General features: G+C 43.4%; 2 protein-coding genes across 2 annotated transcripts; one reads left to right on the forward strand and one right to left on the reverse strand.

Annotated features, from left to right (window-relative positions):
• The first annotated feature begins 32,321 nt into the window (after positions 1-32,321).
• Positions 32,322-35,207, forward strand: LOC110530110 (prostaglandin E2 receptor EP4 subtype-like). Its single transcript, XM_021612926.3, has 2 exons — positions 32,322-33,392; positions 33,560-35,207. Exons 1-2 carry the CDS (start codon positions 32,445-32,447, stop codon positions 34,181-34,183), a joined length of 1,572 nt encoding a protein of 523 aa, XP_021468601.3. The 5' UTR covers positions 32,322-32,444; the 3' UTR covers positions 34,184-35,207.
• A 7,014-nt stretch (positions 35,208-42,221) lies between these two features.
• Positions 42,222-57,874, reverse strand: LOC110529122 (uncharacterized). The gene is made up of 4 exons (XM_036985658.2): positions 57,678-57,874; positions 44,274-44,365; positions 43,860-44,058; positions 42,222-43,680 (listed from the first exon to the last, which is right to left on the reverse strand). The coding sequence occupies exons 1-4, from the start codon at positions 57,766-57,768 to the stop codon at positions 43,196-43,198; spliced, it is 867 nt and encodes a 288-aa protein (XP_036841553.1). The 5' UTR covers positions 57,769-57,874; the 3' UTR covers positions 42,222-43,195.
• Positions 57,875-72,089: the final 14,215 nt, after the last annotated feature.

Here is a 72,089-nt window from a genome sequence, read left to right on the forward strand (position 1 = left end):
TAATCACATGCAAATCGTATTTCCATCCAAAATAATGAGATTATCTGTCTAGTTTCAAAGTTTATTGGCCATGTGTACGAGATACACCAGGTGTAAAACAGTACAATGATATTCGCACCTCGAGATCTCTTTCCCAACAATGCAGTATTAACAATATAAATATAGATATCAACAGAACATTTTATAAACAAATAAATAATAATGCATGCCGATGCCATATTCAATGTGCAGGAGTACTGGAGTGGTTTGGGTAGGTTTAAACATATAAAGGGACTGGTAGTAGGAATCTATAAATACTTATGGTATTCTACTCACGGTAATACAGTGCATTCGGAAAGTTTTGAGACCCTTTGACTTTTCCACATTTTGTTACGTTACAGCCTTATTCTAAAATTGATTAAACATATATGTTTTTCTAATCAATCTACGCACAATACACCATAATGACAAGGCAAAAACAGGTTTAAAAAAAATCTTAAATATCACATTTACATTAGTATTCAGACCCTTTACTCAGTACATTGTTGAAGCACCATTGGCAGCGGTTACCGTCTTGAGTCTTCTTGGGTATTACGATACAATTTTGGGGAGGCAGGTAGCCTAGGTGGTTAGAGTGTTGGGCCTGTAACCGAAAGGTTACTGGATCGAATCCCCTTAGCTGACAAGGTAAAAATCTGTCGTCCTCCTCCTGAACAAGGCAGTTAACCCACTGTTCCCTGGTAGACCGTAACTGTAAATAAGAATTATTATTTAACTAGGCAAGTCAGTTAAGTTTAAAAAAAAAATATAATAAGAAATGCAAGTCTGGCACACCTGTATTTGGGGACTTTTTCCCATTCTCCTCTGCAGATCCTCTCAAGCTCTGTCAGATTGGATGGGAGCGTCACTGCACAGATATTTTCAGGTCTCCCCAGAGATTTTTGATTGGGTTCAAGTCCGGATTCTGGCTGGGCCACTCCTGCGTTGTCTTGGCTGTGTGCTTAGGGTCATTGTCCTGTTGGAAGGTGAAAAACCAAAACCTGCAGAAGAAACACAGCGGAACCTGGAAATACCATCCGCAACAACACTGAGTGAGTAAAGTTCAGTCTGAACCTACTTCTGAAGGCTAAAAGTAAAATACAATAATTTTGTTACATAAAGCTTAAAACCTCTTTGGGATAGGGGGCAGCATTTTCACTTTTGGATAAATAGCGTGCCCAATTTCAACTTCCTGCTACTCATGCCTAGAATAGAAGATATGCATATTATTAGTAGATTTGGATAGAAAACACTGGAGCGGGACTCTAACCCGGAAGATTATAAGAAATCCAGCTATGCCCTCCGACCATCAAACAGGCAAAGCATAAATACAGGACTAAGATCGTATGTGTTAGGGCTTGCAAACTATTACAGACTACAAAAGGAAGCACAGACTAGAGCTGCCCAGTGACACGAGCCTACCAGACGAGCTAAATAACTTCGATGCTCCCTTCAAGGCAAGTAACACTGAAACATGCATGAGAGCATCAGCTGTTCCGGGCGACTGTGTGATCCCACTCTCCGCAGTCAATGTGATAAGACCTTTAAACAGGTCAATATTCATAAGGCTGCAGGGCCAGACGGATTACCAGGATGTGTACTTCGAGCATGCGCTGACCAACTGGCATGTGTCTTCACTGACATTTTCAACCTCTCCCTGTCTGAGTCTGTAATACCAACATGTTTCAAGCAGACCATCATAGTCCCTGTGCCCAAGAACAGTAAGGTAACCTGCCTAAATGACTACCGACCCATAGCACTCACGTCTGTAGCCATGAAGTGCTTTGAAAGGCTGGTAATGGCTCACATCAACACATCCCAGAAACCCTAGACCCACTCTAATTTGTATACTGCCCCAACAGATCCACAGATGATGCAGTCTCTACTGCACTCCACACTGCCCTTTCCCACCAGGACAAAAGGAACACCTATATGAGTGCCTCAAAACTCAGCACTAAGCTAAGGACCCTGTGCCTAAACAATTCCCTCTGCAACTGGATCCTGGACTTCCTGATGGGCTGCCCCGCCAAGCTGATCTTCAACACGGGGGCTCCTCAGGGGTTCATGTTCAGTCCCCTCCTGTACTCCCTGTTCATTCATGACTGCACAGCCAGGCACGACTCCAACACCATTAAGTTTGCTGATGAAACAACAGTGGTAGTCCTGATCACAGACAGTGATGAGACAGCCTATAGGGAGGAGGTCCGAGACCTGACAATGTGGTGCAAGGACAACAACCTCTCCCCCAACGTGATCAAGACAAAGGAGATGATTGTGGACTACTGGAAAAGGAGGACAGAGCATGCCCCCATTCTCACCGACTGGGCTGTAATGGAGCAGGTTTAGAGCTTCAAGTTCCTTGGCGTCCACATCACCAACAAACTAACATGGCCCAAACATACCAAGACAGTGGTGAAAAGGGCACGACGAAACCTATTCCCCCTCAGGAGACTGAAAAGATTTGGCATGGGTCCTCAAAAGGGTTTACAGCTGCACCATCAAGAGCCTCCTGACAGGTTGCATCAGTGCCTGGTATGGCAACTGCTTGGCATCCGACCGCAAGGCACTACAGAGGGTTGTGCGTATGGCCCAGTCCATCACCGGGGCCAAGCTTCCTGCCATTCAGGACCTCTATAACAGGTGATGTCAGAGGAAGGCCCTAAAAATGGTAAAAGACTCCTGCCACCCTAGTCATAGACTGTTCTCTCTGCTACTGCACAGCAAGCGGTACTTGAGCTCCAAGTCCAAGAGGCTTCTAAACAGCTTCTACCCCCAAGCCATAAGACTTCTGAACAGCTAATCAAATGGCTACTTGCATTGCCCCCCCCCCCCCCCCCTACGCTGCTGCTACTCTCTGTTATTATCTATGTATAGTCACTTTAATAACTCTACAAACATGTACATATTACCTCGACACCGTTGCCCCCGCACATTGACTCTGTACCCGTATCCCCTGTATATAGCCCTGCTATTGTTATTTACTGCTGCTCTTTAATGATTTGTTATCTCTTACTTTTTCTTAGGTATTTTCTTAAACGTGCGATGTTGGTTAAGAACTTGTAAGTAAGCATTTCACTGTTGTATTCGGCACATATGACAAATAAAATTGACTAAGTCTGAATTTGTCCTGCCCATGTGACCTAAACTGGGATATGCTTAAACCACCTGACAAAGTCCTAAAGCAATGGGACTCTCTAAATCTTTCTCAGAGTATTACCAATCCCACAACGTATGACTCCAAATACAAAGAAAAGGCTACTCTCCTCAATGTTATCCTCACAAATAATCCTGATAGGTATCAGTCTGGTGTTTTCTGTAATGACCTTTACAGCCTGTGTTCGTAATGGCTGTTCAGTAAAACAACCTCTCCTGATTTGTCATGGACATCTGTTAAATTGTTTTAATTAGCAAGCCTTCTTTCATGACCTGGCCTCTGTAAATTGGTAAATAATCAGCGTGACCCCATCAAAGACGCTTGGACCTTCTTTTTTTGATATTTTCAGTTTTATTGTTAACAAACAAGCCTCCATAAAGACAATTAGAATGACTCCAACCTAAGTGTATGTAAACTTCCAACTTCAACTGTACATGTAGTCTCACCTGACTGGTACGTGGGGTCCCCACATTCTGGGGACCCCAGAATGCATTTTTGTCATTGGAATGTGACACATGACAGGGCTGCGGTGTGCTTTAGGACCATGCGGACGACTCCGAGCGTTCGGGTAGGCTGTAGTGTTTATCTGACTGGATTGTATTTTAAAAATTATTACAAATAAAGTTGTCCTCCCACTTCTAGAACCTGGCTTAGCAGGTAGAGTAGGGAATGGTGGCACATTCAGGGAGGGGTATGAGGTCAATTCTTGTAGAAAGCAAACTATTATGAAAACAGTTTTATGTGAAACCACACTTTCTGCACTGTTGTTCAAATAATTTTTTTATTTTAAGTTTCTGTCTTAAGCGTCCTAAATAATGACATAGATTCAGTAAAAAAATAGTAAACTTGAAGGCAAAAAAGGTCAAATAATGTGAGATGCGAACCAGATATTCAAACTGATTAGATGCTACTGAAGCCAACGACTTCCCACTGCGCCACAGAATTTTTATGAAAACATTTGAGAAAAATAAACATCTATCTGATAATCACAGGCTGCTATTTATTGCTTATCGGCAGATGTCACTAATGTCTATTGTGTACCAATAATGAAGCTCAGAGTAATGAACAAGTTTGTTGACACAATTTGCCTTCAGAAAGCCTCGGTTTCCCAGCACTACATCACTGGCCATAGTCATATACTGTATAAGGTGAAAAGTCACAACACAACACATTAGATAAACCGGATTGGTACTCTCAGGGTAGTGGGGGTAGTGTTAATGTTACCTCGTCAGCATAGCAGGGATTTATAGGGCAGTGTCTAATGTTACCTCATGGGCTCACTTGTCTCCTTTACTATTAGCAAGAGTGCAGAATGTCATTCAGCTATTAACTTCAGTCTGAGCATGGCACACGAAAGCAATTTCACCACATTTGCTGATTAACCTATGGGCTCACTCGTGCAATAATCACTTTCCTTTCTTTCAACCAATGGGCATGAATCTAGTGGAGTATTTACGCCAGTCAACTCAAACCTTCCGTCACCGACCAGGTTTGTCTTTCATCCTCCGCTCCCTGAAATCCAATTTATGCATGATCCAAAAATGCAGTAGGAGGCTTCGTATGGAGGGTGTGACGCAATTGTAGAGCCCTAGGAGGCTTGCAGAGGCCGTAAGCGCAAGAAGTATTAAAGCCCTGACATCTGCGGAGGTTGCATTGTAGTAAATGCTGACCGGCTAATTCAGATGTTGGATTGACCATGCAGAGCCTTTTAGAGGTGTGGCCTCCTGAACCCGAACCACTAGACCAAGGAACCGGCGTCGGTGGCTATCCAGGCGACTGTAATACCTCTGATCCCAGACTAAAGCGAATCCTTTTCATTCCAAAAAAGGTGTAAGTGTACTCCTTGAACCACAACGCAATTTGGAGCATATCCTACCCGGTTTTAAGTCAATTATCTCATTCTTCATGTGGCTGAAGTGGCAATGTTAACCTTTAGATCCCAGAGCGGCTGTCAATGGCATTTCTTTAAATTACTATAGGGGCTGCTTATGGCCTTGTCTTTCTAACAATAATATCTGTGTCAATATCGCAACATTTACTTGCTAACAACCTGTTGTCGCATTCACATGGCTTTTGTCATCAACCCCCGGAAACAGGGTATGCTGTCATTTGACTCTCAAAGAAAAATCTCTTAATTACTTATTAAAATGATGGCGATGGCCATGACTTTTCACTGTGGAAGAGGGTCTATGTTGGTTGGTGATACGGATTCGGACACGTCCTTGCACTTTGAAAGTGATGATGTCTAAGTGAGTGAAATAACTAAAAAAAAGTAGATATATGTTTGGTGTTGTTGATGTTTGATTCTGTGAAATTTGGGGAATAGCTTTCAGATGAGCAGATCCTGTCATGATCACTTGGTTGGTAAAGGCGAGCACATCAGTGGTGGAGCAGGACCTTGAATGATTGCTCTCTGTCTCATGGAAATAGTTGCAGTGTTTAGCTGTATACAGTCAGCTAACTAGTTGGTTGTTTTGTCTTGTTTCTACTGATGTAATTCATGTGGAAACTGCCCAAGCTGCTTGCTATAGCTAGTTAGGTAGCTAGTTAGTCTGTCAGGACCAACAAGTTGTGTGTGTGTGACGGTAAACTTGGGCTGCACAGCTGTCACTTTCACTAGCTAGCCATACAGACAACCAGCTAACTAGCCAGCAAAAAGGGGATTAGAGTAATTTGTGTGTATCGGTTTGTCATGTTTGCTAGGTACAAATATTTATTGGCTATACAGTGCATTCGGAAAGTATTCACTTTTCCACATTTGTTACGCTTAAATGATTACTTTAATCTACACACGGATAGCCTAGAGGTAAGAGCATTGGACTAGTAACCGGAAGGTTGCAAGATCGACTCCCTGACCCGACAAGGTCAAAATCTGTTGTTCTGCTCCTGAACAAGCACTGTTCCCAGGCTGTCATTGAAAATAAGAATGTGTTCTTAAATGACTTGCCTAGTTAAATAAAGGTACAAAATAAAAACACACAATACCCCATAATGACAAAGTGAAAGCAAGTTTTTAGAAATGTTGGCACATTTATTAAAAAATAAAACACAGACATACCTTATTTACTTAAGTATTCAGACCGTTTGCTTGGAGACTTGAAATTGAGCTCAGGTGCATCCTATTTTCATTGATCATCCTTGAGATTCTTCTACAACTTGGAGTCCACCTGTAGTAAATTCAAATGATTGGACATGATTTGGAAAGGCACACAACTGTCTATATAAGGTCCCATAGTTGACAGTGCATGTCAGAGCAAAAACCAGGAATTGTCCATAGAGCTCCGAGACAGGATTGTGTTGAGGCACAGATCTGGGAATGGGTAGCAAAAAAATGTCTGCAGCATTGAAGGTCCCCAAGAACACAGTAGCCTTCATTCTTAAATGGAAGAAGTTTGGAACCCCCAGACTCTTCCTAGAGCTGGCTGCCCGTTCAAACTGAGAAATCGGGAGAGAAGGGCCTTGGTCAGGGAGGTGACCAAGAACCTGATGGTCAATCTGACAGAGCTCCAGAGTTCCTCTGTGGATATGAGAAAACTTTCCAGAAGGACATCCATCTCAATCAGGCCTTTATGGAAGAGTGGCCAGATGGAAAGCATTCCTCTGTAAAAGGCACATGACAGCCCACTTGGAGTTTGCCAAAAGGCACCGAAAGGACTCTCAGACCACGAGAAACAAGATTATCTGGTCTGATGAAACCAAGATTGAACACTTTGGCCTGAATTCCAAGCGTCACATCTGGAGGAAACCTGGTACCATCTCTACGGTGAAGCATGGTGGTGGCAGCATCATGCTGTGGGGATGTTGTTCAGCGGCAGGGACTGGGAGACTAGTCAGATTCAAGGGAAAGATTAACAAAGTACAGAGAGATCCTTGATGAAAACCTGCTCCAGAACTCTCATGACCTCAGACTGGGGTCAAGGTTCACCTTCCAACAGGACAACAATCCTAAGCACACAGCCAAGACAATGCAGGAGTGGCTTCAGAACAAGTCTCTGAATGGCCTTGAGTGGCCCAGACTTTAACATCTCTGGAGAGACCTTACTATAGCTGTGCAGCGACGCTCCCCATCCAACCTGATCTGCAGAGAAGAATTGGAAAAATTCCCCAAATACAGGTGTGCCAAGCTTGTAGAAGACTCATACCCAAGAAGACTCGATGCTGTAATCGCTGCCAAAGGTGATTCAACAAATTACTGAGTAAAGGGTCTGAATACTTATGTAATATTTGTGTTTTATAAATGAGCAAACATTTCTAAAAACCTATTTTTGCGTCGTCATTATGGGGTATTGTGTGTAGATTGAGGGGGGGAAACTATTTAATCAATTCATGTCCCTTTTATAAAAAATGTTAATGGAAAATAACGTTTTCTTTATTTTATCTTTAACAGTTGAACCGGTGTTAGGCAGTCAGAGGAGTTATCAGATGTACTGAGGTGCAGGTCAGATGAGGAGGTAAGCATGCAGAGAGATGGTGAAGTGTGTGGGATGACCAACCATCCTAAAAACACAGTTGCTAGATTATAAGGGCATACACAATACAGTACAGATTCAGCCTGTGAGATCCACATGGTAGCCAGGCAACACATATAATTAGAGTCATATCTATCTGACCTGCCATCAATCACATTATACATGTATCACCAAGCATGCAGTGGTCCATCACACGCTCCCCACACTATGTATGTTAGGGCGGCAGGTAGCCTAGTGGTTAGAGTGTTTGGCCAATAATTGAACGGTTCCTAGATCGAATCCTCTAGCTGACAAGGTAAAAATCTGTCATTCTGAATAAGACAGTTAACCCACTGTTCCTTGGCTGTCATTGTAAAGAAGAACTTGTTTTAAACTGACTTGCCTAGTTAAATAAAGGTAAAATAAAATGTTCGGCCTCATCTCCATCCATCCACACATCTAGCGGACCTTATTACAGTAAACATGCATATTCTTCCTATAAAGTATACTCGAAAGAGCATATTGTGCTATAGCCATGAACGTATTGCAGTAAGGGCTTTCCCTCACCAACCACCTGAAGAGAAAGAGAGAGAGATATGAAGGTGAAAGGGAGAGACAGAGAGAGAGAGAGAAAATCTGAAGGTAAGAGACACAGAGAGAGAGAAATCTGAAGGTGAAAGAGAGAGAAATCTGAAGGTGAAAGAGAGAGAAAATCTGAAGGTAAGAGGCACAGAGAGAGAGAAATCTGAAGGTGAAAGGGAGAGACACACAGAGAGAGAAAATCTGAAGGTAAGAGACACAGAGAGAGAAAATCTGAAGGTGAAAGAGAGAGAAATCTGAAGGTGAAAGAGAGAGAAAATCTGAAGGTAAGAGACACAGAGAGAGAGAAATCTGAAGGTGAAAGGGAGAGACACACAGAGAGAGAAAATCTGAAGGTGAAAGGGAGAGACACACAGAGAGAGAGAAAATCTGAAGGTGAAAGAGAGAGAGCAATGTGAAAGAGAGAGAGAAATATGAAGGTAAGAGAGAGAAGTCTGAATGTGAAAGAGAGAGAGACTGAGAGAAAGGGTTAGAGAGGGAGAGTTATGAGACATAGCCATCTATTTAATCAGCTTTGCAGCGGAGACAGCCTGTGGGCTCCTTGGGAGGGAGCCAGTGATTTCCCCTGCAGGAAGAATTTGAGCAGTGTGACGGAGTGGAGTATCACAGTGCGGTAACACTATCAACATCATAGCGGTGCTGACGTCATCTACATCCGTAGACGAGCCAACACCGCTAACTCTTCTCTCACTCCAGGCATGCTGGGACGGAGGGAGGGAGAGAGAGAGAGAGAGACCTCATTTAATCGAGTTTGCTGAATTCCCTCTCTTTGCCAAGGGCAGAAATGTCTCAATCCAAACAATCTCTATTTTCTGTATCAATAAGGAAGATGGAGTAAAAACACAACGTGCACTCATCTCTCATAACGTGCACTCATCTCTCATAACGTGCACTCATCTCTCATAACGTGCACTCATCTCTCATAACGTGCACTCATCTCTCATAAAGTGCACTCATCTCTCATAACGTGCACTCATCTCTCTCCAATACAGACACAATGGACATGCAGGTGCCGTGTTTCAATTCAAATCATCTGTGTTTCCTTTATTAAAAACAATGTTTTCTGAACATCATCCAGTTTGCTGGGTGAAAAACCTGCAAAACAAAAGAATGAATGGTTTGGACAACTCTTCAAAACTTCTCGTCTAGAGATTTGGGACATGGAGTTGTGGCTCTGCTGCCACTGGTTCAAATCCCACCGGAGCAATTCAACTACTTAAGCAGTGAAACTTGCTGAAGTTATTGCTGTAATAAATAACAAGCCATGACTACTGTAGCTGTAGGTACATGCTGTATTTACCAGGCAGCACTGATCTCCACCTTCTGTTGTGAAAAAAATGCACAGCTAATGATTGTAATGCTAATGGTATGAATTGATAGGACAAATGTTGGTGTGGATACAAATCCCATTCAAGTCATGGGACCGATATCAGCATTTTTCGTGCATCATGTCCAAATGATAATGTTGGTCCCATGACTTTAATGGGGTTTGTGCAACAAATGCTAAAACGTTAGCATTTGGAAACAATGCCAGGGAAACTTAACCAAATCATGGTTTGCTGTCATACCGTACCTTGTAGAAAAACTGCTTACAGGGTAATGAAACCAATGTGTAATTTGGGTGAACTATCCAATTAAGTTTTCAGTATTTGTCTGGCAACCCCACTGAGTGGGGTGCAGGAGAGGTGGTAATTAAAGCGAACAGAACGTTTGAGAGGTGGGTCCCTAATTAGGAAAAGTGGAACACTATCTCTCCTGGGAATGATGTTATATCTTAGTGGTGAGGCAGCCCTGCTTTTTCCTTGTCCTTTGTGACCTAACTAGCATCTTTTGACACCTGAGTAGAACAAGTGTCTGTCAATTTTGACTTGTCCAATAATTGACGACAGTCGAGAACAGTGTCATCAAAAATATAATTGTTTTGCCATTGCCAAAATGGCAAGGTGTATAATGCATAAAATCTATAATTGAAGGTATGACATTTGAAGGAATTATGTGGGGATGAATGTGTGACACCAGCCAAGCAGGCAGCCAGCTGACGAGAAGTCGTACTCGTGGAAAATACATTAATTTGAGGAGGGCATCTTCATTTGCATTTATTTGCAGCTTTTGAATGCACTGTAAAAAATATAAAAATTGTTCATTCAGTGTACCATTGTAAGGCCTGCTCAACCTGCTCAACATTTTGGCATCTAGCAAAACCAAAATACATTCTCAAGTTGAATTGTATGCTCAATAAATGTAGAATTTTAGGTTGAGTGAACGTGCAAGTCAACTTAAACATTTATTCTACCTTATTTACATATTTTTTTGTTAGCATCTACTTTATGCATGCCAGTCATTTTTCCAACAATTGTTAACAGACAGATTATTTCACATATAATTCACTGTATCACAGTTCCAGTGGGTCAGAAGTTTACATACACCAGAAAATGATTTCATGGCTTTATAAGCTTCTGATGGACTAATTGACATCATTTGAGTCAATTGGAGGTGTACCTGTGTATGTATCTCAAGGCCTACCTTCAAATTCAGTGCCTCTTTGCTTGACATCATGGGAAAATCAAAAGAAATCAGCTAATACCTCAGAAGAATTTGTAGACCTCTACAAGTCCGGTTCATCCTTGGGAGCAATTTCCAAAAGCCTGAAGGTACCACATTCATCTGTACAAACAATAGTACGCAAGTATAAACACCATGGGACCACGCAGCCATCATTACACTCAGGAAGGAGACGCGTTCTGTCTCTTAGAGATCAACGTACTTTGGTGCGAAAAGTGCAAATCAATCCCAGAACAACACCAAAGGTCCTTGTTAAGATTCTGGAGGAAACCGGTACAAAAGTATCTATTTCCACAGTGAAACGAGTCCTATATCAACATGACCTGAAAGGCTGCTCAGCAAGGTAGAAGCCACTGCTCCAAAAACGCCATAAAAAAGCCAGAATACGGTTTGCAACTGCACATGGCGACAAAGATCGTACTTTTTGGAGAAATGTCCTCTGGTCTGATGAAACAAAAATAGAACTGTTTGGCCATAATGACCATCGTTACGTTTGGAGGAAAAAGGGGGAGGCTTGCAAGCTGAAGAACACCATCCCAACCGTGAAACACGGGGGTGGCAACATCGTGTTGTGGGGGTGCTTTGCTGCAGGAGGGACTGGTGAACTTCACAAAATAGATGGCATCATGAGAATGGAAAATTATGTGGATATATCTCTAGACATTAGTCAGAAAGATAAAGCTTGGTCGCAAATGGGTCTTCCAAATGGACAATGATCCCAAGCATACTTTCAAAGTTGTGGCAAAATGGCTTAAGGACAACAAAGTCAAGGTATTGGAGTGGTCATCACAAAGCCCTGACCTCAATCCCATATAAAATTTGTAGGCAGAACTGAAAAAGCGACTGACTCAGTTACACCAGCTCTGTCAGGAGGAATGGGCCAAAATTCACCCAACTTATTGTGGGAAGCTTGTGGAAGGCTACCTGAAACGTTTGACCCAAGTTAAACATTTTAAAGGCAATGCTACCAAATACTAATTGAGTGTATGTAAACGTCTGACCCACTGGGAATGTGATGAAAGATTTCTTTCATCAAAGCTGCAATAAATCATTCTCTCTACTATTATTCTGACATTTCACATTCTTAAAATAAAGTGGTGATCCTAACTGATGTAAAACAGGGCATTTTTACTAGGATTAAATGTCAGGAATTGTGAAAAACTGAGATTAAATGTATTTGGCTAAGGTGTATGTAAACTTCTGACTTCAACTGTACACACACACACACACACACACACACACACACACACAATGCATTTGGAAAGTTTTCAGACCCTTTCACTTTTTCCACACTTTAAAATGTTTTGTTTTTGTTTTAGGGTGGATCAGCTTAATATTGCGGAAAGAATGTTGCTTCCAATGTAATTGTCTGCATCATTTCCAATCCCCCATATTTTTTTGGTAAATATATATATATCCATACACGCATGCATATATATACACATATATACATACACATACCTATATAGACATACATACTTTTTAAAGAATATACCTTTATTATTATTCCCTTCCGCCGATCCCCCAATTGGAGTAAACTAATAAACACTTCTGCTTCTACCTTCAATCCTTACATCTTATACATACTCTACAGACACAGTCTACTTTACAACAGTTCTCTATTGTTTGTTCTTAGTCCTTCCTCTATTTCTGATGTCCATCCAGTTTGATGATTTCTATTTGTAACTATGATGTAACTTTGTAACTTTGTGATGCTTCACAAAATAATTGAAAAAATAATTTTCCACACTTTGTTACATTACAGTCTTATTCTAAAATGTATTAAATTGTTTTTTTTCCCCCACGTCAATATACACACACAATACCCCATAATGACAAAGCTAAAACAGGTTTTTAGAAATGTTTGTATAAAGAAAAAACTGATATCACATTTACATAAGTATTCAGACCCTTTACTCAATACATTGTTGAATCACCTATGGCAGCGATTACAGGCTCAAGTCTTTTGGGGTGTGACGCTACAAGCTTGGCAAACCTGTATTTGGGGAGTTTCTCCCATTCTTCTCTGCAGATCCTCTCAAGCACTGTCAGGTTGGAAAGGGAGCGTTGCCGCATAGCTATTTTCAGGTCTCTCCAGAGATGTTTGATCGGGTTCAAGTCTGGGCTCTGGTTGACCACTCAAGGACATTCAGAGACTTGTCCCGAAGCCACTCCTGCGTTGTCTTGGCTGTGTGCTTAGGGTCGTTGTCCTGTTGGAAGGTGAACCTTCGCCCTAGTCTGAGGTTCTAAGCGCTCTGGAGCAGGTTTTTAATCAAAGATCTCTCTGTACATTCATCTTTCCCTCGATCCAGTCCCTGCCACTGAAAAATATCCCCACAGCATAATGCAGCATCCACCACCATGGTGCCAGATTTCTTCCAGACATGACGCTTGGCATTCAGGCCTAAGAGTTCAATCTTGGTTTCAACTCAAAGCGGGCTGTCATGTGCCTTTTACTGAGGAGTTGCTTCCGTCTGGCCACTCTACCATAAAGGCCTGATTGGTGGGGTGCTGCAGAGATGGTTGTCCTTCTGGAAAGTTCTCCCATCTCCACAGAGGAACTCTGGAGCTCTGTCAGAGTGACCATCAGGTTCTTGGTCACCTCCCTGACCAAGGCCCTTCTTGCCCGATTGCTGTTTGGCCAAGCGGCCAGCTCTAGGAAGAGTCTTGGTGGTTCCAAACTTCTTCCATTTAAGAATAATGGAGGCCACTGTGTTTTTATGGACCTTCAATACTGCAGAAATGTTTTGGTACCCTTCCCCAGATCTGTGCCTCGACACAATCCTGTCTCTGAGCTCTATGGACAATTCCTTCCACCTCATGACTTGGTTTTTGCTCTGACATGCACTGTCAACTGTGGGCCTTTTCCAATCAATTTAATTTGCCCCAGAGGACTCCAACTGAGTTGTAGAAAGGATAATCAATGGAAACCAGATGCAACTGAGCTCAATTTGAGTCTCATACTTATTAAATAAGGTTTTTCAGTTTTTTAGTTTGTAATACATTTGCAAACAATTCAAAATAACTGTGTTCACTTTGTCATTATGGGGTATTGTTTGTAGATTGATGAGGAAAATGTTACATTTACTGTAATGTAACAAAATGTGGAATAAGTCAAGGGATCTGAATACTTTCCGAATGCATTGTATATATACCCTAAACAGAAATAAAAACGCAACATGTAAAGTGTTGGTCCTATGTATCATGAGCTGACATAAAAGATCCCAGAAATGTTCCATACGCACAAAAAGCTTATTTCTCTTGTTTACATCCCAATTTGTAAGCATTTCTCCTTTGCCAAGATAATCCATCCACCTGACAGGTGTGGTGTATCAAGAAGCTGATTAAACAGCATGATCCTTACACAGGTGCACCTTGTGCTGGGGACAATACATTCTACATGGTAGAATAACACATGGAATTATGTAGAAACCAAAAAAGTGTTAAATCAAAATATATTTAATATTTGAGTTTCTTCAAAGTAGCCACCCTTTGCCTTGAGGACAGCTTTGCAACCTTTTGGCATTCTCTCAACCAGCTTCATGAGGTAGTCACCTGGGAGTGCTCACGGAGGATGAATAATAACCATTTCTGTACTGTGGTGGGGCAGGACACTTTATCTGCTACCTGCCCTATTAGAAAACCCTTGTCTCTAGTGGGTACCAGTACTATGGTGAGTCAGACTGGGAGTGCCCTAATTCCCATCACCCACACACCCCTTTTTGCTCTAGTGCTGTGGGGAGACCAATCTAAGTCTCTCCTAGTGCTCATTGACTCTGGGGCTGATAAAAATCTTATGGATGCCACGATAGCTATGGAGCTTGGTATTCCCACTCGGCCTCTCTCTGTGCCCTTGGATACTAGGGCACTGGACGGCCGCTCTATAGTGGAAGTCACCCATAGTACTGTGCCCGTTCAATTACGGGTTTTTGGTAACCACAGTGAGACAATACAGTTCCTCCTCATTACCTTTCCCCATGTTCCGGTGGTTTTGGGATTTTCCTGGCTTCAAAAGCACAATCCGATGACTGATTGGACCACAAGCTCCATCCTGGGTTGGAGCCCATTTTGCCATTCCCACTGCCTTCAAGCAGCACAGCCTTCCTCAGGTCATATTCCTCAGGATGTTAGCAAGAATGTGGATGTCTCTGCTATCCCCACAGAATATCATGGCCTCCTAGAAGTGTTCAGTAAGGCACACGCTACTTCCCTTCCCCCGCACCGTCCTTATGATTGTGCCATTGATCTTCTCCCAGGCACTACACCACCTCGGGTCGATTTTATTCTCTGTCTGGACCAGAGACCAAAGCTATGGAGTACGTAGAGGAGTCTCTGGCCACTGGGGCATTCCGTCCGTCTGCATCTTCTGCCAGCGCAGGGTTTTTCTTTGTGGAGAAGGACAAGACCCTGCATCCGTGCATTGACTACCTGGGACTTAATTACATTACTGTCAAGAATCGTTACTCCCTACCGCTCCTCGGCATTTGAACGTCTCCAGGGGGTCACCATATTTTCCAAGTTGGACCTTCGAAATGCCTACCACCTGATTCAGATACATGAGTGGGATGAGTGGAAGACAGCCTTCAACACAGCCAGTGGACATTATGAGTACCAGGTCATGCCATTTGGACTCACCAACTCTTTTCCAGGCTTTGGTCAATTATGTGCATCGGGACATGCTAAACCGATTTGTGTTTGTGTACCTTGACGACATCCTGTTTTTTTCCCAATCTGCACAAGAACATGTTCTTCATGTCAGACAGGTCCTTCAGCGCCTCCTGGAGAACCAACTGTTCATGAAAGCCGAAATGTGTGAGTTCCACCGCTCTACTATCACCTTTCTGGGATATGTCATTGCTGAGGGCAATGTTCAGATGGATCCTGGAAAGGTGAAAGCAGTGGTGGATTTGGCCTCAACCAACGTCCAGGGAGCGGTTGTAATGGTTTCTTGGTTTTGCAAACATCTACCACCATTTAATTCGGGACTACAGCACCCTGGCGGCACCCTCGGCCCTCATCTCCCAAGGTACCGTTCAAATGGTCTCCAGCTGTCGACAAAGCCTTTGTGACCCTGAAGCATCGGTTCACAGCACCACCCATCCTCATCCATCTGGACCCCTCGCGTCAATTTGTGGTGGAAGGGGATGCTTCGGATGTTGGAGCATCCTGTTCCAGCGATCTGCCCAGGACCATAAGCTTCATCCCTGTGCCTTCCTGTCCCATCGTCTCAATCCTGCTGAAAGGAACTATGATGTTGGCAACTGAGAACTCCTGGCGGTGAAGATGGAGTTGGAAGAGTGGAGACACTGTCTGGAAGGAGCAGAACAGCCATTCCTGGTCTGAACTGACCATAAAAACCTGGAATATCTCTGTACAGCCAAGCACCTCAACTCCAGGAAGGCCTGGTGGGCCCTCCGTTTCACCAGATTTAACTTCACTATCTCCTACTGACCAGGGTCAAAGAATGTGAAGCCCTCCCACCTATACAGTTCCTTTGCCACACCCTCAACCTCTGAAACCATTCTCCCTACCTCATGCCTTGCTGCCACTGTGGATTGGATCGAGGCGCAACGCTCCAAGCCTGGACCTGAAGGGGGCTCGGCTAACCGGCTGTTTGTCCCTAATCCAGTCCGGTCCCAGATCCTGGAATGGGCTCATTCCTACAGGCTGACCTGTCATCCAGGGTCCTGTCGTACACTAGCCTTCCTTCAACAATGATTCTGGTGGCCCACAATGGTCCCTGACGTCTCTGCCTTTGTCACCACATGCACTGTGTGTGCTCAAAACAAGACTCCACGGCAAGCTCCTTCTGGACTCCTGCAGCCACTACCGGTTCCTCATCAACCCTGGTCTCATATATCTCTTGACTTTGTCACTGGGCTCCCTCCGTCTGATGGCAACACTGTCATTCTGACGATAGTTGACCGGTTCTCCAAGGCCACCCATTTCATCCCTCTACCCAAACTACCTTCTGCCAAGGAGACGGCCCAGCTTATGGTGCAGCATGTCTTCCAGTAGACATGGTCTCCGATCAGGGTCCCCAGTTCTTGTCTCAGTTCTGGAAGGCATTCTGCACCCATTTGGGTCGTCGGCCAGCCTGTCATCCGGATTCTATCCCCAAACTAATAGTCAGTCGGAACGAGCCAACCAAGACCTGGAGTCAACCTTAAGGTGCATGGTCTCTACCTGGAGCCGTCAACTGGTCTGGGTGGAGTATGCCCGGAACACTCTTCCCAGTTCTGCCACGGGACTCACCCCATGGAGCACTCGAAAGGGGAATCCACCTCCAATCTTCCTTGAATAAGAGCAGGAGGACAGCGTACCCTCGGCCCAGATGTTTGTCCGCCGCTGTCAACATACCTGGAGAAGAGCCAGGGCGGCTATTCTCAAGACCAACTCCAGGTATCATAAACAAGCGGACCGTCGCCGGATCCCAGCTTCCCGCCACTGCATTGGGCAGAGGGTATGGCTGTCCACACGGGACCTGCCCCTTCAGGTATAGTCCCACAAACTGTCCTCTCATTTCATTGGTCCTTTTCCCATCTCCAGAGTCCTGAATTCCACTACTGTCTGTCTTGTGTTACCCCGTACCCTCCGTATTTACCCTGCCTTCCATGTGTCTAAGATTAAGCCCGTGTCTCACTGTTCTTTGTCTTCTGTACCTAGGCCCACGCCCCAACCACCCTGTGTCATTGATGACTATCCGGCCTACATGGTAAAACAGGGGTTTCCAGTACCTGGTTGACTGGGAGGGTTGCGGCCCGGAGGAGAGGTGCTGGGTTCCCGCTGGAGACATTCTGGATCCAGTCCTCATCACTGCCGACACCCCGGTCAACTAGGTATGCGCCCAGGTAGGTATGCGCCCAGGGTTTTCCCGTTCTCCTGCTTTTTGCATTCTCCTTTTTCTAGTCCTGCCCTTTTGACCCTTGCCTGTTTCTGGACTTTGTACTCACCTGCCTGACCATTCTGCCTGCCTTGACCACAAGCCTTTCTGCCACTCTGTACCTCCTGGACCCTGATCTGGTTTTGACCTTTTTGCCTGTCCATGACAACTCTTGCCTACCCCTTTGGATTAATAAACATTGTAAGACTCCAACCGTCTGCATTTGGGTCTCGCCTTGTGCTTTGATACAATCAGCCAATCTCAACCCAATTTAGATGGTTTGTGATGAATTGGACTGCAGAGTGAAGGAAAAGCAGCCAACAAGTGCTCAGCATATGTGGGAAAAGCGTTCCAGGTGAAGCTGGTTGAGAGAATGCCAAGAGTGTGCAAAGCTGTCATCAAGGCACAGGGGGGCTACTTTGAAGGATCTGAAATATAAAATATATTTTGATTTGTTTAACACTGATTTTGGTTACTATATGTGTTATTTCATGGTTTTGATGTCTTCACTATTATTCTACAATGTAGAAAATAGTAAACAAAGAAAAACCCTTGAATGAGTAGATGTCCACACTTTTAACTGGTACTGTATGCAAATACACACACACAGATGGCCAAGCCCTCATTAAACCCATACTGTCGGACGCAGGGGAGCGTGGGGGTGGAGATCTGTCCCTCAGGTAGTGTGTGCATTCAAGTGTGTGTGACTGTGCATGCGCGTGTGTGTAGAGGACTGGCCAAGTGTTGATGTGTGTACGTGTGTGTGGGCAGCTGTGATCTGACGTCCAAGGAACGGCTCACAAAGAGGAGTACAAACAGTCTGCGTAAAACCACACACCCAGCGGGGATCTGTCCAATAGCTTGCAACACTAGGAAAAGAGGAATCTACTTACAGAGACAGAGAGCCACAGCCATATTGTAGGCTACCATTAGAGCCTCTACCATTGGATATGACAAATGATTGCATTATTCCAGATCAGATTACCCAGCCCTAGGTTGGGGGGCTCATATTGTCTGTGGTATACCTGGCTGTGTGAAATCAGTCATTGTGAGCCTCCCCTGCAGCGTGAAACTCACATGGAAGGCCATTCAGTCGCTATCTCACCAATGCCTATTTTTTTGGAAAAAAAAGACACATATTGGGAGGGATCTTAATCATTGCTCCAGACAAAATCTTTAGAGATTCTTGATATCCTTTGTCTGCGCGTATGAACTGCCGTTTTCAATTCAAACCACAGGTTATCAATGAGGTTCAAGTCCGGAGACTGAGATGGCCTGTTGCAAATTGTTGATTTTGTGGTTGACAAATACTAAGGGGCTGATCCGGGAGGACCATGTAGAACGGGCACTAAAACCCCAATGACATGTCGGACAGTACTTACAATTTGATGCACACACTAAAACACAGGTCAAATACAATAAACATGAGTAATAAGTCCAGCGATTGGCTGAATATCCGGGGCGCGAGATGGTTGGAGTTGTTAACAAAGCAGCATGACAGATATATGATGCCAATTTTTAGAACTACCGGTAGTTTCTTTGAGAAGATACATAAAGCAATCTGTGCATTTGAACAACAGCATAAATACACCTATTTCACTTCTCTATGTCAAAAACTGAATGACCACTGGTGCACATGTTGCTACTGTTTTGAACAGATTAGATTATACTATTTAGAACGAGCAGACAGCTCCCGAACGAGTGCACCAGGGAGAACGCAACAAGCATACAGATGCAATAAGTGAAAACACATTATCTAACTGGGGATAGCTAACTAACATAATGTCACAAAGCATGATGCGCTAGACAGTTAATGTTCATTCTGAAATAACTTTATATTTCCGAGTTAGTCAGATATGAGTTTAGAAGTTGGCATGGGAACTAACTAGCTAGCAAGCTACCAGCCAGCTATAGCTAGCTAGCTGCCTATAGATAACTGGTTAATTTGACCAAAAATCTACCAAATTATTTCTCAATATTGCAGTAGCTGGCTAATCCATTTGATCATTTTGGCTTTGTTAAACAGGGGGACACAAAATTAGCCATGCTTTTTTAGTGTCCTTCGACTGTTGTTGGATGTAGTTGTCCAGTTTATCAGGTCCAAGGCTCCTATTTTTTTAACCTTTATTTAACTAGGCAAGTCAGTTAAGAACAAATTCTTATTTTCAATGACGGCCTAGGAACAGTGGGTTAACTGCCTGTTCGGGATCAGAACGACAGATTTGTACCTTGTCAGCTCGGGGTTTTGAACTTGCAACCTTCCGGTTACTAGTCCAACACTCTAACCACTAGGCTACCCTGCCACCCTATGGTATAATTATTTATTTACAAGTTAATTACAAGTTAATTACAATTAGCTTTTTGCTTTAGCCGTCTGTGCTTGATAGATACTGTAGTCTCGTTTTTGTGTTTTTTTTTACCAATCACAAGTGGGGCGCTGCCCCTTACACCCTAATGGACGAGCCACCTGTGTTCTGAATGGAGTTGTTGTTGTTTGTTACTGTGTAGGATGATAAAGTGCATGCAGCCTCAAAAAGCCTAGCTAGCTAGCTTAACTAGCTTCTCCCGGTTTGATGCAGTCAAGACAGGTACTGTGGTAGCTCCTCCATCCCTGGAAGGGCTGTAGAACCACTGTGATGGACTCCACAGCGGGTGTCAGTTGGAGAACAGTGGTAAGGTGCTCCCCCGGTGTGAGCTCTGGTAGCTCCTCTGGCCCTGGCAAAGGCTGAGGCTCCATGGCAGGAGCGGGTGTGGTAGGCCCCACTACTAACTTGAGCTCCATGGCCGGAGCAGGCTGGATCTGCATGGCTGCTGTTGGCTGGAGCACAGTCGTGGGTGAGCTCTGGAGGCTCCTATGGCCCTGGAGAAGGCTCTAGCAACACTGTGAGGGACTCCACAGCAGAGGTTGGATCCGAGACTGGGGTTGATGGCGACTGATGCTGAAGGTGAGGGAGTCACCGAGGGCTTATGCTTATGAAAGCGCTGATGAGCAACTTTAGGCTGACGAGAGTGGTGTGGAGCTGCAGGCCGGTATATCTGCAGCAACCCCTTGAAGATGAGCCATAGCAACTGGCAGTGATCGAGAAGGTGCTTGAGAAAGGTGACATGAGGACTGGTCAGCCTCCACTTGGTCAGGATGGACATCCCTTTTGGTGACCAATGGTGGTGATCTTCTCCTCGTCGTAGATACAGCCGTCCCTTCCCTGCATCTTCTCACTGACCCTCCGTGGTGTGCTGGTACGAGCCTGTGGCACTGGAGATTCAGTTGGTTGTGGGCGTGGTTTGGCTAGTGTTGTCTTGAGCTGCTCTATCCTATGCACCATCTGTTTGAGCTCCTTCTTGGCCTCAAGTAGCATCAGATCAGAGAAGAGAGCTGTGCTGCGACGGAGGATCTAGAACCTCTCCCTGATAGCATTCCACCGATCGTCCCAACGGTCACTGCGTCTAGTGCAGTGGGAGTGGCATGCTGTGTCATCAGGCTTGTTTGCTCGTCTTCGCTCAGGGAGAGGTGCCCGGGATGAGGTGGATGGTGACCAATGCCTTGACTTTGCGTAACTCTGAGACATCTTGGGCTGTGGTAGCTTATAATATCCGGCGAACGTGACAAATACTAAAGGGGCTGTTCTGGGAGGACCACGTAGAATGGGCACTAGTAGAGAGCTATTAGGTGTCAATGGATAATGTTCAGCCACAAAAGGTCTGTTTGGCAACAACAAGTCAGATGTCTTCAGAACAGGCTTCTTGCAGATATTGGGCTCAACACACCACACTCTTCTATAATGATAGCTCACATACAAAGTGAGAGTGTATAAAAGTGGTTCTATGGAAAGATAATAAAATAATACCCGTAAGTACAGGCTTAGAGACAAATACACAGATAGTAGAATTCAAAGGCCCAATTACTGGTAGGCATATAACAACTGAAACATGACTGCAATGTAACTAAGGTCTGCACAGGCTAAATTAGGTTACATGCATACATCATAAGGCGGTAGCATGAAGCTTCATAAAGACTCTAAATGTCCATAAACACGGCTATTAACTTAACCAGAAAGTATGAGCATAATTTATATGATAGGCTATCCTAAACGAAGCATGGGGTACACAGCATAACGAGCTAGCATGACTGGCTAGCACCTAGGCTAGCTGGTTAGAAATAACATGAAGCACATGGAAGGAAAATACCTTATAAACATGGTAAATACTCTTCTGCCTTAGCAACACCAAACTAAAACCCCAATGACATGTCGGACAGTACTCAAAATAAGATGCACACACTAAATCACAGGTCAAACACAATTAACATAAGGAAAAGTCCAGCAAGTCCTCCTTTCTGACCATGAGAAAATACCTTCTAACATTACAAACATGGTAAATATTCTACTGCCTTAGCAACACCCAACTAAAACCCCAGAGACATGCCGGAGAGTACTTACAATTAGATGCAGGCACTAAAACACAGGTCAAACACAATTAACATAAGGAATAGTCCAGCAAGGCCATTCCATTCTGACCATGATCTCACTCTGAAGACCTGAGCACGGTTTAGTGAGGAGGAGGGTTCAGTGAGGTGCATGGGGAATGGCGGACAGTGATTGGCTGATTCAAGTGGGGTGACTCAGAGGTACCACTACGGTGAGGGGTTTTTGAGCAAGTACAACAAACTACAGGAAAAGGGGTGGTGAAACTGCTAAATCAGCTCTGGTCTATTAACAATGGTCAATGAACTATTTCTTTGTGGACTTTGATGTGTGCCTGGGGTTATTGTCTTGCTGGAAGATCCACTTGTAGCCAAGTGTCAACCTCCTGGCAGAGGCAACATGTGTTTTTGCAAAAATGTCCTGGTAATTGGTAAAGTTCATGATGCCATTTACCTTAAAAGGGGCCACAGGACCAGCGGAAGCTAAATAGCCCCATAACATCCCCACCTGATCTTGGCAAGGGGTTGTTCAATGACAGACATGATTTGACATGACTCTTCGCGATCAACCGGTTAGTGACCACTGCTCTAGAAAGTTGAGTGAAATTCAATATCATGTTTCTCTCTGTGGGCTGATATTTCTGTGTGGCAGTCCCGGAGAGCTGCGTGGTGTTCTCGGACACACACTGCAGACACAGGAGGCGGATAGTACGAGTCTCAGAGTTTATAATAGTACATGGGGCAGGCAAAAGGTAAGTCAAGGCAGGCAAAGATAGTAATCCAAATCAGAGTCAGGCAGGTACAGGACGGCAGGCAGAGTCAGGACAGGCTGAGAAGACTATGAAAAACAAAAACTAGAGCACAGGAAGCACAGGAACATGATAGTAGGACAAGACGAACTGGCAACACACAAACAGAAAACGCAGGTATAAATACACAGGGGATAATGGGGGGAGATGGGAGACACCTAGTGGGGGGTGGAGACAAGCACAAAGACAGGTGAAACAGATCAGGGTGTGACAGCATACCCCCCCTTCCCCTGGTGTCCTACCTGGGCACATACCTGGTTAACATTCTTGGAGCCCGGGCGGTAGGAGATGGTAAAGTTGAACCGAGTGAATAGCAGGGATCGAGCTTGCCTGGAGCTGAGACGCTTGGCGGTGCGGAGATATTCCAGGTTCTTGTGATCAGTCCACACAATGAATGGATGTTCCGCCCCCTCTAACTAGTGCCTCCACTCCTTCTCAGCGTGAGAAGTTCTCAATTTGCCACATCATAATTCCTCTCAGTGGCATTAAGACAATGGGATGCAGAAGGCGCAGGGATGCAGCTTTTGGTCCTGCGCAGAACGCTGAGACAGGACAGCCCCCACTCAAACATCCGAGGCGTCAACCTCCACCACGAACTGACGGGAAAGATCCGGATGGATTAAAATGGGAGCTGTAGTGAATCGATGCTTTATGTACAGGAACACCCGGTCAGCAGCTGGAGTCCAATGCGAACGGGACCTTGGGAGAGGTGAGTGCTGAAAAGGGGAAAGCCAGGGTGCGGTAAACCCAGATAAAATGGCGATAGAAATTGGTAAAACCCAAGAAGTGTTGCAACTGCACTCTGGAAGTGGTTTGTGGCCAATACACCACACTCACCTTGCCAAGATCCATCTGCACATTGCCTGCAGCGATGATGTATCCAAGGAAGGAGATGGTAGAGCGATGGAATTCGCATTTTTCTGCTTTAACAAGTCCTTCAGGAGTCACTGGAGGACTTGTCGGACTTAGAGAACATGTTTTTGAGCTGAGCGGGTAAAGATGAGGATGTCGTCGAGGTAGACAAACACGAATCGGTTCAACATGTCGCAGAGAATGTCATTAACCAGGGCCTGGAACACAACAGGAGCGTTGGTCAGTCCGAACAGCATTGTCGTGGAAATTCTTACACAGGCACACTCAAAGTCAATCTTAAATTAAATATCCTTTATTCCTTTATTTGTTAGCGCGCTGGAGAGGCTCCAACAAACTTAATGCACCATAGTGAATGTCTGTCAGAAGCTCTGCCTGGGCAGTCCCCAGCAGTTGTCTTATATACGGCTATACACAGACAAGTTATATTAGCTTGATTTAGCATAATTAATTCATCATTACCGTTTTGTTTTATTCATGTGACAAACCAATACCTCACAAGGCTTCTTCTCTCTAGGCTGAGACCTTGACATTGAGATATCTTTTGTTCATTCTCTGAACAAGGTCTGGGCGTACTGCCAAATTGCAGCTACTGATAGTGAGGATTTGTACAGTCAGCCACTTGCATGAACACAGAAATTGGTTTATAGAACAGCATATGAATAGAACACAGAAATTAGTTCTAAAAAAAGCACAAACATTACAATTCCATTACAGCATCACCAGGTACTCGTAGTGTCCGCTAACCGTGTTGAAGGCTGTCTTCCACTCGTCTCCTTCCCGTATCCGCACCAGATGGTACGGATCCAACTTAGAGAAAATAGTAGCCCCCTGGGAGCGGCTTGAAAGCTGAGGTGATAAGTGGTATTGGTTTTTAACAGTGATGTCATTGAAGCCCCGGTAGTCGATACACGGATGCAGGGTTTTGTCCTTCCTCTCCTCAAAGAAGAACCCTGCACCGGTGGGGGTGGCAGAAGGATTGATACACCCTGCAGCCAGCGAGTCCTCGATGTACGTTTCCATCTCCTTGGTCTCTGGACCCGACAGAGAATACAGCCGCCACCCGGGGTGGAGTAGGGCCCGGAGAAGGTCGATCCCGCAATCGTAGGGCCGATGCGGAGGAAGCGAAGTGGCACGGGCCTTGCTGAAAACCTCCCAGAGGTCCTGGTTCTCCGCGGCACTGGAGAACCAGCCCACAGGAAGACGTGCCGGAGAAGTTTGAGAAACAGACGCCTCAAGTCCTCAATTGGCAGCTTCATGAAATAGTACCCGCAAAACACCAGTCAACAGTGAAGAGGCGACTCTGGGATGCTGGCCTTCTAGGCAGAATTCCTCTGTCCAGTGTCTGCGTTCTTTTCCCGATCTTAATCTTTTATTTTTATTGGCCGGTCTGAGATATGGCTTTTTCTTGCAACGCTGCCTGTATTTTAGATGATTTTTACTGACTGCCGCAACTCAATCAGCTAGACATATTTCTACGCACCCTGCCCAAATTGCGAGATTCACAAACAGGCATAGGCCTACACACTTGTGATTTGAAACAATCCACAGCTTTAAGAAAATTAAAATAAGTTAATGCTCCTCTCTGGCTAAGTTATTCTCTCTGGTGAAGTATTTTTAACATGGGCACAACTTTCACTGGGGACAGGGGGGCATGATATTCCCCCCACATTCTAAAATAGCATTTTTCTCCCTCCCCGGTTTTATAATTTCACTGTGATAAAAACAAAAGCTGCATCGGTGTGCTTTGGGACCAAGCGGACGCCTCAGAATGGTTGGGTAGGCTGTTTGGCGGTTTCAGCCAGCTGGATTTAGGACCATGCAGACACCACAGAGATTGTGGAAAGGCTGCGTGTTGACAATGCTGCTGTCTGCAGCTTTTGTCTCTGTGTGTTGCTCTTTTTCTCAGACTTGTAAAAGCAAGCAAAGCAGAAACTGGCTACTCTTTAATTGACTGATGTAGCCGGCAAGGTAACTGCTGTTTGACTTAACAGAAGAAAAATAATTATTCCCAGTGCTGAGCTGGTAGTGTAACTGACATTTAATGTTAGCTAACGTTTCATCCTCCTCTCAACTGAAATTATGTCTGAAGAGAATGAACTAGCTAGCTAGCTATTATCTACTACAGCCAGTTCAGCTCTAGCCTCTAACTATCTGTCAGATAGCAGTATCTACAGCTGCTGCGTGTATGGAAATGTTTTGTGGCCTTTTTGTCCCATTTCAACAGAAGTAAATTAACTTGGCTAGTTTTTGCCAGTTGATGTACCATTAGAACTAGCCAAAAGTTGGCTAACGTTAGCTAGCTAGCTCACTAACTTTAGATATGATTTTTTCCTCAATCCCACTAGACCTGAATCAAATTATGAAACCAGCGGCCAAACGCTGGTTGACAGCGCAATGTTAGTTTTTATTTGAGTCAGTATAGCAATGTAACGTTATTGATCTGTCAGTTTCCATAGCTAATTCCCTACTTTCACACTGACACAGTATAAACAGCTGAACAGACTTCAATGTAATGATACACAGTCAGTACCGAACACAATATTGATGATGATGAATAGATACCGATACAGTGCATTCGGAAAGTATTCAGACCCCTTGACTTTTTCCACATTTTGTTACCTTACAGCCTTACTCTAAAATTGATTCAATTGTTTTTTCCCTCATCAATCAACACACAATACCCCACAATGACAAAGCAAAAACTAATTTTTAAAAATGTTTGCAAATGTATTAAAAATAAAAAACATATCACATTTACATAAGTATTCAGACTCTTTACTCAGTACTTTGTTGAAGCACCTTGGGCAGTGATTACAGCCTCAAGTCTTCTTGGGTATGATGCTATACACCTGTATTTGGGGAGTTTCCCCCATTCTTCTCTGCAAATCCTCTCAAGCTCTGTCAGGTTGGATGGGGAGCATCGCTGCACAGCTTTTTTCAGGTCTCCCCAGAGATCTTCAAGCAGGTTCAAGTCCGGGCTCTGGCTGGACCACTCAAGGACATTCAGAGACTTGTTCCAAAGCCAATTCAGCGTTGTCTTGGCTGTGTGCTTAGGTTCATTGTCCTGTTGGAAGATGAACCTTTGCCCCAGTCTGAGGTCCTGAGCACTCTGGAGCAGGATTTCATCAAGGATCTCTCTGTACTTTGCTCCATTCATCTTTCCTTCGATCCGGACTAGTCTCCCATTCCCGGCCACTGAAAATCATCCCCACAGCATGATGCTGCCATCCCCATGCTTCACCGTAGGGTTGGTGTCAGGTTTCCTCCAGACTTGACGCTTGGCATTCAGGCCAAAGAGTTCAATTTGGGTTTCATCAGACCAGAGAATCTTGTTTCTCATGGTCTGAGAGTCCTTTAGGTGCCTTTTGGCAAACTCTAAGCGAGCTGTCATGTGCCTTTTGCTGAGGAGTTACTTCCGTCTGGCCACTCTACCATAAAGGCCTGATTGGTGGAGTGCTGCAGAGATGGTTGTCCTTCTGGAAGTTTCTCCCATCTCCACAGAGGAACTATGGAGCTTTGTCAGAGTGACCATCGGGGTCTTGGTCACCTCCCTGACCAAGGCCCTTCTCCCTCGATTGCTCAGTTTGGCCTGGCGGCAAGCTCTGGAAAGTCTCTTGGTGGTTCCAAACTTCTTCTATTTAAGGATGATGGAGGCCACTGTGTTCTTGAGACCTTCAATGCTGCAGACATTTTTTGGTACCCTTCCCCACATTTGTGCCTCGACACAATCCTGTCTCGGATCTCAAACGGACAATTTCTCTGACCTCATGGCTTTGTGTTTGCTCTGACATGCACTGTCAACTGTGGGACCTTTTTTAGACAGGTGTGTGCCTTTCCAAATCATGTCCAATCAATTGAATTTACCACAGGTGGACTCCAATCAAGTTGTAGAAACATCTCAAGGATGATCAATGGAAACAGGATGCACCTGAGCTTAATTTCGAGTCTCATACTAAAGCGTCTGAATACTTATGTAATTTCTGTTAATTAATTTTTTTATAAATGTGCAAAACATTCTAAAACTCTTTTTTTGTTTAGCTTTGTCATTATCGGGTATTGTGTGTAGATGAGTGATTTTATTATTTTTTCAATTTAATTCATTTTAAAACAAGGCTGTAAAGTAACAAAAGGTTGAAAAAGTCAAGGGGTCTGAATACTTTGCAAATGCATTGTATGTTTGAATTCCCAGTCATGTTCATATAATCTCAGACATAAATTACTGCAGTTTAAGACCATCCATAGAACATGCTATATTCCAGTGAAACTGAATATCATGCACTCATACATGTAATTGGTCTGCTCAAAGTGTAAAACACAAAAGGGGACCTATTTGCAAATGTTATGGTCTTGTGAAGTATGGTATTTTATATCAGCATGTCTAAAGACTCCCTTCTTCCTGTTTTTGTTTGCTTGGAAATGTTGATACTGGAGACTGTTATCGGAAGAAACTGTGTAACCTAGCATTTATAGCAGCTAAGAAATGCATTGCCATTAATTGAAAAGGTTGGTTATCCTCACACAATGTCACAATGAATGGCAGAAATGTCAAATTACACATCACTAGATTTGATTTATTACAAGATTAAGGGTATACTGTGTGGCTTATATGGAATAGACTACTGTATACCCTACTGTATGACAAAAGGGGTCTGTATTGAAAACCTTAGAATTTTTTCATCGAGCAGTCGCAAATACATATGGATTTCATTGCACACGAGACACCTGTGTGACGTGCGCCTCTCTCATTGGACTAATCTATTGAAGAGGCCACGGGGATGCCACGGTTCAATAATATGGGGATTGTGGCTCAGATGCACAAGGCACGTCTCTCTCCAGAATGCGCCCTCTCCCACCATTTCGTGGGTATTCGTTACTTCATAACTTCATTGTGTGCATTGTTGGTAGTGTAACCCCATTACATACATCACCAGGAGTAGCCTACATTCACCGTTAATTCCCATCATTTCTAATCTGAAATGTTTGTTTAGTGATGGTCATTTTTAATGCATCCCAAAAAGTATTATTACAGTCTTTTACCGTTCGTTCTCCCTGTCGGAGTGGACACGTGTTTTGCAGAACTCACAACCTATGCTACACTTGTGAGAAACACGTTTTTGTTTATTTCATTGCATTTACGAGTTTTGACAATGTTCTCATTGTCTTTCGTTTGAAATGCTCCTGCCAATGTTGAGTAAGGAAAGCTCACCTGATTACGCCTATAGAAGTAGGACTAGCCCACCTGGCCTGTGTGCAACATGGAGGGAAAAAAGGCCTATAAATGTGCCCATTTGGGGGTGTCTGATCATCAAAAAAAAAAAATCTTAATTTACCACCACTAATGAGCTGTTGAGCTTCTCAACTTATTTTTTTTCTTCACCTCAAACAGCAAGTAAATTGAGAATGACAATAGTTCCTTAAAGAATTTGAACAATATTTCCATCTCCCTCCCTTTCAATAACCACTCAGCATGAAATGGAAAAATGTAATGCTCTGATCCAGTGGAAACGTCATAAAACACCTGATTACTTCTTATCCCTTGCATAAATAGCCTACAGCTGAGTCTGTCCCAAGCTCTATGTAGCTCTATGTCTGGCGTTATGTAGGTTATTATTACATAGCTGGCAATGGCAATAAAAGTTACTTTTAGATTTGTGTCATTTTCATTTAGATTTAGATAGAATGTAAGTTAACCACAGACAATGGTTTTGAGATACAAAGAACATTTATTATAAATTAAATGAAACTGTTCTACAAAAATGTGCATATGAAAATCATAACTAGCACACAGATTGGTAGAAATTGGCACTCCAAATAGGAAAGGTTGCCGACCACTTCGTGTAGCCGATTAACGGCAACTTCAGGAGAATACCGGCAGAATTTGCGAATGCCAGCAACAACAAAAAGTAAGCAAAAATGCCCACAGTCATCAAGCTAGGAAAGAGACCATTATTCAGTATGTTTAAGTGATTGATAAGACTGAACTAGATCAATGATAATTCAATAATCAACATTGGTGTTGGATCTTTAACCAAGAGCCTTACAAATGAACAACTCTTACAAATAAGGTACAAAGACCTATGTGTTGATTATCTTTATTAAGACATCCTTTATATCAAATTTTAGCCACACCGCCCAGCCAGCCAGACCCGCCTGCACAGTGGACCCCCCCTAGGGATTGCCTAAATAGGTATCTCTCCAAACGTGGGCATTTTGCAATACAGCTTCCATTTGTCGTACAGTATTCCATATAAGGAATCCAGACCTTATGAAAGTTGCACAGTATACCCTTAACCTTGTAATAAATCAAATCTAGTGATACATAACCAACCTTCCAATTAAAGGCAATGCATTTCTTAGCCGATATAAATGCTAGGTTACACAGTTTCTTCTGATAACAGTCTCCAGAATCAACATTTCCAAGCAAACAAAACCAGGGAGAATCTGTAGACATGCTGAGATAAAAGAACATATTCTTTGCCAGAATTCAGCCAGCCTTCACAAGACCATCACATATGCAAATATGTCCCTTTTTGGTTTTACACCTACTCCGGAATAATGACATTTCTGAATCGATGTTATTCAGTTTAACTGGCATATAGTACATTCTATGTATGGTCTTAAACTGCAGTAATTTATGTTTGAGATTATATGAACATGACTGGGCATTCAAACATATCCATTCATCATCATCGTAGCGCATCCCAGGTCTTCCTCACATTTTTTGTTTTACGTGTTTTGTGTCATCGGGAAAAGCCACTATCAACCCTTGATACACTGTGGAAATCAACTTTAGGAGTTTAAAGGACTGCCTAAAAATAGTTCAATTCTTTGAAGTTTCTTGCTTGTCCAGTGTTTGCTGCACAGAGGGAATAAATGGTTGTATCTGCAAAAGGTCACCTCTATGCCGTCCCCGGTTGTCCCCAGCTTTCTGACCCTGATGAGACCCGTCACCATCTGATCCTGCTCAGATGAGGCATTACAAAGAACTACCTTGGTGTACATTTACACATTATATTACCAATGAATAGAATCAATGGTTCAATCATTGAAATGACCATTATTCCCAGATCCCAGACTGTATCCTACCCATCAATTCAAGATGGAACGGTGTATCCATTCACTGATTGATATAATATACTGCAAAATTGACCTGAGCTCTGTAGACTGGTCATCCCTGGCTGTCTGATCCTGCAGGGACACATGTCACCATCTGATCCTGCTAAGACATGATGAGCATAGTGTTGTGTACTGACTGTGCACCATGACAGTGAAGCCTGTGGAGCTGTTTATACAGTGGCAGTGTGAAAAGTAGGGCATTAGCCAGGGAAACTGACAGACCAACAACGTTCCATTGCTATGCTGACTAATAAAAACTCACATCACACTGAAGAAACTTCCGAATATATTGGTCTTCAATCGTTTGGCTGCTGGTTTCATCATTTGATTCAGGTCTAGTGTGATTGAGGCAAAACGAATAGCTAGTTAGTGAGATGGCTAGTTTTTATTCAGTCAAACAGAAGGAACTGTACCTTGCCAACTAGATCAGTCAACTAAAGAGTAGCCAGTTTCTGCTCTGCTTTTACAACTCTGAGAAATTGCTCCACACAGGCAGAAGCTGCCTCTGTTAATCTCTCCCTTTGCCTTAACACAGCCTTTCCACATGTTCTGTGTTGTCCATGTGGTCCTAAATCCAGCTGGCTGAAACCTGGAAAACAGCCTACCCAACCACTCTGAGGCGTCCGCGTGGCCCTAAAGCACACTTGGCGAATTTTGTATCACAGCACAATGATAAAACTGGTGGGGACAAAAATGCAATTTCAGAATGTGGGGGGGTCATGTCCCCAGTGAAATTTGCAACCCTGCCCCAATGTATGATCTATAAAAGCATAGGTGTGGCTCAGATAACCTGGGCTGTGTTGCTGAGCTGTACACTGAGTAGACAGACTATGTCCGGGTTTCTTTTATGTTGCTTTTGTTGTGTTTTCTTGTAGAGATACCGCATGGTGGGAAGGGAATGTTTCTTAGAAGTTGAAGCTAACCAGCTATTTTGTTTCAGTTTTGATTTAAGAATGATGAATTATTCCGTCATTGACTCGAACATTTCAGAACTACTCCAACCGCTCTGTGTAGACTATGTCTGCTGTTGAATAAAGACGAGTTTAAAACAAACGGTTGAACATTAATTGTAAAAAATATTCACAGACTTACTTTCCAAGGATAGACGTTTGGCACACATATCATTTGTATGTGTTGAAGTCGTGCAGGATCCATTATTGAACTTAGAAGAATTGTACTATCAGGCTATATCACATCTGGCAGTGATTGGGAGACCCATAGGGCAGCACACAATTTGCCCAGCGTTTTATGGGTTTGGCCGGGGTAGGGGGTCGTTGTAAATAAGAATTTGTTCTTAACATTCACTTGTCTTGATAAATAAACGTTCTAAGTTGAAAGTTGAAAAGAAATGTAGGCTACACCTCGTGTGCCTGACGTCACATTATTGACATCAATGGGTGTGTGCGAGCGAACAGTGGCTTAAATACCAGCAGCAGCGTCGGGAGCCGTCGTAGAGACTACCCAAACCACACTGTTATGGGAACTGTTTGAGCTTGCTGGTAGGACGAAAACAAAGCCCAGCAACATATGTTCTGTGGTATCGTAGGCTACACTTTATTTTATGTTCTCTTGTAAAGATACTGCATGGTGGGAAAGTGAATGTTTCTTAGAAGTTAAAGCTGTCAAGCTATTTTGTTTCAGTTTTAATTTAAGAATGATGAATTATTCCGTCAATGACAATGACTCGAACATTTCAGAACTACTCCAACCGCTCTGTGTCACCTACAACCACAGCACTTTCCCACCTCTGCGACTGGAATCCAAATCCCTGGTCACTTCAGCCACTATGTTCGCCGTTGGAGTCCTGGGGAACCTCATTGCCATTGTTGTGTTGTGCATCTCTAAGAAAGAACAGAAGGAGACCACTTTCTATACGCTGGTTGTTGGAATGGCTATCACGGACCTGTTGGGCACCTGTTTCACCAGCCCGGTGGTTATCGCCACCTACATAGTCCAGAGATGGCTCGGCGGAGAACTACTGTGCGATTTATTCTCCTTCTCTATGCTCTTTTTCGGCTCGGCTGGAATGTCCATCCTGTGCGCCATGGCAGTTGAACGATACTTGGCTATAAACTACGCATACTTTTACTCTCAATATATTGACCGGACAATGGCGCGTTTCGCGCTCATGGGCATCTACCTGGCCAACATTGTGTTGTGCATCATGCCCAGTTTTGGGTTCGGGAAGCACATGCGCCACTTTCCGGGTACTTGGTGTTTCTTGGACTGGAGGGCGACGGACCCCCTCGCCGCCTCGTATTCGTTTCTTTACGGTGGGTTCATGTTGCTGTTGATTGCGGTGACAGTTCTGTGCAACTTCGCAGTGTGTCTGTCACTTGTGAGGATGAGCCAGAAGACGCGGATAGTGAGAGCGAAAGTGTCCGCGCACGGTGGCTCACTGCGCGGGTTCCTGCCCTCTGTCACCAGCCTGTCCGCGGCTGAGATCCAAATGTTCTGGCTGCTAATATTTATGACCATCGTTTTCCTGGTGTGCTCCATTCCTTTAGTGGTAAGTAAAAGGCATCTATGGAAATTGTATTGAAGCTATTGTGCATGCCATAGGCATGTGTTTCAAATATGGACAAAGCTATGCAACACAGACATACATTAATATTACTGAAAAATTGTTTGCTTTATCCACATATACTATTTGTATATATTCTCTCAATCTGACAGGTGCGCATCTTTGTAAACCAGCTGTATGGTCCTGCCTACATCTGTGCTGGAGTGAAACCGGATTACCGGAGTGATCTGACGGCCATCCGCTTTGCCTCTTTCAACCCCATTCTGGACCCCTGGGTCTACATCCTCTGTCGGAAGAACCTGTTTTTTAAGGGCTGTGAGAGGATGAAGAATACAGTTGGAAAAGTCAAGGCGGGGCCCGGGCCTAATTTAGTCTGTCTTGGCACTGGCAGTCAACATTCACACCTGTCATTTGAATGCACTAACGAGACCAGTTATGTGTCATTATACACAACCAACTACAGAAATGAATTAGAGAACCAGGTTAGCACCAATAGTAAATCGTTTACAGACTTTACCATGCGACAAGCCTGGGACTTTGACACAGCGCGGGATAACTTCCATCCGTTTAGTGTCGACCAAACTGCCGTGCTCAGCTTCCAGGCGGAACTTGCTGTGGTGTCCAAACCGGCCATGATTGCGTCAATGCTCGGAGGCAGTAAAGCGCTTCCGGCGAAGTGCGCACCAGCAGGTCTCCATAGGCATGTTAGTAAAGTGGACATAGTCACCTGTACCTTCAGCACACCTAGCTCCTGTCATACGGAGGAGTGCCTCTGAGCAACTGCAGGACTGTGGTATCCTCTACAAAACATGAATGTTTTCACATTGACTTTAACAGCAAATATCTGAGATGCTGACAGCCAGACAGACACCGGTCATTTTCCCCAGCAAACGGGGCGTTCTAAGAACGTCCAGGGGACCAAGACACACCCTTTAGACGTTCTGGGGATGTCATTTTTGTTTGCAGGGACCTTGATGTAGCCTACATGTGACAAAGACTGGGCTTCAGTTTTAACATTTGTATTATTAATTTTATATTATTATCATGCCAAATGGGTACAATTAGGCACATACTTGCCTTCACGACAGACATCTCTTTATACTTTTTGAATTCAATGAATTTAAGAATGTCATTTTTACACATTGGTCCCATTTTATAGGATCTTCTTGATATATTCAGATGTCAGTCTTTGAGTGATACAAATACGTATTTTTTTTCCGTCAAAGGATGCTCCCAAGTTACAACTCAATGCAGCAGACAGTAATGCACTCGCTCACGCGGACACACGGACAGCGTCATTGCGTTTGTGTACATCAGAAGCACATTCATCTCCAGTGGAATACTGCACTTGCCTTGCAGCATTGGGTTGCAGAGGCAGTTGCAATGCATTCTGTGTACTGTGTGGTGCACACATTGGATATATCCAACGGGTGCATCAAACTGTATGCTACACTTGACAGAAATAGTAGCAAAAGGTGTTTTTTGAAATTCTCTTGTACACATATCCAGTAAAAAAAAATGTAACTGCAGAATATATTTCCCAGCATTGATGCAATGACACTGTCAGTCTAATTGCAATGTTAAGTAATTGGCAGTGCTGGTTCTTTCTGTGCCATACCAGCGTTGCATGCAGGGAATAGTAACTGAATGTACCAACATGTCAAACTTCGTTTTTTACTGTTGAATGTTTTTGATGACTTAACTGTGAGTGGTGATCAACTTTCCTATTTGAAGGTGTTTTAAAACTATCGGAAAATTCATTGTGATCTCGTGAAAAAATGGTGTCATTAGTATTGTGCGTTTTTGAATTAATGGATAATTAATGCATCTGAACAGTACAACTTGTTACCTCAAGGATGCTTAACTAAATGCAGTTAATGAGTCGTGAGTGAATTACATAATAAGCATATTACGGAAAGCGCACATATTAAGTTGATCAAGCTCAAACAGAATGATACCCGGCAGCAGATACGAGTCATTGTGATGTGAAGAGACTTGGCATCAAGTTTTGCGGTCTAATCTATTAAATGAAGCACGGGCCATTTTATGTATTTGTTGAGATCTTATTTGTTTGTCTTTTTCTGAAAACAAAAGCAATGAACACTTGTGTTGAGAGATCATCAACCTGATAATGGTTCACAGACTTCGAACTTTGATGAAAATTCCTATGGATTTTTGAGGTGAAAACGTGTGATGCCTTCTTGAGATTAATAGTGTGATCTGAACACCTTTCAGGTTGCTGTATTTCTGTATCCAACCTGTAGGGGGCACTATGACACAAGGGAAACTACCGGTGAAACCACTCTAACTGAACAGGACTGTCAAATCAAAGTTTATTTGTCACGTGCGTCGAATACAACAGGTGTAGTAGACCTTACAGTGAAATGCTTACTTACAGGCTCTAACCAATAGTGCGAAAAATTTTATTTTTGTGTGTGTGTGTGTGTGTGTGTGTGTGTGTGTGTGTGTGTGTGTGTGTGTGTGTGTGTGTGTGTGTGTGTGTGTGTGTGTGTGTGTGTGTGTGTGTCAAGTCAAGAATTAAAACAACAGTAAAAAGACATTTGAAAATAACAGTAGCAAGGCTATATGCAGACACCGGTTAGTCGGGCTTATTGAGGTAGTATGTACATGTAGATATGGTTAACGTGACTATACATATATGATGAACAGAGAGTAGCAGTAGTGTAAAAAGAGGGGTTGGCGGGTGGTGGGACACAATGCAGATAGCCTGGTTAGCCAATGTGCGGGAGCACTGGTTGGTCGGGCCAATTGAGGTAGTATGTACATGAATGTATAGTGAAAGTGACTATGCGTATATGATGAACAGAGAGTAGCAGCAGTGTAAAATAGGTGTTGCCAGGGGATTCCAGCCAACCTGGGAAAAGTGCTTTAATAAATGTGTGTTAAAGGCAGTTACATGCTACATCAAACAATGATGGGGTGATACACAGAGTTAGGCTTGATGTCACATGAAATGTAGATTTTTAAAGCCATTTTCTTGTGGTCAAAGGTCAAATCTGGTGAAAATAGGCATAAATTGACACAAATATCTGGAAATTCACAACAAAAACTGAGGGGATTGTCAAACATAAACACTTAGACTATGGAATGGATGCATTAATAGTTACTTTTCATGCAGTTTAGCATATTAATACAAACAGACTATTTAATCATTTATAAATACTTAGACTATGGAATAAACATGTATTACAGTTACTTTTGGTAGAATTATTATGCTTTAAACTATTCATACAAGAAAAGCATCAGTTCCATCATTTTGGTCAAACTTGGGCTTTAGCAAACAAAAACACTTTTCTCAGACAGTGTAAATCCCCTCTAACTCCTCAGAAAGAAACCTCTGAACAATAAGCACTCTATCTGGTGAGGATCGGGCATTCTGAGGCAGAGATATTGAAACTAAGGGGTCAGATGTGAATGCAGTCAAAGTTAAATAACATTTTTGAGGTACTGATAGATTTAGGCAATTTTCTCTAAATGGTAACAACTTACTTGACACCTAGTGCAAACACGTTATGACACATTCATAACCATGTCATAATATATAACAGCTGACATAACGTGTCATAACCTGTCATAATATGGCTATAACACTGTCATTACTAATATATTTACACCGGTTGTGACATATATTGTGTTATTTTATGACTGGTTATGACACCTACATAAGAGTGTCAAAACCCACATACTATTTTTTTTAAAATACATTCTGCCAAGTTTCCTTCCGTTTTAAGTTTGTTTCTTAAACCCTTTGTTGTTCTTGTTGTTGTAATGAATTCTGTACAGTCATGATTTTTTTGCATCATATTTTAATCAACTTGTAGAAAATACACTTTACGACACTGTCAAGAAGAATTATGACCATCATAATCATATAAGCCAGATAGCCCTATCACGTACATGCCCTTATGTCAGTCCTCAGTCAAAAAGAGGGTGTCTTGTCCTGCTCCTGTGTTCATCCCAGTCATCCGCAACAGAGCATTGGGGTAGATGCATGTCTGACATCAATGTGTGTGAAATTACAATTACAATTTAATATGATCAATAAAATATATATAACATAAACATACTGTTGACATATAGGCTGTGTAGGTGTAATGGAATGTTTTGCCTTGTGTGGTCGGTTTTGTGGGTTTTGACACTCTTATGTAGGTGTCATAACCAGCCATAAAATAAGGTGTAAATATATGTGTCATGACAGTGTTATGGTCATATTATGACAGGTTATGACAAGTTATGTCATCTGTTATGACATGATATGGTTATGACTGTGTGGTGCGTGGTGTGTGCTGGGTGTCAAGTAAAGTGTTACTAAATGTAAAGAAAAAAATAAATGTACTATTTAAACCATACACATGGACTCTACGAGGTGTCAAGAGCGTTCCACAGGGATGCTGGCCCATGTTAACTCCAATGCTTCCCACAGTTGTGCCAAATTGGCTGGAAATCCTTTGGGTGGTGGACCATTCTTGACACACTCAAACACGTGCACCGGGCACATACTACCATACCTCGTTCAAAGCCACTTCATTCTTTTGTCTTGCCCATTCACCCTCTGAATGATACGCATACTGCACACAATCCATGTCTCAATTATTTCAATGATTAAAAATCCTTCTTCAACATGTCTCCTGTTATTCATCTACACTGATTGAAGTGGATTTAACAAGTGACATCAATTAGGGATCATAGCTTTCACCTGGATTTACCTGGTCTGTCGATGTCATGGAAAGAGCGGGTGTTGTTAATGTTTTGTACATTCGGTGTATACTCAGAATCCACGACGGCAGATTGTTGAAGATAATTACAGTAATTTATGACAAATAAAATAAATACACATAATTTCTAAAGCATTTGATGACATCTGCTCTGTGCCACCATTCTATGGGAATTTAGTCGCCCTCTAAAGTCTGTCAGGGTAAATACATTAAAAAAAAAACACTTTCAACATAGGCCAGGCCCTGTTGTTAACTCATATCCCAGCGACAATGCCTTGCATTACGCCTAGGAAGAAAACATGTTTAGTTAAAATGATTCATTTTGTGTACGGTTTCCTAGAAACAAATATGGCTCAACTTCCCCCTTTTGCTCAACTTACCCCACTCTCCCCTACTGTTCAGAAGTGTCTTTCTGAGTGTCTTTTCACCAGGCAGGCCAGAACTTCATCCCACCAAAAAAAGCCTTACAGTGCCTTTGCAAAGTATTCCGACCCCCTGATTTTTTCCCGCATTTTGTTACGTTACAGTCTTATTCTAAAATGAATTAAATAAAAATAATTCCTCAGCAATCTACACAAAATACCCAATAACGACAAAGCTAAAGGAAACAGGGTTTTAGATTTTTTTTCAAAATGTGTTAAGAATAAAAATCTGAAATACCATCAGTATTTAGACCCTTTGCTATGAGATTCAAAATTGAGCTCAGGTGCCTCCTGTTTCCATTGATCATCCTTGAGATGTTTCTACAACTTGATGGGAGTCCACCTGTGGTAAAGTCAATTGATTGGACATGATTTGGAAAGGCACACACCTGTCTATATAAGGTCCCACAGTTGACAGTGCATGTCAGAGCAAAAACCAAGCCTTGAGGTCGAAGGTATTGTCTGTAGAGCTCCGAGACAGGATTGTGTCGAGGCACAGATCTGGGGAAGGGTACCAAAACATTTCTGCAGCATTGAAAGTGCCCAAGAACACAATGGCTCCATCATTCTTAATTGGAAGACGTTTGGAACCACCAAGACTCTTTCTAGAGCTGGTCGCCCAGCCAAACTGAGCAATCGGGGGAGAAGGGCCTTGGTCAGGGAAGATGACCAAGAAACCAATGGTCTTTGGTAGCATTGCCTTTAAATTGTTTAACTTGGGTCAAACGTTTCGGGTAGCCTTCCACAAGCTTCCCACAATAAGTTAGGTGAATTTTGACCCATTCCTCCTGACAGAGCTGGTGTAACTGAGTCAGGTTTGTAGGCCTCCTTGCTCACTCTGACAGAGCTCTAGACTTCCTCTGTGGAGATGGGAGAACCTTCCAGAAGCACATCCATCTCTGCAGCACTCCACCAATCAGGCCTTCATGGTAGAGTGACTAGACGGAACCTACTCCTCAGTAAAAGGCACATGACAGCCCGCTTGGAGTTTGCCAAGAGGCATCTAGACTCTCAGACCATGAGAAACAAGATTATCTGGTCTGATGAAACCAAGATTGAACTCTTTGGCTTGAATGGCAAGCGTCTCGTCTGGAGGAAACCTGACACCATCGTGCTGTGGGGATGTTTTTCAGCGGCAAGGAATTTCTAAAAAACTGTTTTTTGCTTTGTCATTATGGGGTACTGTGTGTAGATTGATGAGGGGGGAAAAATGTATAATACATTTTAGAATAAGGCTGTAACCTAACAAAATGTGGAAAAAGTCATGGGTCTGAATACTTTCCGAAGGCCCTGTATATTTCAGGCAGTATTTTCAAACAGCTCCTACACTTAAAGGACATTATGCTCAATTTCACAATTTCACAGTGTAATTCCAACCTCATAGTGTGTAAATACACACTGAGTGTACAAAACGATGAGCACACCTTCCTAAATTGTGCCATTAATGCACATGACGGTACAAACGCATCTCAAAAAAGTTGTACTTTATTTGTTTGGTTAGATTTTGGAAACGTTAGCTAACTCAATACCTTTCTCATTATTATTGTTAACTTGGTAGCATTACTACTAGGCACACAATCAAATATAATTGTGAGAGAAAAAAAACACTGAAGATATTAAGTGAAAATTATACAAATTGATCACCATGTCCAAATGTTTATATTTACTACATCTAAACGCAATTCGTTACATATGATTAAAAAATACACTAATGGTTGGCCCTTAGTCTTAGATTAAGTGTTTTCATCCTAACAAGGGGGTGGCTAAATTCCCATAGAATGATACCACAGAGAGCATCAAATGCTTTAGAAATCATGTGGATTAATTTGTGTGTCATAAATTACAGTAATCACCTGTCATCATGGATTCTGAGTGTGTACAGTTGAAGTCGGAAGTTTACATACACCTTAGCCAAATACATTTAAACTCAGTTTTTCACAATTCCTGCCATTTAATCCTCGTACAAACTCCCTATTTTTGGTCAGTTAGGATCACCACTCTATTTTAAGAATGTGAAATGTCAGAATAATAGTAGAGAGATTGATTTATTTCAGTTTATAATTCTTTCATCACATTCCCAGTGGGTCAGAAGTCTACATACACTCAATTAGTATTTGGTAGCAGTGCCTTTAAATTGTTTAACTTGGGTCAAACTTTTTGGGTATCCTTCCACAAGCTTCTCACAATAAGTTAGGTGAATTTTGGCCCATACCTCCTGACAGAGCTGGTGTAACTGAGTCAGGTTTGTAGGCCTCCTTGCTCGCACACGCTTTTTCAGTTCTGACCACAAATGTGATGGCCACTCCAATACCTTGACTTTGTTGTCCTTAAGCCATTTTGCCACAACTTTGTAAGTATGCTTGGGGTCATTGTCCATTTGGAAGACCCATTTATGAGAATGCCAAGAGTGTGCAAAGCTTTCATCAAGACAAGGGTGACTACTTTGAAGAATCTGAAATATAAAATCTATCTTAATTTGTTGAACACTTTTTTGGTTACTACATAATTCCATATGTGTTATTTCATAGTTTTGATGTCTTCACTATTATTCTACCATGTAGAAAATAGTAAAAATAAAGAAAAACCATTGAATGAGTAGGTTTGTCCAAACTTTTAAGTGGTACTGTACATTTATTTTGTCTTTATATTCAGTGAAAATGGGCAAAATCTATCAGTACCTCAAAAAGGTAAACTTTGACTGCATTTACACTTAGTTCCAATATCTCTGCCTCAGAATGCCCGATCCTCACAAGGTAAGGTGCTTATTATTCAGACGTTTCTTTCTTAGTTAGAGGTGATCTACACTGTCTGAGAAAAATATTTTTGTTTGCTAAAACCGAAGTTTGACCAAAATGATGCAAAGTAGGCTTTTCTTTTGTACATGCCTGGCTTAAAGCTCGCTGGTCCAGTGGGGTCTTCCGCAAAGTTTTCCTGGTCCAGTGGGGTCTCCCGCAGTTGTAGACCTCTGAGAGGGTCTACATCATCTGAGGATGGTCCTTAGTGGCGCTACAGACCACAACTGTAGCGGAACACATCTGAATGGTAATATTTTATGTATATTTGCATGGTGTAAAGCATAATAATTGTATGAAAAGTAACTATTAAGGCATCAATTCCATAGTCTAAGTGTATATGTTTGATAATCCCGTCAATTTTTCAAACTAATTTTCCGAAATGTATCACTATTTAAAAATCTAGCATGTGTGACAGCCTTTAACAAGCCAATTCTTTTTCAAGTACTTTTTACAGTTTGGCTGGTCTACTACCATGGGTACATTTACAATAGTGTTAGGGATGGATTCAATCCGTATTGCAGAGGTTTAGCGGAAGATTGTAGCTCTTGAAATGTAAAGACAATGCACCCGTGTTGGCAAAGACTGCATTCATTTTAAACACTACATATGTCGGTTCATTCGCGATACAGATTGAATCCAGCTCTTAATTTGCAACCATCGCCTCTATTTCAGCATTGATCTGAAAGGTCATATGAGGTCATATATACTCCAGGACTCCACACTTGCAACCATCGCCTCTATTTCAGCATTGATCTGAAAGGTCATATGAGGTCATATATACTCCAGGACTCCATACTTGCAACCAAGCAGAGGTGAAGTGAGGGTAAGGGGTGAATCTTAGAAATAACAAGCAAATCCACAGTATATCTAGAAATACTTTATTCCTACGCAGAATAATGTCATTGTTGTACAAAAATAAAGGAAACCATTTCAATAGTAATGTTGACTGTAATTGCTCTGAAATACTGAAACAACAATGAAAAAACGAAACTAAGCTTGTAACCTGGTTAGGTTTTCAGCCACAAGACTACTTCCTTCCTTTGCGTGAAAGGACGTACTGCATGTTGAGTTCCTTGCCCACTTGTTCTGATCTTTTTGATGTTTCAAAACCCCCCCAAAAAATCAAACACATTTCAAAGTCTAAGGATCCAGCAACACAAACCCCCCGGGATATGTGATCATGACAATAAATATAAATCTACAGTCCATAAAACTGACCTCATACGAAATGACAATAAATAAATAACTTATCTGTAATAAATATGTTGACTATAATGCAGTAATGCAAAGAGATGCATGGCATCCGTTTCGTACAATTCAAGAGAACATTGAAAAAATGAAGTTACGGAAAATCCCTGTTTTGAGCCTGTCTACTTGTGGTCAAATGCAATGAGATATGGTCCTCTTTTTGACCTTTGAGTCAATATTTTAATCAGTACTCCAGGTCAGTCTTATACATATCCCAACTGCTGTGAATATTAAGATCCTACCATTGTCTGGTCACCATCTTGTTAAAAACTGTTCCCAGAGACTGTCTTGCCATTCGGTCATGACAGTCTCTCATTACAACCGAATCCACTTTATCCTCAACAGAAAATGTACAACAGGAAGACGCGTGGCCTCACTCCATGATCATAGACACTCTACAGAATCTCCATCCTGCTTTGTACTGGGGACCAGCCCTGTTGCATATGTTTCGGAGCGACTACTTCGGCCCTCCCAGAACCCAGAGGCTCTCCCTAGACCCAAACTCAACGGCGAGCCACCATCTGTATATAATCAGGCAGGCTTGAGTTGCCACCCTGCCCTATTCATCCTCCTCTTGGCTGGCTCCCTCAGCCCATACACATGCAGCTGGCCGCCGACAGTGACTGGATGGTCTGCCATGTGGTGTGGGCGTCCATGAAGGACACTGGCTCGTAGCGGTCAGGCCGGCAGCAGGGGTGGGCACTGACCCGCCGGGAGGTCCTCCGCGGCAGGGACCCGTTCTCCATCAGGGACCATAGAGCCAGGTCGTAGTTGGTCCTGGACGACTGGCAGGAGCCCACGCAAAACTTGAAGAGGATGATCTCGTCCGAGTCGAAGCCAAGGCCCAAGTCCCGCACCCGCATCTCTCGTTTCTCCACCCTGCAGTCTGGGCTGCTCTGCTGGGGCTGCCTGCCCTTTCCTTTGCCCTTTCTGTCCCTCTCTTTCTTCCTCCTCTTCTTCTTTTTCTTGGCCAAGCCTGTTGGTTCGGCGTCTGAGGGGTCAGAGTTGCGGGGGGAACGGCCCACCCACCGGCCACTGGGGTGGTCGTCCGCTTCGTCCATCACAGAGGGGTCTGAAAGAGAGTGAGCCAGAGAGAGAGAGAGAGAGAGAGAGAAGATCAGTGGCCTGTACTCTGTAATCGTATTGCACACCCTTCTTTTACTATTCCCTATTCATGGAGAACATCATGCTGGATTAACAAGTGATGTAGAAAACAGAGATCTAAAAAGCACTTCCTGGTTCCACTCTTACCGGAGAGGCCATGCCAGGGGGAGTACGGGTCACTCTCCTCCTCTTGTTGCTCATCCACCTCAGGTAGAGTGTCTGGGAGCTGCCTCTCCCACATCCCTCCCACCCGTCCCAAAGCCTGGACAGAGTCTGCCCCCAAACCAGTGCCCATACGGGCCCCCTCCACCAGGGGCAGCAAAGAGACCACCACCCACAGCACCACCTACAAAAGCGGACAGTAGTTCATGGGAGATGGTCCACAGTTCAGAGAAACAACACAGCCAACAGTATGACAACTATAATAAGGAGGATGATGATGAGATGATGTTGGAGAGGATGAGATGTTTTTGATAGGTGATGATAATAGTGGTGATTACGAAGATGATGATAATGATAGTAAAGATAATAAGTCACCAATAAGCAGAACGAGTCACTCACCTTCCAGTTACTCAGGTGGTAAGGGACGCCTGCTGACGGCATTGCGGTAACCCCCGGTCTGTCTCTCCTCCTCGTCCTCCATCTTGGTCCACCTGGAGGGAAAGCAGAACAAGGCCTCGCTCTGTCAATTGTCCCAATCTCAAGAACGCACTCTGAAAAGAATAACATAAACTAACTGCACAACATGATGTGGCCTGCGATAACGTATCCATATTAACCAATACTGTACAAAAACACCCTTTCAACCCTTAAACAACCCGACGTGTCACATCAATCATGTCCTCAATGCGAAGGATATGTTTATTGTTACGGAGGTAAAAAGGCTAGTGTTTGCTGCCGGGGAGTGCGGCTAGTGTCGGCTTGTCTGTACATACAGCCACACAACAGCTCCTGTCCAGCGACAAAGGCTACCTTCAGTCAGATACCTGTCAAAGACATTCTTTATTTAGGAGGAGGTAGGGCTGGTTCTGTAGAAGGGGCACCGGGGGAAACCACAGAGATGAGGAGGTGGCGATAAGGGGTGCGAGCATCGCAGATGTTTACATACGAGGTGTACAGTGTGACCGGGTTAGCTGTATGTCAATGGCAGCACCACATGCCCCACTCAAGGGTTCTTCCTGTAAAGAACCCTAAAAAGGCTCAAACACAACATTTGACTGGGGGTTTAGAACATTCGCTAAAAGGTTCCTGGTTCGATCACCAGTTTCGGCAACAAATTTGAGGTTAATGGTAAAGGTAAACAAACAAGTAAATAGAGCTAACAGAGCAGATCAGATTCACAGATAGCGTAGCGGTTCATGAGCATTGGACCAGTTACTGAAAGGTTGCTGGTTCAAGTTCCTGAGCCGACTAGGTATACAATTGGTTAATGTGCCCTTGAGCAAGGCATTTAACCCTAATATCTCCTGTAAGTCGCCCTGGATAAGCGTCTGCTAAATGACTATAATATTGAAAACCAATGGGTGTTTGCTCCACTTCATTTGTTAACACAGTGAAGCACCTGCTGCTAGAACAGTGGAGCGTTAATTTAATCAATTGGGCTCAGAAATGCAACAGAAACAAGTGATTCTATCTCTCTCCAAAGAGATGAGTTGCCATTTATTCGTTGTGGACTCATCTAGGAATACAATAACTAAAAGCACACGGAATTGCAACAGAGATTAGGCATGGATTCAGCACCCTGCACTACTCTCATTGAGCAGCTGGGGGCTTAGCTGTCCACATCCTGCTACTGGTCCTGTCTCTCAGCTCTCCATACGTATCCCAGCTGACGTGCCATGTAAGTAAAACCTTAGGATACGTGCATACGTGGAGGGATTGACTAGAAACAACACCGGTTCTCAAGAGATGTCTTCTGGAAATGTTAAAGCCCATACGATGAACTCAGTCCAACTTGGTTGGTTTCGACATCAACCGATGTTATGGCGAAATGAAATTCAGCTCACCAAAAAAATGTACACAACACACGGGGATGGCACAGCAGATTCTGTAAAAACGAGCATAGGCCTATATAAGATACATCAACAGTCATCTATCATCCACCAGAGAGGCGCGATAGCCTGGTAGCTGAACCAGAGCGGGACGTGAAGCTCCACGGTAAGGTATGTAAACTCTGCTGCTCTTCAATGTTTCTAAATACAGCCCTCGGGTTGCGTCCCAAATGGCACCCTATTCCCTTTATAGTGCACTCCTTTAGCCCGGGGCCCATGGGACTCTGGTCAAAAGAAGTGCACTACATGGAGGACAATCATCGTGATGCTATCTTTACTCAGGATGATGGAGGACTGGGGAGATTACAGTGCAAAGGTTACGATAGGATCTGTGCTTGCATCACCGGCTATGCTGCCGAAGATTACAGAAGCTTGACTATATCAATACAGTTACTGAGAAATAATAGGTCAAATCAGGCCCAGGGAGAAAGCAGACATTAATCTCTTACACAATGGAACCTGAAAAGCAGAGATAAATGTGTGTGTTTGTGTGTGTGTGTGTGTGTGTGTGTGTGTGTGTGTGTGTGTGTGTGTGTGTGTGTGTGTGTGTGTGTGTGTGTGTGTATGTGTGCGTGCACACCCGCATGTGTGTGTCGGAGGAGAGAGACCGAGAGAGACTGCAATCCAAAACCAGGCAGCAAACTCGTCAACTCCCTCTCCCCTAACCTGATTTAAAAACTGGCCATTAAGAGAGAAAGGTTAAAGGGGATTTTTCAACAGATCCCCTCTCGGTCCCTTGAGAGGCCTTGTACTGAGTCCTTAATTCCACAGCTGGGAGCGTTTAGCCTCCTTTAGCCCTGTACGCTGGGTGTCTATGTGGGCCTGTCTGGCCGGCTCACTTCACCCCACCACTCTGGAGCTGTTTACAGTCCAATACCTCCAGCCCCTCAGGGTAGAAGGTGGTGGGCTGCTGAGTCCTGAAGACCTCCAGAGCCTCTGTGTGTGTGTGTGTGTGTGTGTGTGTGTGTGTGTGTGTGTGTGTGTGTGTGTGTGTGTGTGTGTGTGTGTGTGTGTGTGTGTGTGTGTGTGTGTGTGTGTGTGTGTGTGTGTGTGTGTGTGTGTGTGTGTGTGTTTGTGTGATGTGCCTCAAGGGATTTGGTATGGTCAGCAGCCTGTTCATCTGCAAATGTGCAATAGGAGAGTCAATTGGTTGTCACCTTATATTTGTGTTGTTGGTACAGTGCCCACCTATTACTTATACAGGTCATTGAATTGTACATTTGTTCTGAGTAAGGATACATTTGCCCTGATATAGAGTAATGTAAGCGCTCCTTCTTAAAACAGTTTTATTAAACAATCAATAATGACATGTTAATTGATATTTGCTCAGGGCTTGCGCCCAAAACTAATATATGGACGAATGACATTGGTTGAACATAAACGTGTTTCACATTATCATCACCGAGTTGGGTAGCTAGCTATACGTTTAAAGTAGCTTCTTTGTTGTGTTACAGCCTGAATTTAAAATGAGTAGCTGGAATGTCTTGAGTCAATAGGTATTCAACCCCTTTCTCATGGCAAGCCAAAATAAGTTCAGGAGTAAAAATGTGCTTAACAAATCACATAATAAGTTGTATGGACTCACTGTGTGTGAAATAATAGTGTTTAACGTGAATTTTAAACAAAGATTCAACCATAAAGACCAGGGAGGTTTTCCAACGCCTCACAAAGGGCACCTATTGGTAGATGGGTAGAAAAAAGGAAGCTGAAATTGAATATCCCTTTGAGCATGGTGATGTTATTAATTACACTTTGGATGGTGTATCAATACACCCAGTCACTACAAAGATACAGGTGTCCTTCCTAACTCAGTTGCCGGAGAGGAAGGAAACCGCTCAGGGATTTCATCATGAGGTAAATGGAAACTTTAAAACAGTTACAGAGTTTAATGGCTGTGATAGGAGAAAACTGAGGATGGATCAACAGCACTATACTTAATCCACAATACTAACCTAATTGACAGAGAGAAAATAAGAACGCTTGTACACTATAAGAAATATTCTGAAATATGCATCCTGTTTGTAACAAGACATTAAAGTAATACAGCAAATAATGTGTCAAAGTAATTCACTTTGTGTCCTGAACACAAAGTGTTATGTTTGGGGCAAATCCAATACAACACATTACTGAGTACCACTCTCCATATTTTCAAGCATAGTGGTGGCTGCATCATGTTACAGTCATGCTTGTAATCATTAAGACTGGGGCGTTTTTCAGGACAAACAATAAACTGAATGGAGCTCAGCGTAGGCAAAATCCTAGAGGAAAACTTTGTTCAGCCTGCTTTCCAACAGACACTGGGAGACAAATCCACCTTTCAGCATGACAATAACCTAAAACACCAGGCAAAATATGCACTGGAATTGCTTACCAAGATGACATTGAATGTTCCTGCCTGGCGTAGTTACAGTTTTGACTTAAATCTACTTGAACATCTATGGCAAGACCTGAAAATGGTGTCTAGCAACGATCAACAACCAATTTGACAGTGCTGAAAAGAATAGCTGTCAAATGTTGCACAATCCAGGTGTGGAGAGCTCATTGAGACTTACCCAGAAAGATTTGCAGCTGTAATTGCTGCCAAAGGTGATTCTACAAAGTATTCACTCTGAATGCTATATAAATGAGATATTTCTGTATTTCATTTTCAATACAATTGTAAAAAAAAATCTAAACACATGTTTTCACTTTGTCAATATGGGGTATTTTGTGAAGATGGGTGAGGGGAAAAACTATTTAATCCATTTTCAATTCAGGCTGTAACACAACAAAATGTGGAATAGGTCAAGAGGTTTGAATACTTTCTGAAGGCACTGTACATCATTCTGTATTCTACATGTGTGAAAGCTCTCATAGAAGCGTAGAGCAAGCTAGGCTGGGATTCCCTTCTGTGTTCTGTCTCACTTTAAAGGGGAAGTTCAGGATTTTGTTCTCTATTGCTGCTCTATTGTTCACACAAGCAAGGGGGGAGGCCGGTGACAACTGTTATTTGTGTGTACATTACTGTATCTTTATGTGGGATATTGTTTTTCATCAGGAAAAGTTTTTTTTAAAATAGCTGGAGTGCGTCTTTAATGTTAGATGGTTCCTTACCCTGAAAGTAGTCTGTGGGCCAGGAGAAACTATAAATCGTCACTTCCATTGATTTTAGCTAGAGGTGGCTAAAGTTTAAGTTTGTCGCGGCTGCTAGAAAACCGAACCATGGATTACAGTTTCTCCTGGCCAAAACACGTACTTACGAGGTGAGGAACCATCTAACATCAAGTTGTAATATCTTGAACTTCTCCTTTAACAGCCCAAATCCCATCTCTCCAGAACAGAACCCTCTCCTATAATGATGCCCCATTAGAGGTGTTCTATCCGCCAGCTCTACCTGTCATAGACAGAGCCCTGCCGGCATGGGGGTATGGAAGGGACCTCACTAAATCACCACCGCAATAAAAGACACCTGGGGAGAAAGAGGAGAAGAGGAGATGCAGAGTACTAGCCACAGCCGCCAGGTCCTTGCCTAATCATTACCAGACACAATTTTATCTGGGGGGGTACACAAACTCCCATATCACCTATGATGATATACTGTACACGGCATACGTGTTCCCTATTCCTTCTGGTTCCTGTGCAAACCTGTTCTGATATGTACAGTTCACGTCCAAATCAGAACAGACAATTTGTAAGTCTGGCAGTTTACTACTATGCTTGTTTGCTTTTCAGTTTTTAGACTGTGCTGGTAGCAAACCCACAAACCCCACCCAGTCTTGTACTTGTATGTCCTTACGGTGTTAAAGTGTCGGGTTTGGGTTCAACCCCCCCTACTACTCTCGCCACACTGATTGCACCGCTGCACCAGATGTGCCCTTCTAACTGCTGCTAGACTTAGACTGCAGTCAGCAGCGACAGAACCAGAGGGTCTGAATACGCCGCATAATCCCCTAATCCCTTCCAGGCTGGAGAGGAGAAGAGGTGATTACTCGTTAGTGCCAGTTTCCACTCTTTAGCCGAGCTGTCACCGGTGGAAAATCCACAGAACGCTGCCAAAATGAGAAACAGAGAGCTGGGGATGTTTGCGGCTCGGAGAAACCCATTCAGAGGTGGCAATCAGAAGGTGTGGACAACACTTCCCTGGGCAGGCTATCCCTGAAGGAGATGCTAGCTAGAAGTCAGTGCGTTTCTTGCACTGAAGAGTTGCTTGAGAGTCTTCTACTGAAGACAGGGGCAGTCTTGACAGATTCATACATACATGGGGGTTGTGTTTCTCAGGTGTGCCACACAAAGATACTGATACACAACAGAATAGCCGTTACGGATCAAAGACAGGCTAATAAGAGAGTACTGATCTGTGCTTCCGATCATACTAAGAGATCATACAAAAGTGCCTAGTCAAGCTGAATAGGCTCAGCCTGGTCCAAGATATGTTTGTGCTGTCTTGCCAACTCCTATGGTCAGTGTCATGTCACATTCACTGTCATGCTAGGCATTAACAAGACAGCACAAGCAGATACGGGATTAGGATATGCCAGTGCAGGGTCATTGTTAAGATGAGAGAACAAGGGCCAATATCAGTGTTTAGCTCATAGTGGCTCTGGATAGGAAAGAGGAAGCGGTACAACTGAACCTCAATTAGTCCTTAAGGGTAGACAGAGTAAGCTGGTTGCAATCAGTGGTGCTGGTTAGAAGCAAACAAAGTGGTTGCCTGGTGATAAAACTATAACCTAAGGGCAGAATCCTAACTTGAGATGTGTGCACTTAACTTGGACTTTCTCATAAATCATTTATTTAACCTTTATTTAACTAGGCAAGTCAGTTAAGAACAAATTCTTACTTACAATGACAGCCTAGGAACAGTGGGTTAACTGCCTTGTTCAAGAGCAGAGCAACAGATTTCTACCTTATCAGCTCAGGGATTCAATCTAGCAACCTTTTGGTTACTGGCCCAACGCTCTAACCACTAGGCCACCCTTGATGTCAATGGAAGATCTGTGCGAAAGCTTGGGTTCCGCTCACAGATCTCAAGATAGAATTCAGGTCTAAGTGAGCAGTGATTTACCGCCATGGCCCCAAGGTTAGCATCCTCTCACAGTGGAGGAGAGCTCTAGAAAGGTTCAGAGAAATACAGGTAATGGTGTTTTTACTGGGGAACCAAGTGTTTGAAGTAGCATTGTCGGATTAGTACCCTCTCACCCTCATGCCTAAACCCCTGTCCCTCTCAGAGATGCTGTGGAGTGGGAAATCATACTCTCCAGCCTCTTATTATAAGGAACAGGGTCCAGGGGTGGGCGTTAAAATGTATCCTCCAGAAGGACATTAGACATATCACCCCTAACCTTAACCTCAATGGCACTAAGCCACTCCCAGTGCTCTGATTGGTTCTTTGGTCAGTTTGCTTGGCTCTTTAGAGTATCATAGTATAAGTCTTAAAACCCATAAACCTAGTGGTCAAACCGGGAAATTGTCCCAATAGTTTTTTCCACCACTAATTTTTCTCATAGGGGATTTTAGACACTTAAAATAAGGGCTGTGTTTTGTTTAGGCCAACCCTGACCCTGTCGATAACCGTGTAAATCTCTCTCTGACAAGGTGACTTTTATCAATATATTTGCCTGTATTTACCCCCCAAAAATGAAATGCTATTTAGCTGCTAATGTGGCTATCACACAGAACTACAAATTCAGTGATGCTCTGGATGAGACTGCCGAATCGAGGCAAAGGTAAGAATCTCTGGATTAACAATCTGTTAACTACATTTACTGATGAATAAATTGGCTAAACTTACTTTAATTTACAATTCTGTGAACTCTCTAGGGCAAATGTTTTATTTACACTATACCTGTTAGCAAAGGTGTCAGCGAAAGATGACAAGCAGGAAGGAGCTTGTAGGGATTTGTAGTCTTATATGATGTCTACTTTGATGCTAATTAAATAGAGCCGACTATATTGATAAAAGTCATGTGGTCCGAGAGAGATTTAAATGGTTATCAAAACGTCACGACAGGGTAAGCCTACACAAAACACAGACCTTATTTTAAGTGTTTCTAAAATCCCCTTTGGGAAAAATGAATGGTGAAAAAACGATTGGAACCATTTCCTTGTTGGGTATTATAACACCTCCACTGTGGGGCTCTATTCTAACTGAAAGAAACGTACTACTGTGGGGTTTTCCATGTGAAAAGCAATGTCTGCCTTTTTTTCTACTAAGTCGGCCACTGGGTCATTGGAATGTTCGATTGATTTGAACTTTGTGCTTTGCGTGAATGGAAACAACTGCCTTCCCAGACAGTTTTTCTGGAGATACCTCATCGCAACCAATAATGGACGACAACTTCATATGACCAAGACACTGCATGTAACGGTTCTGCCTTTGTTTCTTGCTAGCACACTCCCTAGTCCCTATAAGATCCCAAATTCCAAGCTGATTAATGCCGTTTAAGAGGGAGTCACAGAAAAAGAACACTTGGGTGAACCTCACCTTAAATGGGAACACATTAAGTTGTGTTATGGCAGCGATAGAGGATAGGATTTCAGATGACAGGTTTTGTGAGCGCTACAATCTGCTGGAGTCACATCAGCAGGAAAGAGTGGGAGAGTGAGAAAGGAGGAAAATGTTGGAGACAATATATGGAGAGATATCTACAACAACAAAAAATGAAAAGCAAAAACATAACTGTCCTCAATATGTCGTCCTCTCTTTTTAAAACACACAAACACGTTTGTTTTACTATCCTTGTGGGGACCAATGAAATTGATTCTCATTCAAAATCATATTTTCCCTAACCCTAACCCTTAACCTAACCTTAACCTTAACCCTAACCCAAAACCTAACCCTTCACCTCAAAACCCAAACCCTTATTGTAACCCCAACCCTAAACTTAGGAACCTGCGAAATGTCCCTAATTATCAGAATTGTCCTTGTTTTACTATCCTTGTGAGGACCCCCCCCCCCCCCCCCCCCCCCCCCAACCCAACCCTACCCCACCAAACCTCCTCTCCCCTTTCCCTCAACATCCCATGTCTCATTTCGTCTAATTAAGTTGAGTGTGGTCCAGACCCAGGGAAAGCTGGCCATTAATGCGTCACTGCATCTGGATGAACAAACGCCCTGCAGAGCGTTTTTTCCGTGTCGCCCGCTTGTCTTGAACCCCAGACGGGCTCTGGTAATGACCTGCTGGCCCGGTAGTTCAAAGGAGCCCTTGACACCATGATGAATGAAGCTGACCCGGCAATTTCGGAAGAATACAGCTTATTGTATCAAAAAAAAAAGTGCTCGCAGCCACAAACACGGCAGTGCAAACACCGCTAGTTAACATTCTTCCCGAATTCAAGAGCAAATTTATAAGAGTGAGATCTTGCGATAAAAACAGGAGTTTTGCTACGTGTTTCATCAGTGTTTTGAACTGTGGTAACTATCGCTTTGTTCTAAATTTAAGTCTGCTTGAAGAGCCAAAGTGCTCGACGACAAATCAGCAATAGACATTAAGTACAATAACACAGGTATAATACTGGTATACTTAGCAGTATGTCCCAACTGCAAGAAAGTAAGACAGAAATGGCGAATGTGGACAAAAAAAAACGAAATTCCTTTTGGTCAGATCATGCCCCCTTCACTTTACCCCAGAAGATGTATTGTAGCTCAGTGAGTTAGTTAAACAATTCCAGATTGAGGTAGGTTGCCCTGTGGCACTCCAGGTTGCATAACCAATCTCTCTCATTACTTACACACTCACAGACAAGGCAAGCCAGACAAACCTTCCCTGTGTAGACTTCTAAATAGAACTCTATTACAGTGGATTTAGTATAGACCTTACAGAATTTCTGAATTCAAAATGGATTATTTTTCTCACAGAATTACACATGATACTGCATAATGACGACGTGAAAACATGTTTTTAGAAATGTTTGCAAATGTTTTGAAAATGAACTATATACACTATATATGCAAAAGTATGTGGACACCCCTTCAAATCAGCCACACCCGTTGCTGACAGGTCCAAAACAATCGCGCACACAGCCTTGCAATCTCCATAGACCAAAGATTGACAGTAGAATGGCCTTACCGAAGAGCTCAGTGACTTTCAACATGGCACCGTCATAGGATGCCACCTTTCCAACAAGTCAGTTTGTCAAATTTCTGGCCTGCTAGAGCTGCCCTGGTCAACTGTAAGTGCTGTTATTGTGAAGTGAAGACGTCTAGGCGCAACAACGGCTCAGCCGCAAAGTGGTAGGCCACGTAAGCTCACAAAACAGGTCCGCTGAGTGCTGTAGCGGGTTAAAATCATCTGTCTTCAGTTGCAACACTCACTACCGAGATCCAAACAGCCTCTGGAAACAATGTTAGCACAATAACTGTTCATCGTGAGCTTCATGAAATGGGTTTCCATGGCCAAGCAGCCACACACAAGTTTCAGATCACCATGCACAATACCAAGCATCGGCTGAAGTGTTTCCAATTCATCCCAAAGGTGATCGATGGGGTTGAGGTCAGGGCTCTGTGCAAGCCAGGCAAGTTCTTCCACACCTAACTTGACCAAACCATTTCTGTATGGACCTCGCTTTGTGCACCAAGCGTCAGCTGGAGTGATGTAAAGCTTGACGCCGTTGGACTCTGGAGCAGTGGGAACGCATTCCCTGGAGAGATGAATCATGCTTCACCATCTGGCAGGCTGACGGAGTAATCTGGGTTTGGTGGATGCCAGGAGAACGCTATCTGCCCCAATGCATAGTGCCAACTGTAACATTTGGTGGAGGAGGAATAATGGTCTGGGGCTGTTTTTCATGGTTCAGTCTATGCCTCTTGTTCCAGTGAAGAGAAATCTCAATGCTACAGCATACAATGACATTCTACACGATTCTGTGTTTCCAACTTAGTGGCAACAGTTTGGGGAAGGCCTTGTTCTGTTTCAGCATGACAATGCCCCCGTACACAAAGCGAGGTCCATACAGAAATGGTTTGGTCGAGATTGGTGTGGAAGAACTTGACTGGCTTGCACAGAGCCCTGACCTCAATCCCGTCGATCACCTTTGGGATGAATTGGAACGCCGGGCCTAATCGCTCAATGTCATTTCCCAACCTCACTAATGCTCTTGTGGCTGAATGGAAGTCTTCTTGGTATGCAACTGCAGTATAGATCTGGCCATGTGTTTTAGGTTATTGTCCTGCTGAAATATGAATTTATCTCCCAGTGTCTGGTGGAAAGTACACTGAACCAGGTTTTCCTCAAGGATTTTGCCTGTGCTTAGCTCCGTTCAGTTTCTTTTTTATCCTGAAAAACTCCCCAGTCCTTAACGATTACAAGCATACCCATAATATGACACAGCCACCACTATGCTTGAAAATATGGAGAGTGGTACTCAGTAATGTGTTGTATTGGATTAGTATTGTGGAGTAACTACAATGTTGTTGATCCATCCTCAGTTTTCTCCAATCACAGCCATTAAACTCTGTAATTGGCCTCATGGTGAAACCCCTGAGCAGTTTCCTTCCTATCCGGCAATTGAGGAAGGACGCCTGTATCTTTGTAGTGACTGGGTGTAATTAATAACTTCACCATGCTCAAATGGATATTCAATGCCAGTTTTCTTTATACCCATCTACCAACCCTTCTTTGTGGTTGAATCTGTGTTTGATATTCCCTGCTTGACTGTGGGACCTTACAGATAATAGTGTGAGTGGAGTACAGTGAGTGGAGTACAGAGAGTGGAGTACAGAGATGAGTCCATGCTACTTATTATGGGACTTGATAAGGACATTTTTACTACTGAACTTATTTAGGCTTGCCATAACAAAAGGGTCAAATACCCAAGATATTTCAGCTTTTAATTGTTAATTAATTTGTTAAAAAAAATGAAAAACATAATTCCACTTTGACATTATGGGATATTGTGTGTAGGCCAGTGACCCCCCCCCCCCCCCCCCCCCCCAAAAAAAAATATATAAATGTAATACATTTTAAATACAGGCTGTAACACAAGAAAATGTGGGAAAAGTCAATGGGTGTGAATACTTTCTGAAGGCCCTGTACATTTTCAAGTGATCTAATATTTGCTTTACCACTAGGGGGAGGTTAGTAGAACTTTGATAACACTTGAGTTTAGCTACTTGCAGGTAATAAGAAATATACAACACGTTGATGCATTTAACGTTGATATGGAACCATCCGCCTCCCAGAGGCGATACAGACGGATGTTAAGATGCAACAATGAAAGAGAAGTGAAGTAGAAATGAGAGCATGTAGTGAAATACACCTCCAGACCCCAAAAACACCCTCTCATTCCCATAAAGTACAAGCTTGTTTAAACAGACCATGCAGGCCACACAGAGGGAGGTTGTAGGAAAAGGGAAAAAAAGAGTGTCCAGTTGATCTGATCCCTAACCGGGCTGCAGACCTCCATGACCTTTGACCCGGGAAAGTGGAACCAGTGGAAGGATCACAGGAGAATGTGAGATACCTCAGGTACCACAGATCTCATGCTCACACACACACACAGACACACACAGACACACACACACACACACACACACACAATACTACCTGGAAGTGAAATAGCCTCACTTCACACATGCACGCACAAACATTGTTTGCGTATAAAAGCAGAGCCCTTTTTATCGAAGGTTGGACAATATCATCTTTCTACTCTTTTGCTGATTCCGAGTTTAATTTCTGCAACTTGTATCAATGCTGGTGGATTGACATCGCCCGTGTTTCATTCTGTGGGAACTTGATTTCCCTACAGACTGCAGAGTAGCTAACAGTATGAGCCACCTTGAGTTTGGAATTCATCTTCAAACGTATACAATTTGACCCAGTTCCCTGACCTCCCCAATCTACACTGTGCTACTGGGATGCTAGAGGTCCAGTAAGTGCCCGACGAAACACTGAGACTTAAAGCCGCCACTGCATCAGCCTTCCCATTAGAGGTGAGTATAAAGTCAACTAAGAAAGCAGACTAATACTGTAGGTAGCCTAGCTGTTAGAGCGTTGGGCCAGTAACTGAAAGGTCACTGGATCAAATCCCTGAGCTGACAATGTGAAAAATCTGGCGGTGTGGCTGTGAGGAAGGCACTTAATCCTAATTGCTTCTGCAAGTTGCTCTGGATAAGAGTGTCTGCTAAATGACCAAAAATGTCTCTAGCACCTGGGAGGCAATGGAAATCAGGGGAAATGGATACGTCTGTATGTGTGAGGTTGTATGCATGCTTTGAGGGGGGGTACACGCTGAACATTAGCACGTGTGTGAACAATGCTTTGATATTCAGATTGCAGCCCACCCTTGGAGAGGGTCACACACTAAGACTTCCTAGCTGCCACTGTTTCCTCAGAGTAAGAGATTACCAGGGAATTGGCACAAGAACAGGTCAAGGATAACCTATACTGTAGCCAATCTACATTGGGCAGGTTCAATTTACACACAGAATAAGCTTTTTAGGACTGATTTGAATCAGAAAGGTTAGAAAGGCTGTATTATTAATATGACGATAGTGTTCAATCAGTTTACAGAGGCAGAATCAGTTTGTGGCATTACAGATAAACATTTATGACAAAAATACTCCCAATGGGTATGTAATAAAAAAAAATCTGGTGACTCAACAAGTCAGGCCAGAACAGGTGGCAGGTGTGATCAAAAAGAGTTTTACATGACAAAAGCAGCTGCTGTGAAAAGAAAGCCTTTGACATCAAACCAGCCATTTAATTGTTGGCATAGCAAACACTAAGAGAAGGGTAATGACTAATGACAGGTAAGGAATGTGGCTTTCATAGCAGCAATGTACCATAACACGCAAGTAAAGGAATAGGAATTTAATCAATTTATCAAAAATCAGTTTTAAATGAATTAAATACCTCATGTAGTCTAAATTCATTATTTCCTACTCAAACAAATATATATATTTTTTTGTAGAATTCAAAGGAAAATTGTGCGTTACCGATTATCCCTTGCGTATAAGTCCAGTCTGAGCGCACGCCGGAGAGGTCAGACCCTTTCCCCCAGCGTGCTCCTGGTCGGCTGTGGAGCATGTCTTGGCGGTGAAAATCCACACAATGATGTCCTTTAAATGCACATCATTTTCAAGCGTCCAACTTTTCAGGTTATCTCCTCTTTGCCTGAAGTGAACAAAAAAACAACAATTCAAAGGCTTTGGTTTCAGGAGAGCGCGAAAGGCGCCTCCCTCTATGCGGCCAAGCCTTTCTCTTCTCCTCTCCACCAAATCCTTTCAGTTTCACCCTGCATAGGAACACAATGTGTATAAATATAATTTTAATTTCGTAAAAAGTTGAATAGTACAGATAAATACGCACATTACCAAAATATGTATGCTGCACGCTGTCCCTGCAAGGGGCCATTTGAAATTAAAGGCACTGCAAGTACATTTTTTTCTGCAAGTACAAATCTCGTGGGAACATTCCGTTAATTACTTAATGTTGGGCACATCTGTAGAAATGTCAAAGGCTTTATCATTTCAAAGAAACGTTATTAAATGAACACACTTTCTTTGCTGTTTGTGAGTGTGTGTGAGAGAGAGAAAGGGTTCATGTATGATAAATTACAGACTCATCGTCTTATGTATCAGGCATTGTTATTGACAATTATAAACCATTTTTAAACATACAAAGCAATATAACGTGTGTATTAAGTTCACCCTTACCTTTAGGACTTGCTCAGTCTTGCCTCCAAACATTGAGTTGAGAAATTAGTAAACAACGCGCCAAGAACGCTCATAACCTTTAGGCTATTCCTGGTTTATTCCACAATAAAATGTAAAAACATAACATTTCCAAGATACACGTTCGATTTTTTGGGATATAACTTCATTCCGGCTATGTCCTTGTTACAGAAACGTTGTCTATAGTGTCTCTCATTCAGACCTTGGAACTCGATGCCGTTCTTGTCTTTGGTACCTGTTATTTTTCACACGTATACCTCAGGTTCAAAGACTATTGATGAGACCCTGCGCGCGTCAAAATCTACTTCTCAGCAACTGAGGATAAACGCATTTGCAACATTTCAACTCCATGCTCCATGTCATTACGTGGTGACTTTGCAACTATTACAGAAGCTCCAAATATTGTACGCTATCCCATCGATCTTTGTTGAGGAAATATCAGACACACCTAGGACAATTTTTTAAAATCCAATGTTCAGCCTTTGCCGCTCTTGTGTCTATTCTGCCGCACACTACAGAAACACCATACAATACACAAGCACTGGAGGCTAAATATTCACCACGCTGCTCTGCCTGTCAAAAGTCTTGTGAAACCAGAGAGAACGGACGCTGTGAGAGTGCAGTGATTTCTCCTGCCCCTCAACATAGCTAAAACATAGTTGTGTTCATGGAGAGAGGGCGCACTGGAATTGTCATATTTTAATTGCTTTTGTGTTTGGATCTGGAGACCTGTCGGTGTCAGTATTGACAACAAGGTTCTGAGAAAAAATAAGAACAGGAGTCCTACATATATTTCGAGGAGATGCATGTTCTTCTAAGAATTGCCACATCGCCCACGGACTGACTCCCAAGTTGTTTATGCTCCGAGTCCCATAAACTTGAGAATTTTTACTGCATTTCTTACATTCTTCATCAACCAACAAGACACACACACACACACTCGTTTATGTTTGCCAACCTCCACTCCATGTTTACATAGTCACGCAGGGCCTCCCTTACAGACTGTGTCACCAAGGCTACTGTCACCCATGGCGAGAGGGATGGATTGAGGGCAGAGGCAGTGAGGGGGATTCCTTCAGAAAGGGCCTGCCTGACACACTTCAGGCCAGGTTTATGGTTGCACCGTACAGCACGCACCTCAACTCCAGGGCCTCGCACCCCAACCCAACCCACCACACCTTCCACCCCCTTACCAGGCCAGCCCTCCAGCACCTGCACAATGGGGGAACTCCCTCCTGGGCAAACAGTGGGGCCTGCAGAGCACAAATCCTGGGCAAACAGCGCCCCGCTCCCCCACACACAAGACAGAGACAAACGCAGGGGAGGATCCGCGCCCCCCTATAAATAGAACATGGGTAACAAAACACACAGCTGACTGTGGCAGGCAGGAATGTGTACAGCACCTCACGGCAGGTTCAACAACAAGTGGGCTGTTCTGTGCCTATGCCAGAGAGGGACCGTCAAGCAAGGGAAAACCTGGGTAAGGGGAGATGGGGGAGGATTAAGCAATACATGGTTACTACATTTCTTTGGATGACCCTCACACAGTTAGAGACGGAAATGTGAAACCATAGGCATAAAACCGCATCAATGCTGAAGAGTGAAAATGAACCACAAGAACACAGAAACTAATGGATGACAGTTTCAAAGCTTTTTGAAGAGGAGCTTTACAATGTTTTCTTTGAACATGCCTTTAGCAATAACTGCTGCCTACATATATGTTTTCTCACTGGCAACTTTATTTTACAGCCATGACATCAGTTCCATCGGCATTGCTACTTAAAGGTCCAATGCAACCATTTTATCTCAAATTATATCTGAGCAACAATTAAGTACCTTACTGGGATTGTTTTAAATTAAAATGGTCAAAAGGAAACAAAATAGCTTCTTTGCGAAGAGCAATTTCTCAAGCAAGAATTTTGCTAGGACTGTCTGGGAGTGGTCTGATTGGGGAGGGGAAAACGAAAAACTAGCTGTGATAAGCATAGAGGTTTGGAACTCTCTTTCTAATTGGTCTATTAACTATTTTACTGCCTGGTGATGTCACCAGGCAGGCCAAAACTCCATCCCACCAAAACGGACTGAAACTTCAGGCAGTCTTTTCAAACAGCTCTGACACTAAAAGGAAATTATCGTCATAATCCCAATTTCACAGTATAATTCCAAATATATATAAAACACAGGAACAACATGTTTTTGACTGCACTGGGCCTTTAAATAACCAAAAATGTGCTTTGAAATGCATGGCTTTATGACAAGAGCAGTCCCCTCTCTGCGGTACTGGGTACCAAGCCATCACTTTGACAGACGGTAATGAACTTGTGCGGCATTGTGTGCGACTTCACAGCACAGCTTTGTGTATACCCACAGTTAAGCCCATGTGGACAAGGACAACAAACTCTCAGGCACCAAGAACACACACACACACACTAAAGCACACACACACTAAAGCACACACACACTCCGAACACTACTTTGGGCATAATATGCTGCATGTCACCTCACGTAATATGCTGTGTCACCTTGCTCCTCCCATTCCCACAAGGCGGTAACGTCAATAGGTGAAATCTCTGCCAGTAACTCTGAGCCCTGGGTCCTCCAGTACTCCCAGGAATAGCCGAGTCAGAGAAATGTAGTCAACTAAGGTTTTGGATAAATGACAAGTTAAATGACTGCCAACCTTTTACCTGCAACTTAATTGGCTGCGGAACAATACAAAGTGTAATACAAACAGACATTACTTCTTACCTCTTATGAATATGACATACTGACTCAACCTGCAATGACAAATCCGTACTTTGTACTACACTTAATCTGACAGGCTACTTCACATATAATATAACATGCCTTTTTCCATAGCCTACTTATACTTTCAAACTCATTTCCTCATCACACTTTTCATGAAATGTCTTAGATAGTCACCTAAAACAGATGCCCGAGATGAAAAGCTGAATGACTTAATAGTTGGTTATGTAGTTATGCCAGTAAGTCACTGGCCAGCTGCAAGGCAAAGCCATTGTCCTGTTAATAGGGCTTCTCGCTCCAGTCCAGCGCACACAGGACACTTTATTATTACCAAAATGTGTCTTAGCAGATGCAGAGTTCTCAAGTACCTGTACTGCTCAGCAGGCGGCTGTCCAGAGCAGTTTCCACGGTTACCAGATGGACGTCTGGGCCGTTGGACCTGACCGTGTCCCGCCCTGTTTCTAGACAGGATAGAGGGCTGTCCCAGTCCCGGATGGGGGGGGGGGGGGGGGGATTATGAGAAGGTTGGAGGGGGGTAGGAGTATGGTGCACCCTCCAGATGTGAGGGACAGTTTTTAAGAGAGTTCGGTTCCCTTTGGGTTTCTCCAGTTTCATCTAGTGCACAGGTCCGTTCACTGCCCCCACCCTCGTCTATCCCAAGGTGCCTTTCCTCCTTGGGTCTTGTCCAACTGTCATGTGCAAGTTTGTTTTTAGCTTTTCTCTTTACAAGAGTGGACCTCCATCAAATCTAGGTTGAAGGACAAGGTAATATAAAGTCCACCAGGATAGAGTGGGTTTGCTTCCCGGGACCACCCCAAAATAAAATGTATGCATGCATGACTGCAAATCGCTATTGAGCGTCTGCTAAATTACATTATATTTTTTTTACTAAGACAGTCCAAATTTAGGTGAATGCCATTTTAGCGCTTGTCAATTTATGAAATAAATCATGAATTGAATATTTCCCAGAAAATATTTTGGGGATTTTCATTTCATGAATGGTCTCTCAAGGCTTGTTTTGGCAGTGTTTATGCAAACAGTCAACAACCACCGCTTACAGTGCCTTCAGAAAGTATTCCCAACCCTTAACCTATTCCACATTTTGTTGTGTTACAAAGTGGATTAAAATGGATTTAAATTGTAATTTCTGTCAACAATCTACACAAAATACTCTGTAATGTCAAAGTGAATAAAAACATTTGAACATTCTTAAGGAATGTATGGAAAATATGAATATATCTTGATTAGATAAGTACTCAACCCCTTGTGTCAATACATGTTAGAATCACCTTTGGCAGTGATTACGGCTGTGAGTCTTTCTGGGTAAGTCTCTAAGAGCTTTGCACACCTACATTGTACAATATCTGCCCATTATTTTGTCAAGTTGGCTGTTGATCATTTCTAGAAAGCCATTTTCAAGTCTTGCCATAGATTTTAAAGCCAATTTAAGTCAAAACTGTAACTAGGCCCCTCAAGAACATTCAATGTTATCTGGGTAAGTAGTGACTATTTATTTGGCCTTGTGGTTTAGGTAATTGTCCTGCTGAATGGTGAATTTGTCTTCCAGTGTCTGTTGGAAAGCAGACTGAATTAGTTTTTCCTCTAGGATTTTGCCTGTGCTTAGATCTATTTATTTTTTATCCTAAACATCTCTCTGGTCCTTGCCGATGACAAACATACCCATAACATGATGCAAAAAATATGAAGAGCGGTGCTCAGTAATGTGTTAGGTTTGGGGCAAATCCAACACAACACTTTGTATTCAGGACAAAAAGTGAATGTCTTTGCCACATTGTTTTACTTTAGTGCCTTATTGCAAACAGGATGCATGTTTTGGAATATGTGTATTATGTTTAAGTTTCCTTATTTTCACTCTGTCATTTATGTTAGCATTGTTGAGTAACTACAATATTGTTGATCCATCCTACTGTACGTTATCTCTTATCACAGTCATTCAACTCTGTAACTGTTTTAAAATCCCCATTGGCCTCATGGTGAAATCTCTGAGTGGTTTCCTTCCTCTCCGGCAACTGAGTTAAGAAGGGAGCCTGTATCTATAGTGACTGGGTGGATTGATACACCATCCAAAGTGTAATTAACCGCACCATGCTCAAAGGTATATTCAATGTCTATTTTTTTAGTTTTATACCAATAGGTGCCTTTTTTGTGAACCACTAGAAAACCTCCCTGGTCTTTGTGGTTAAATCTGTGCTTGAAATTCACTGCTCGACTGAGGGACCTTACAGATTGTATGTGTGAGGTACAAAGATGGGGTAGTCATTTAAAAATCATGTTAAACACTATTATTGCACACAAAGTGAGTCCAAGCAATTTATTATGTGACTTGTTAAGCACATTTTTACTCCTGAACATATTTGGGCTTGTAACATTTTGGGGTGGCAGGTAGCTTAGTGGTTAGAGCGTTGGGCCAGTAACCAAAAGGTGGCTAGATCAAATCCCCAAGTTGACAAGGTAAAAATCTGTTGTTCTACCCCTGAACAAGGCAGTTAACCCACTGTTCCCCGGTAGGCTGTCATTGTAAATAAGAATTTGTTCTTAACTTACTTGCAGAGTTAAATAAAGATTTTACTTTTAAATTCCACTTTGACATTATGGAGTGTGTCACATTATCTCAATTTAATCAATTTTATATTCAATGCGGAAAAAGTCAAGGGGTTTGTCACTTAGTGTTTATTTTTGTTTTCCCCATAAGCCTGTGAAGTTGTTTATACGCCTTGGTAGGACTTTAACCACCGCAATTGTAATTAGAGAATGTTCCAGTAATGACAGATGATACCAGAAAGCTGCTATTCCAGATGTTAATCTATCTGCTTCTGAAGGGTTCCTGTTGTTGCCATTTGAGGGTGTGCTCATAAAATTCACACTGGAGTGCCAGAGTGTGCTCTGGAAGTTCGTAAATTCAGAGCGTTGTCAGATTGTCCGTTTGTAAATTCAGAGCGTTTAGCTCTCAGAGTGTTCAGAGCACACACTGGACGCTCTGTCCCAGGAGAAGGGTTGATCTGAGCGTTCTGACCTCACAACGGCAGTCAAGCACCCAAGCTAACTGGCTAAGGTTAGCTAGCTTGCTAGCTACTTCCAGAAACAATGACAGAACATCTCACTCTGACAATTTTAGGCTTTTTTCATGTTATCCAGAGCGTTGGTGAATTGCTGTGCTGCTGGCAACAATTGAATTATGCTTTTTGCTGACGCTTACTGACATATACACTACAGGTCAAAAGTTTTAGAACACCGACTCAAAGGTTTTTCTTAATTTTTACTTTTTCTAAATTGTAGAATATTAGTGAAGACATCAAAACTATGAAATAACACATATGTAATCATGTAGTAACCAAAAAAGTGTTAAACAGATCTATATATATATTATATTTGAGATTCATCAAATAGCCACCCTTTGCCTTGATGACAGCTTTGCACACTATTGGATTTCTCTCAACTAGCTTCACGAGGTAGTCACCTGGAGTACATTTCAATTAACAGTTGTGCCTTGTTAAAAGTTAATTTGTGGAATTTATTTCCTTCTTAATGCGTTTGAGCCAATCAGTTGTGTTGTGACAAGGTAGGGTTGGTATACAGAAGATAGCCCTATTTGGTAAAAGACCAAGTCCATATTATGGCAAGAACAGCTCAAAAAAGCAAAGAGAAACAACAGTCCATCATTACTTTAAGACATGAAGGTCAGTCAATACGGAAAATGTTAAGAACTTTGAAAATTTCTTCAAGTGCAGTCGCAAAAAAACATCAAGCGCTATGATAAAACTGGCTCTCATGAGGACCGCCACAGGAATGGAAGACCCAGAGTTACCTCTGCTGCAGAGGATAAGTTCATTACCAGCCTCAGAAACTCCAGCCCAAATAAATGCTTTACAGATTTCAAGTAACAGACACATCTCAACATCAACTGTTCAGATGAGATTGTGTGAATCAGGCCTTCATGGTCAAATTTCTGCAAAGAAACCACTACTAAAGGACACCAATAATAATAAGAAGAGACTTGTTGTGAAGAAGTTTAAAGCCGGATTTGGATACAAAAAGATTTCCCAAGCTTTAAACATCCCAAGGAGCACTTTGCAAGCGATAATATTGAAATGGAAGGAGTATCAGACCACTGCAAATCTACCAAGACCTGGCCGTCCCTCTAAACTTTCAGCTCATACAAGGAGAAGACTGATCAGAGATGCAGCCAAGAGGCCCATGATCACTCTGGATGAACTGCAGAGATCTACAGCTGAGGTGGGAGAGACTGTCCATAGGACAACAATCAGTCGTATATTGCACAAATCTGGCCTTTATGGAAGAGTGGCAAGAAGAAAGCCATTTCTTAAAGATATCCATAAAAAGTGTTGTTTAAAGTTTGCCACAAGCCACCTGGGAGACACACCAAACATGTGGAAGAAGGTGCTCTGGTCAGATGAAACCAAAATTGAACTTTTTGGCAACAATGCAAAACGTTATGTTTGGCGTAAAAGCAACACAGCTGAACACACCATCCCCACTGTCAAACATGGTGGTGGCAGAATCATGGTTTGGGCCTGCTTTTCTTCAGCAGGGACAGGGAAGATGGTTAAAATTGATGGGAAGATGGATGGAGCCAAATACAGGACCATTCTGGAAGAAAACCTGATGGAGTCTGCAAAAGACCTGAGACTGGGACGGAGATTTGTCTTCCAACAAGACAATGATCCAAAACATAAAGCAAAATCTACAATGGAATGGTTCAAAAATAAACATATCCAGGTGTTAGAATGGCCAAGTCAAAGTCCAGACCTGAATCCAATCGAGAATCTGTGGAAAGAACTGAAAACTGCTGTTCACAAATGCTCTCCATCCAACCTCACTGAGCTCGAGCTGTTTTGCAAGGAGGAATGGGAAAATATTTCAGTCTCTCGATGTGCAAAACTGATAGAGACATACCTCAAGCGACTTACAGCTGTAATCGCAGCAAAAGGTGTCGCTACAAAGTATTAACTTAAGGGGGCTGAATAATTTTGCACGCCCAATTTTTCAGTTTTTGATTTGTTAAAAAAGTTTGAAATATCCAATAAATGTCGTTCCACTTCATGATTGTGTCCCACTTGTTGTTGATTCTTCACAAAAAAATACAGTTTTATATCTTTATGTTTGAAGCCTGAAATGTGGCAAGAGGTCGCAAAGTTCAAGGGGGCCGAATACTTTCGCAAGGCACTGTATGTAGATATTCCATTACAAATCTAGCTGCAGTAGCCATTTACAACATTAGCAATGTCTACACTGTATTTCTGATCAATTTGATGTTATTTTAAATGGACAAAAAAAAGTGATTTTCTATAAAAAACAAGGACATTTCTAAGTGACCCCAAACTTTTGAATAGCGTATATATATAAACGTTTTCTGAAGATCGTTTATCACATTATCGATCCAGTATTAAAAAAAGCCATAAACCTGACACCGATTATGTCCCCAAATGCCATGGACCGAAGAGAGGGATGGGTAAAAAGAGGGACAGCGCGGGTCAGAGAGTGAGAAAACGAGGACAGAGAGGGTGTTCTCCATTGTCTCAGTTTACCCTCTCTAAAGTAAAACAGAGTGAAAGGCGGATGTTGTTCTCCTGTCTGTGTGTGCGTGCCTTCTTTCCCTTTCACACGTCCTCGACATTTACGAGGAGTTTAGGTTTCGGCCCAGGGGTCACACCCTTCCCATTCCAAGCCCACGGAGAGGAGGCGGAGTGCAGAACCTGTCGCCGGGAATAAAAAGGGAGTCCGCTGAAGGGCCGCAGGCCGCACATATTCGCCACCCGGGAGGCAGAGCGTGGTTGGGGCGAGCCGTGGTGATAGTAAAGTCTGTTGACTCAGAGCCAACAGAGCCGTGAGAGCGGCGTGTTAGTGGCCAGCCGCGTGTAATGGGCCCGGTGTTGCTGGCACCCTTTCAACGGCAGGATGGAACACCCCCACTGGCCTTTTAAAATGCTCCAGCGTCCCCCACTCGAAATTCGCTTACCGCACCAGCAGCTGTGCAGAAGTAATTTCTCTCACTCGCTCCCACTTCCGTTTGCATAGATCAGTACCTAGTGAAAGTCTACACGCCAGACTTAATACTAGGGGAAAGCACCTTGGGCAGACTTTACAGTGCCTTCAGAAAGTAGAGACTTCACATTGCCTGCTACAGTGCGGTTACATTTAACCTGGGGCGGCAGGTGGTTAGAGTGTTGGGCCAGTAACCGAAAGATTACTGGATCGAATCCCCGAGCTGACAAGATAAACATCTGTCTTTCCGAACAAGATATTTAACCCACTGTTCTCCGGTAGGCCGTCATTGTAAATAAGAATTTGTTTCTAACTGACTTGCCTAGTTAAGTAACAAATGTTTAACCATTTACTGTGTCAATAAAAACAGCTGGACGTAATGACATCACAAAAAACGTTTAGATAAATCCTGCAGTGTCGAATAAAAGTGGTTGAAGTGTTTCCATTACAGTGTTGTGTTGTGTATTCATGGATGCCAAGGGAAGCCTGCCTTCCTCAAAAAATGTACCAAGAAAAAAAAATAGAAGAATTTAGTTTCCTCTCTTCTCTGTGTTTCATAAATGTCCTTCAATTCGCAAGAGGTTGAATGTATCTCACTGGAGTAAGCATCAGAGCGAACGAAACAGCGCCTCTGTCTCAGTATGTATAGCCTGGTCAGAAAGAGTATGACATCTTTGCCGCCCATAGCATTGAATGCAAGGGAAGCCAGCGAAAATTTGGCCTCCCTTGATACAAATGAATAAATAATAATAGCCATATCAGCATTGAGCTAAACTGAGCGAGCTCAGCTGTGAATGGTCCTGGCACACACCAAAAAAAGTGTAAAGGGAAGCCAGTTTGAATTTGGCTTCAGACCAAATGTCATTATTAACCGTCATTATTGACAGAAAAAAATTTGAATTGCCGCACCTCTAAGTGTTGTTTTCCTCCAGTGGCTAGCAAGCTAAAATAATCCCTTTCCTAAATTAGCCATGGATGGAGATAGGGATTTGGATTTACTGGCCAAATTAGGTAAAAACCACAAGTCCGATTATAACGCAGATTCTGATCCAACCATAAATTCATACATTGTGCCCCTGGCCTGAGAGGATGGCATTGGCGTTTCTCTACAAGTAGGGTGAGTCAATATGTTTTCTCTACTTGCACACTCACACACACACACACACACACAAATCAGAACCATGGACAGCCACATCCTATTTAGCTTACGTTGTTGGGCAAAATTATTTTTTCGTATCTTTTAGTTGTTACTATATTAGACTAAGCATAGGTGATTAGATCGATGATGTTGAAATGTTGAATTTTAAATGATGCTGGAATAGTGGCGGCAGCTCCTGTTTTCTTTGCGACTTGGGGTAACTCTCCGTGGTTCTAAATCAATAGTTTTTAAGTTGCCTGAAAATGTCGGAAACATTAACTTGCTTGACCATGATGTAGGTCATGTTAACTGTTTGTTACATGCAATATGATTTGTGGACTTCACCGGACAGATGTTGCTCTCCGGTTTTGTAATGAAATAAATGTGTGGTTGAATTTATTCTGCCACTGTGTATTCTTATTGTCTCGGCCTATATGTCACAGTCACAAGGCATATGAACTAACAGGTTATATAGAAAACAACGCAATAATCACAACACATAGGTAGTAATATGGCTTTTTTGGGGGGGATTAGCTTCCCTAGTGATTTTACCCACGCACCGCTACTGTTCCATTACCCACTTAGGCAAATTGCGCATTAATAAATTGGCGACAGACTAAATGCCCTCCCACCTGTCCGTTTCATGTAGCCCGTGAAATCCAACATGGATAGAATGCAATAATTGATTAATATTTGCCATATTCTAATTATAAAAAATTCCCTGCCGGTGACTATTATTAGCACCTCACCACAATGAGCTAGCTGCACACTCCACTCCCCATCCCCCACAACTGGAGACTGAGAGTCTAGGGGGTACCATAAACCTGCTTCTCAAACGCTCTTTGACCTGTCTGACCTGTGCCCTCATAGTTTTCTAGGGGCCCGGACATCTGCCCATCCTCTTGACTCCACGTCACACAATACTTGCAGTCACCCTCAAGCAGTGGCAAAGACCAATATCTCTGTCTCTGCCCATCAACAACTGGACTCACTCATATCTCTGGACTTGTGGAATGTGTGCGTGCCCAAAGTGAGTTGTGTGACATGTATATATTGTTCTTAATAGCTAGTTGTTACTATTGCTGGATGCCGTCTTTGTGGATAGCTGTATAGTCATATGTGCAGGTAGCATATACATTTTCATACAGTCCTTCCCTTTCTAATAGTCTTGTTGCTCTACTTGTGCTGTCAGTTATAGTATTGTGTACAGTGTGTTCATTACCTCTGTCCCTCCTGTTTCAGAAGCACTACCATTCCACTATCATTCTATAACCTCTCCCACTTTTCATCCTCATGTGAATCTTCCTTAGTGTTTAAACCAAGTTCCTGTTTGTGTTAACTCTTGGCATGCTTTATTCCCCTCTAACCCGTCACAAACCAGTAAAATACGTAGATCTGGGTCGCTCTCTTTTATGGTCCTTCGAGACGGATTTGTGACTTTGCTGACACCGCCACAATATGGCGGCCCAGAGACCACACAGGGTATTTTCCACACAGCCAACCTGTAGTCCAATGGAGTATGGCTCTGGGGTATCCAGTAAACTACGACCATGTGTATTATACCCCCTCTGTGTAGTCTATGGGAGCCCCACACCTGCCGATGGTGCAGCATGGACCCTATGGCCCGTCTCCTCTACCTGTGGGATACTGCTCAGGACCAGGTGGGGTCGCATCCCCAACAACCCAGCGTGTGGATTATTCTTCTACGTTGGGAAGTTGCAGCGCCGTGGACAACGCTGTAAATATCACAGGAAGCACGTTTTGCCCGTATTGAGCAGAATATACAGTGTTCTTCGCATTATGCAACAGAAGACCAGATCCCGGGATTCTTCCTGTCAGCGGAGCCCTCTCCAACAGGTTGCAGTGGAGAACATCAGCCAGTCATATGGAGGACAGCAGCAAGAATGTGTTTTTGATCCTGGCACCATTGCCAGGTGTGACTGTGACTGAGACCGGGCAGGGACACGTCATGTCCTAAAGCCCTTGCTGGTCCCCAAGAGTTGCCTGCTACGGAGACTGAGCCCACACCAGATGTAATTACCCATCCCTCCTCCACTGCTGGAGATTCTGGGGGAACCCCCTCCCTGGCTTGGGCGGTCAATGCGATTCCAGCAGCATCGCCACATGGTAGTGTGCCTATGTTGCTGACTGGACTCTATTCCTCACCGCCACCAGATCATCACCAGCCAGAGCTACCTGGCGAGCTGTCGCCAGCGACAGAGGCCGTGTCTGCCTCTGACTCTCTGCCTGTCCTTGCACTAGGGGACCCTCCAGCAGCACCGTACCTGTCTGCTGCTACCTCCGATGACCGGTCCAGGGGTGACCTGGGCCCATGGGGGAACCCAGCCACACCACTGTCAACAGCCACTGACAGTACCGCTTCACCTGACACAGCCCTGGGTCCCGTTCGGGGTGTCCAAGATGGCCCCTACCCAGCATGCACCACTTGACCCAGATCCAATCCTGGTCCTGCTGCTGCTTGACTCAACCCCGATAGGACTGGGGCTGACCTCCCACTATCTGCCCTGGACTCACCAGCCACCATCCTGATCAGATCCTTGCCCTGGGTCTACCATTTGGGCCTTCTCCGGGGCCTGCCCTAGGCCCTCCTCTGGTTCCTGCACCAGAGACTTACCTGGCTCAGTTGGGGAACCGCCACCGCCATGCCTGCTCTCCTCTGTTGTGGCACAGCCCGCCTCTGTGGGGGAAACACCGCCCACACCTGCTCTCCGCTGCTGGGGCCTGGTTTGTCTCAGTTGGGGAGCAGCTGCTTCTGGGCCTGCTCTCCTCCCCGGCCCTGGACACGGGGGCCCTCCTGGGGGTCTGGCCCACCTCTGTGGGGGAGCCACACCTCGGCACCCTATGGATGCCCTCAGCACTCTGAACCTGGCTTCTCCTTGCCCGCCTCTGATGGGGTGGCCGGACCTGCCTTGGACCCAGCGGGCTCTAGACTGACATTCCAGCAGGGAATTCCTTATTTTGTAAATATGCTGCTCATATTTAGGGGTGGCTATTACAAAGTCCCTGCCAGCGACTATTATTAGCACCTCACAACTGAGCTGCACACTGCACTCCCCATCCCCTATGACCACTGGCGACTGAGAGTCTAGGGGGTACCATAAACCTGCCTCTCAAACTCTCTGTCCTGTTTGAACTGTGCGCAGATAGGTTGCTAAGGAGGTTACTAGGGGGCGGGACATCTGCACATCCTCTTGACTCTGCACGTCACACAATACTTGCAGTCTCCCTCAAGCAGTGACAGAGAGCAACATCTCTGTCTCTGCCCATCAACAACTGGACTCACATCTCCGGACTTGTGGGATGGTGTGCGTGCAGCTTCTGTCTCGATCTCAGCTTTGATGCACCTGTACGGACCTCCCCTTCTGGATGATAGGGGGGTGAACAGGTTGTTGTCCTTGATCATTATGGCATTCCTGTGACATCGGATGCTGTAGGTGTCCTGGAGGGCAGGTAGTTTGCCCCCTGTGATGCATTGTGCAGACCACACCACCCTCTGGAGACCCTGCGGTTGTTAGTGGTGCAGTTGCCCTACCAGACAATGATACAGCCCGACAGGATGCTCTCAATTGCCTTGTTGCACTACCTGTGCTATCAGTTACAGTACACAGCTCAAAAAAATAAAGGGAACACTAAAATAACACATCCTAGATCTGAATGAATGAAATATTCTTATTAAATGCATTTTTCTTTACATAGTTGAATGTGCTGACAACAAAATCACAAAAATTATCAATAGAAATCCAATG

The sequence above is a fragment of the Oncorhynchus mykiss genome, chromosome 8 (assembly GCF_057628025.1).
Source record: "Oncorhynchus mykiss isolate SJ-2025 chromosome 8, ASM5762802v1, whole genome shotgun sequence".
Classification (NCBI taxonomy): domain Eukaryota; kingdom Metazoa; phylum Chordata; class Actinopteri; order Salmoniformes; family Salmonidae; genus Oncorhynchus; species Oncorhynchus mykiss.

Bases quoted from the DNA above. Each gene is read 5' to 3' on its own strand.
- LOC110529122 (XM_036985658.2), bottom strand. From the start codon at position 57,768: ATGCTCCACAGCCGACCAGGAGCACGCTGGGGGAAAGGGTCTGACCTC. The intron at 44,366-57,677 runs GTAACGCACAAT...CTTTCCCTCCAG, and splicing joins TTATACGCAAGGGATAATCG to GTGGACCAAGATGGAGGACG. The intron at 44,059-44,273 runs GTGAGTGACTCG...CCGCTTTTGTAG, and splicing joins ACCACCTGAGTAACTGGAAG to GTGGTGCTGTGGGTGGTGGT.
- LOC110530110 (XM_021612926.3), top strand. From the start codon at position 32,445: ATGTTCTCTTGTAAAGATACTGCATGGTGGGAAAGTGAATGTTTCTTA. The intron at 33,393-33,559 runs GTAAGTAAAAGG...TCAATCTGACAG, and splicing joins TGTGCTCCATTCCTTTAGTG to GTGCGCATCTTTGTAAACCA.